General features: G+C 41.8%; 2 protein-coding genes and 1 pseudogene across 2 annotated transcripts; 2 read left to right on the top strand and 1 right to left on the bottom strand.

Annotated features, from left to right (window-relative positions):
* The first annotated feature begins 8981 nt into the window (after positions 1-8981).
* Positions 8982-11891, top strand: LOC129066957 (AP-1 complex subunit beta-1-like). Its single transcript, XM_054568662.1, is given in 4 exon segments — positions 8982-9840; positions 9843-10822; positions 10824-11004; positions 11049-11891. Coding segments are annotated over 4 exon segments (2697 nt in total). The 5' UTR covers positions 8982-9104; the 3' UTR covers positions 11849-11891.
* A 9276-nt stretch (positions 11892-21167) lies between these two features.
* LOC129067268 (zinc finger protein RFP) lies at positions 21168-36555 on the bottom strand. Its single transcript, XM_054568990.1, has 8 exons — positions 35798-36555; positions 34443-34538; positions 31736-31966; positions 27784-27806; positions 25915-26030; positions 25771-25803; positions 23570-23596; positions 21168-21984 (listed from the first exon to the last, which is right to left on the bottom strand). The coding sequence occupies exons 1-8, from the start codon at positions 36215-36217 to the stop codon at positions 21389-21391; spliced, it is 1542 nt and encodes a 513-aa protein (XP_054424965.1). The 5' UTR covers positions 36218-36555; the 3' UTR covers positions 21168-21388.
* A 9529-nt stretch (positions 36556-46084) lies between these two features.
* Positions 46085-47633, top strand: LOC129067896 (acyl-CoA (8-3)-desaturase-like; annotated as a pseudogene).
* The last annotated feature ends 24456 nt before the right edge of the window (positions 47634-72089 follow it).

The following is a 72089-nucleotide window of genomic DNA, read 5'->3' as shown; positions in this document are numbered from 1 at the left end:
GCAGCACAAGGGGAGGAAGCGAGTGCAGGTCTCCAGACATGCTGTGCAAGGGCCTGGATTGTCTGTCAAAAAACTTGGGGGTTATCTGTCACTTTGGCAGAAGCACAAGAAACCTGTGAGACTTGTGTTGTCTGTTCACAGGAGCATCCCTGGAGGCCTGCGAGAACTGCTGGGCATTTGGTATGAGGATGGGTACTATTGACCTGCTGTAAAATGGATGTCAGTGGGCCCTTGCCCAGTTCAGAGGGATATAAGTATGCTATGACAGGTGTGGACACAGCCACAGGACTCTTAGCTGCTTATCCCACATGGCACCCAGATCAGAAAGCAGTAATAGCTGCCCTTGAGCAGTTATGTGCTGTTTATGGGCACCCATTAATCATTGAAAGTGATCAAGGGACACATTTTACAGGGGCCTTGGTACAACAATGGGCCTGAGACCTGCAGATTGACTGGAAATTCCATGTGACCTATCATCCCCAAGCTGCTGGGATGATTGTACGGTGTAATGGTCTTGTAAAGCAGGGGCTGTGAGCTGTGACTGTCACCCCCACGCTGAGGAGCTGGATGAAGCACTTAGGGACTGTCCTCTGGGCTCTGAATGAGAGGAGACAGAGCAGGAGTCCTTCTCCAGTGGAAGCCTTGCTCCACTGGACTGCAGCTCCTATCCAGCTGCAGGTGCAGGCTAAGGATGCCTTGCTGTAACCAGGCATAGGAAAGGAGAGAAATATTCTTTTGCCCACTCTGGAGGATCTGAAGCAAGCACAAACAGCTACTTGGACATGGCCTTGGAAAATCGAAGCCCCCAACATGTGTTGGCTGGCTCTTGTTGCCCTTTGCAGATAAGAGGTGGAGAAAGAATTTGCAAGTAGTGCCCTGGGAGATGGGGATCTGGCCCCCAATCTTAAAGATGACATATTCAGGGTAGTGATTGGCCATTGTTGGTGTCTATAACCATTTGTATTTCCAGCCCCTAGGGTGTAGTGGACTGTGTACATGCCTATGCCTCAGTGGGTACTCAATCAGCGTGCTGGGTTTGTACTGAAATCTCCTGGAGCATGTGTGATGGCCTCCCAATGGTGTAGCCCTCTAGCTTCTGTCTATAGAGGAAACAGTGGACATTCCTTGTGGAACATGGCCTGGACTGGCATCTGCACTGGGATGAAGAAGCAGTGTGACCAGCCCCGACTGTTGGCTAGCTGCTCCATGTGGGGTGGCTTGGTATTGGCTCACAGCTGTTATCGTGGGGTTGGCAGGGTCAGCCTCCTCTCTGTGTTAAAAGCCTCAAGAACAAACCCAAATGGAATGAACTCTTGTGGGTCTGTGTCAGAGACATGCTCTTGGACATTGCTGGGAGGCACAGAATGGTGAGTGGGCAGCTGTTCCCACTGGAGCCTCTGGGTGAGTGGCTCACTTGGGTAGCATGTCTGGGAATTGGACTGACCTAAGGATCTAGGGGTGGCCTTATTGCCTGTGTTTTGGATGTATGCTGCTGTGGTCTATATTGCTGCTGCGGCAGCACTTGTGTTTTGCTTGCTTGTTGCTGTAGCCTATACTACTGTTGTGGTTTACGGGTACAGGGCTCTGCCCTCCTTGCCAAGGGAACTTCATGGAAGATATCCTCGCGTAGATTGGTGAGGAACCCAGAAGGGGTGGGTTGTAGGGTAAGTTGAGGCAGTTTGGCTTCCTTACCCAGGTGATTGGGTAACTAGGGGGAACAGCTTCTCACAACCTTGAAGGAGTCTGGTAAAGTAGTGTTCTCACAGCTTTGAGCCTGGGTCTCACAGCCTTGAGCCTGGGTGCGATCAACTGCCCCTTAGCCTTGAGTAGGCATGCATGTGCAGCTCATGCTAGGTAACCTCATTTTTTGGCCCAAAGCCAGCTTAGCTTTGTTTGTGCTAGTACTTAAGGAGGTAGGGACTTCTCAGAGAGGGAAAAGGGGAAAGAGAGAGAGACGGTGCCAACATAGATGTGGGCTTGTGGCCTTTGCAACTCCCTGATAAAAGCATGTCAAGCATCCCCATGGCTCCCCACATATTATTATGTCTACCTGAGTATTGAGTGGACCTCCCCAGCCTAGGAAGGCTGCAAGGCAGAGGGTTATAATCACATCCTTTTCCAATTTGAGTTTGGTCAGGAAAAACTGTGAGTTTGAGATGAACAAAAAACATGCCAGGGTATCTTGTCTATGGCAACTGTCCTTGTCCAGTCAGGCTACTGTAACAAAATAGCATAAACTGGGTGGCTTAAATAACATAAATTTATCTCTTATAGCTCTGGACATTGGAAAAACCTGACTGGGTTCTTGAGAGGAAGAAGGCTGTCTTTGTTGTATCCTCACAGAGCAAAAAGAACAGAGGAAGCAAGCTCTCCTAGGATTGCTATGATAACACTAATCTTATGAGGGTTTTACCCTTATAATCTCATCTAATTCTAATTACCTTCCCAAAACCCCATTTGTTAATGCCATCACAATAGGAGGTAAGGTTTCAACATATAAATTGGGGCAGGAGGATAGGCACAAACATTCAGTTCATAAGACCAACTTTGTTTTTGAACTATTTAAAATGTAGAAAACATATAATAGTGCAAATCATGTTCATCCTCATAAATACAAATGAATTGTGTCCAGCGGAATGCAACTGGTCATTGATCTGGGAATTGAAAACTTTAAAAAATCGATCTGAATATATTTCAGCATTCCAGATTGCTGATAAACACAAGATACTTTAAATTTTCTTTTGAACAATAGTAACATCTTATTGGTTGTTACATTATTTTATTAATTAAATAGTCTTTGACACATTCATTTCTATTTGTACAAAAGTCTTAATTTTATCTTTTTTAAGAATCAATTTTGTAACAACTGAAGGTATCCTCTAGTGGCAGAGGCAAAATATCAGCTTTGTCATTGGTAAAAGTAGATTGAAGATTATAGTTTGGATCTGAAGCGAAAATTGGCTTCCTCTACTCTGTTTACCCATGTCTAGACCTGGAATCCTGTAGACACACATACTCACACAGCAGCTGTGTGAAGGCCCAGGTACCACTATAAACCACAAACACAAAGGGCTAGGGGGAACCCAAGAAACAATGCTCGACATTAATCCCACCCAAAAGAGAAATGTGTTGTCTAGGAGGCTAAAAACTCTTCTTGACACTTACTCAAACAGCAAAGAAGAGAGTGAATGAAGGGCTGAATTATCTTCCCAATAGTTCCAAGAGGTGCTTAATGAGAAAAACAGGAAGGAAAAAATTCCTCTTAAAAATAGTTTTATAAAAATTCTGTAATTATTTTTTAACTAAAATTGACCTTTTAAAATCTAGTATGACAGTTGCTATCTACTCTCCCTCATACTATCTTTCTGTCTTTTTCTAACTCACTCAGTTTTCCAGAAGACACTACAAATTCTTCTAGAGTCTTCAGAGATATACTTGTCTGCTCACCTGAAAATGGTTTTATGAATGCAGTGGCTATACATGCATATGATATATTGCCCTGTACATTTATATATTTAATAACATAATAGAAATCTTGGAAGAATTAGTATCATTTCCCCTTCTTAAGCTTTTATATTTCACTTCATATTTCCCCTGTACACAGTTAAATTAAGTACTACAGGTGTTAAAAGCAAATGGCACCAGATGTTAGACATTGGTCTTTGAATTTAGCTAAGAAAAGAATTCACAGCCAAAAACCTCAAATACAAGTGAAAGTTTATTTAGAAGATAAATAAAGCTGTGAATGAACATGAGCTGTGAATGAACTGAGCTAGCTGGGTTGTGTGGACTCAGGAAACAAGTTACAGAGGCAAAAGAAGAGTCCTTGAATCTTAGGAGAAAGAAAGGCAAAGAAAATGGACCTGGTAGAGTGGGGGAAAGATGTGGATGTGCTCCAGAAAGAGGGAGTGAGAGCACACACACTGGGTCCTTCCTCTTAAGGGCTTTTATCTGGAAGTCTCAGTGGAGGATCCCTCTTTCTTTTTTTAAAGTTTATTTTATTTTTAGACTGAGGGGAAGGGAGGGAGAGGGGGAGAGAAACATTAACGTGCGGTTGCTTCTTGCATGCCCCCTACTGAGGACATGGCCTGACTGGGGATCAAATCGGTGACTCTTTGGTTCGCAAGCGAGTGCTCAATCCACTGAGCCATACCAGCCAGGGTTCAGAAGAGGATCTCAGTTCATGAATATCCAACAGCTTTCCAGGTGTGTCTCCTCAGGGTTGTGGTCTCCAGTGATCTTTGGTGCCAGGTGAAAGGGGTCATTAATCATCACAGCCAGTGATGCCAGCCAGGACTTTGCAACTGCCTAGCCTTGATGCTTTTCTGGGCCTGGAGCTAAAAACAACTGAGTCCTAGATGTCATCTCTAGTTTGACAAAAAATCTATTCCTGTGGTCAACTGATCTGAGGATTTGTTCTTAATATTATGTGATGAGGGTCAAAACCTCATTGCCTTGACAAAAGGACAGGGGAAAAAAAGCCAGAGAACAATACTTATATGACACAAAAAGAGACTTCAAAACAAAGGCTATAAAAGGAAACACAGATGGACACTTCATTATACTCAAAGAAAGAATCCATCAAGAAGACATAAACATTATAAACATATATGCACCCAACATAGGAGCACCCAAGTATATTAGGAAAATCTTGGAGGACTTCAAGAAAGATAAAGACAGCAAAACACTTACAGAAGGGGATTTTAACCCCACTATCAACAATGGTAGATCTTCCAAACAAAGAATCAACAAGGATATTGTGGCATTGAACAATGCCCTAGATCAAATGGATTCAACTGATATATATTGAACCTTTCATTCCAAAGGATCAAAATACACATTGTTTTCAAATGTACATGGAACATTTTCAAAGACAGACCACATGATAGGACACCAAACAAGCCTCAATAAATTCAAGAAAATTGAAATCATATTAAGCATTTTCTTGGACCACAAGGGCTTGAAACTAGAAACAAACCTCAAGGGAAAAGCTCAAACTCATGGAGACTGAATAGCATGCTATTAAACAATGAATGGGTTAATAATGAGATCAAGGAAGAAATAAAAAAGTTTCTGGAAACAAATGAAAATGACCACACAACACTCCAAAACCTATGGGATACAGCGAAGGCAGTCCTGAGCGGCAAGTTCATAGCAATACAGGCCTACCTAAAAAAGATAGAACTATTCCAAATAAACAACCTAATCCTACATCTATAAGAACTGGAGGAACATCAACAAAGCCTAGAGGGAGAAGGAAGGAAATAATCAAGATGAGAGTGGAATTAAATGACTTAAAACCTAAAACAACAATCCAAAGGATCAATAAATCCAGGAGCTGATTTTTTTAAAAGATAAACAAAATTGATAAGATTTTATTGAGACTCATCAAGAAAAAAAGAAAGAGGATCCAAATAAATAAAATGCAAAATGATAAAGGAGACATTACTACTGATACCAGAGAAATACAAAAGATCATAAGAAATTACTACAAACAACTATATGCCAAGACATTTGAAAACCTGGGCAAAATGTACAAATTTCTAGAAACACATAATCCTCCAAAACTGAAGCAGAAAGCCTGAACAGACTGATAAAAGACAGTGAAATTGAAGCAGTATTCAAAAAACTACCAGCCTCCAAAAGCTCTGGTTTCACAGGACAATTTTACAAAATATTTAAGGAAGAGCTAACCCCTATTCTTCTCAAATTATTCCATAAAATCAAAGAGGGGGGAAAACTCCAAACTTTTTTTTTTATGAGGCCAGTGTCATCCTAATCCCCAAAGCAGTTAAAGACATAACAAAGAAGGAAAACTACAGGCCAATATCGCCAATGCACATAGATGCTATAGTCCTCAACAAAATATTGGCAAACCTCATCCAGCATTATATAAGAAAGATAATACACCATGAAAGAGGGATTCATCCCAGGGATGCAAGAATGGTACAATATTCGCAAATCAATAAACGCAATACGTCACATTTAAAAAAAGAAAGACAAAAATCACATGATCATTTCAATAGATGCAAAAAAACCACACCCATGTATGATAAAAACACATAGCAAAGTGGGAATAGGGGGAGCATACCTCAACATAGTAAAGGTCATATAAGAGAAACCGACAGCCAACATCATACTCAATGGGCTGAAACTAAAAGCTTTCCCCCTAAGATCAGGAACAAGACAAGCGCGTCCACTTTCACCACTTCTATTCAACGTAATATTGGAAGTCCTAGCCATAGCAATCAGGAAATAAAAAGAAATAAAAGGCATCCAAATTGGAAAGGAGGGAGTAAAACTGCCATTGTTTGCTGACGACATGATAGTGTACATAGAAATCCCTATAGACTCCACCAAAAACCTATTTGACCTAATAAGTGAAGTTGGCAAAACAGTGGGTTACAAATTCAATATTCAGATATCGAAGGCATTTTTGTAGACCAACAACAAATTATCAGAAAAAGAAATTAGGAAAAAATCCTATTTACTATAGCAACAGGAAAGATAAAGTACCTAGGAATAAACCTAATCAAGGAGGTAAGGGACCTGCACTCAGAAAACTACAGAACACTAAAATAGAAATTAAGAAAGACAAATAAATGGAATCATACACCGTGTGCATAGACTGGAAGAATTAACACATCAAAATGTCCATACTAATCAAAGCAAGTTATAGATTCTATGCATTCCCTATTAAAATACCAGGGAAATATTTCACAGAAATAGACCAAACATTTCAAAAATTTATATGGAACCATAAAAAACCCTGATTAGCCATAGTAATTTTAACAAAGAAGAACAAAGTGGGAGGAATCACATTACCTTATATCAAACTATATTACAAAGCCACTAAATCAAAATAGTCTGGTACTGGCATAAGAACAGACACATAGATCAATGGAACAGAATAGAGAGCCCAGAAATAAACTCATGTCTCTTTGTCAATTAATATTCCACAAAGGGGGCAGAAGCATAAAATGGAGTAAAAATAGCTTCTTCAACAAATGTTATGGAAGACCTGGACAGCTACATGCAAAAAAATGAAATTCAACCACCAAGTTACACCATACACAAAAGTAAACTGAAGATGGAGAAAAGACTTAAATATAAGCCATGACACCATAAAAATCCTAGAGGAGAAAATAAGCAGGAAACTCTCAGATATTCCATGCAGCAATATTTTCACCGATATGTCCCCTAGAGCAAGGAACATAAAGGAAAGAATAAATAAATGGGACTACATCATATTAAAAAGCTTCTGCACAACTAAAGAAAACATCAGCAAAATGGAAAGGGAACCAACCATAATGGAAAACATTTGCAAATGATACCTCAGACAAGGGTTGATCTCCAAAACATATAAAGAACTCACACAACTCCACTCCAGGAAGACAAACAACCCAATTAAAATATAGGCAAAGTACCTGAAGATATACTTCTCCAAGGAGGACATACACAGAGCCCAGAGACATATGAAAGGATACTCAGTATCACTAGTCATCAGAGAAATGCAAATTAAAACCACATTGAGATACCACTTCACACTGGTCAGAACGGCCATCATAAGCAAATCAACAAACAACAAGTGCTGGTGAGGCTGTGGAGAAAAGGGAACTCTAGTACACTGCTGGTGGGTATGCAGACTGGTGCAGCCACTGTGAAAAACAGTTTCAAATTTCCTCTGAAAACTAAAGATGGAACTACCTTTTGATCCAGAAATCCCATTGCTGGGATTATACACTAAGAATTCTGAAACATCAATTCAAGAGAACATATGCACCCCAGTGTTCACAGCAGCATTATTTACAATATAGCCAAGTGTTGGAAACAGCCTAAGTGCCCATCAGTAAATGAGTGGATCAAAAAACTGTGGTACATTTACACAATGGAATAGTAAGCAGCAGAAAGAAAGAAGGAGCTCCTACCATTCTTGACAGCAGGGATGGAACTGGAGGGCATTACGCTAAGTGAAATAAGCAGGAGGTCAAAGACAAATACCATATGATCTAACCAGGAAGTGGAACCTAATCAACAAAACAAACAAGCAGGAAAATAGAACCAGACGTGGAAATAAAGAACTGACAGTGACCAGAGGGGTGGGGGAGGGGTATAATGAGGGAAAGATGGGGAAGGGTCAAGTCAAAGAACATTTATAAAAGACCCATGGACAAAGATAATGAGGGGGAGGATTGAATGTGGGAGGTAGTCTTTGGGTAGTGCAGGGGAGAGTAATGGGTGGGAATGGGGACAAGTGTAATTGAAAAACAATTAAATAAATAAACAAACAAACAAACAAATAAATAAACATCATTGTCTTGAAGGGAATTTGTCACTTATCTAAGAGCTTATTTGGGGGTCACATAAGGGTTTTCTATGGCCCTCCTTGCTCCTCCTCTAAGGGGGTCTACCAGAGGACTAGTGATATACCAGAAGAGGAAAGGTCAGGGTAGGGACTGACCTGCATGACCATCTATCTGAAAGGTCAGGGCATCTAAATTACAAGGCCAGCTGATAGTTAGGGGAGGAAAAGATCACCCTGGTCTTTTCCTGGGGAGAACGTCCTACCCTCCAATACTTGTACTCTCAGTTTTGCTCATTGCTAGGCACCCTTGGCGTTCTACCCTGGTGACCTTCTCTACTTGACCTATCCTTCCTATTCTGCTCATGTTTATATAACTGCCTACTATATCACAGGGAGCTGAGTCTATTTGGTAATACTTAAAACCATTGGTTCTAGTATCTGAATTTAGAATGTGGCCTTTGAAATGGAACAATTGGATCCTGTGCTTGCTGAATGTTTCCTGAGAATCTTATAGTCAAATAAGCCAGCTTTTTTTCCCCTCACCTGTCTAGTCTCTCATATTTTGACTTTTAGGAAAAAGATCAATAATCAAATGAGACAACACCACTCGGGCTGTGCTCTCTGGCTGCTACTGCCACCGGCCCCCCTTGCCTCCGGTACACGTTAAAGAGCCAACACCATAACTGACTCCAAGTACTTCACAACTAATAAAAAAGGAGAAATCTTTGGATTAAATGCTGAACTCAACAATGAAAAGAAAGAAAAGAGAAAGGAGGCTGTGAAGAAAGTGATCGCCGCTATGAATGTGGGGAAGGACGTGAACTCTCTCTTTCCAGATGTAGTGAACTGTATGCAGACTGACAACCTGGAACTAAAGAAGCTTGTGTATCTCTACCTGATGAACTATGCCAAGAGTCAGCCAGACATGGCTATCATGGCTGTTAACAGCTTTGTGAAGGACTGTGAAGATCCCAATCCTCTGATTCAGGCCTTGCCAGTCAGAACCATGGGGTGCATCCGAGTGGACAAGATCACAGAATATCTCTGTGAGCCCCTCCACAAGTGCTTGAAGGATGAAGATCCCTATGTTCGGAAAACAGCAGCAGTCTGCATGGCGAAACTCCACGATATCAACGCCCAGATGGTGGAAGATCAGGGATTTCTGGATTCTCTGCGGGATCTCATAGCAGATTCAAATCCAATGGTGGTGGCTAACACTGTAGCAGCATTATCTGAAATCAGCGAATCTCACCCAAATAGCAACTTACTCGACCTGAACTCCCAGAACATTAATAAGCTGCTGACAGCCCTGAATGAGTGCACTGAATGGGGCCAGATTTTCATCCTGGACTGCCTGCCCAATTATAACCCTAAAGACGACCAAGAGGCTCAGAGCATCTGTAAGCGGGTGACTCCCCAGCTGTCTCATGCCAACTCAGCAGTGGTGCTTTCAGCAGTGAAAGTCCTGATGAAATTTCTGGAGTTGTTACCCAAGGACTCTGACTACTACAATATGTTGCTGAAGAAGTTGGCCCCTGCGCTTTGCTCTCAGGGGAGCCAGAGGTGCAGTACATCACCCTGAGGAACATCAACCTAATTTTTCAGAAAAGGCCTGAAATCTTAAAGCAGGAAATCAAAGTCTTCTTTGTGAAGTATAATGATCCCATCTATGTTAAATTAGAGAAGTTGGACATCATGATTCATTTAGCATCCCAAGCCAATATTGCTCAGGTTCTGGCCAAAATGAAGGAATATGCCACAGAGGTGGATGTTGACTTTGTTCACAAAGCTGTGCGGGCCATTGGACGGTGTGCCATCAAGGTGGAGCAATCTGCAGAACGTTGTGTAAGCACGTTGCTTGATCTCATCCAGACCAAAGTAAATTATGTGGTCCAAGAGGCAATCATCGTCATCAGGGACATCTTCTGCAAGTACCTCAACAAGTATGAAAGTATCATTGCCACTCTCTGTGAGAACTTAGACTCGCTGGATGAGCCTAAGCATGCTTGGGCAGCTATGATTTGGATTGTGGGAGAATATGCTGAACAAATTGATAATGCAGATGAGTTACTAGAGAGCTTTCTGGAGGGTTTTCATGATGAAAGCACCCAGGTGCAGCTCACTCTGCTCACAGCCATCATGAAGCTGTTCCTCAAGAAGCCATCGGAAATGCAGGAGCTGGTGCAGCAGGTCTTGAGCTTCGCAACACAGGATTCTGATAATCCTGACCTTCAAGATAGGGGCTATATTTATTGGCGGCTTCTCTCAACGGACCCTGTCACAGGCAAAGAAGTAGTCTTGTCTGAGAAGCCACTGATCCCTGAGGAGACAGATCTCATTGAGCCAACTCTGCTGGATGAGCTAATCTGCCACATTGGTTCTTTGGCCTCTGTGTACCACAAGCCTCCCAATCCTGTTGTGGAAGGAAGTCACGGAATCCATCGCAGACACTTGCCAATTCATCATGGGAGCACTGATGCTGGTGATAGCCCTGTTGGCACCACCACTGCCACCAACTCTGGAGCAGCCTCAGGTTATTCCCTCTCAATGTGACCTTCTGGGAGACCTTTTAAACCTAGACCTCGGTCCCTCAGTCAATGTGCCACGGGTATCCTCCATGCAGGTGGGAGCAGTGGATCTCTTGGGAGGAGGACTAGATAGTCTGCTTGGCAGTGACCTTGGCAGGGGCATTGGAGGAAGTCCGGCAGTGGGACAGTCCTTCAACCCTTCCCCTTCAACCCAGCGGTGCCTACAACCCTTGCTCCTTCCCCTACACCTGCCGTGGTCAGCAGAGGCCTGAATGATCTGTTTGAACTTTCCACCGGCATAGGCATGGCCCACGGTGGATATGTGGCTCCTAAGGCTGTCTGGCAGCCTGCAGTGAAGGCTAAAGGCTTGGAGATTTCCGGAACATTTACTCATCATCAGGGGCACATCTATATGGAAATGAACTTCACCAACAAAGCTCCACAGCACATGACAGACTTCGCGATCCAGTTTAACAAGAATATCTTCGGTGTCACCCCCAGCTCTCCCCTGGCCATCCACACCCTGCTGATGCCGAACCAGAGCATCGAGGTCTCCCTGCCTCTCAACACCTTGGGCCCAGTCATGAAGATGGAACCTCTGAATAACCTGCAGGTGGCTGTGAAAAACAATATCGATGTCTTCTACTTCAGCTGCCTCATCCCACTCAATGTGCTTTTTGTAGAAGACGGCAAAATGGAGTGCCACGTCTTCCTCCCGACATGGAAGGATATTCCCAATGAAAATGAACTTCAGTTTCAGATTAAGGAATGTCATTTAAATGCTGACACTGTTTCCAGCAAGCTGCAAAACAACAACATTTATATTATTGCCAAGAGAAACGTGGAAGGCCAAGACATGCTATACCAATCTCTGAAGCTCACCAATGGCATTTGGATCTTGGCTGAGCTGCGCATCCAGCCAGGAAACCCCAATTACACGCTGTCGCTGAAGTGCAGAGCTCCTGAAGTCTCTCAGTACATCTATCAGGTCTATGACAGCATTTTGAAAAACTAATAGGCTGGCCCGTTGCCCTCCGGCCACCCCATGATCGGTGCAAGCCAAGAACTCTTACCTGGAAGAAATGGTATTGTCACGTAGAATCTGAACCCAAATACACCAAGGCCATCCACCAAGGTAGTGACTAGTGTAACCTGTGCTAAATTAGGGCACGACCTGTTGGATAGTTTTAGCTTCCCGTGAATGTTTGTTAACCACTGCTTCACCCACTCCCCGCCTCTGGCCACCTGCTGCCGCTGTCTGTCCCTGTTCATGGGCTTCTCCGCACTGTGCCGTGGCTGGCAGTTCTGACTGTAGTTTGATATTTTGTAATGGAGAGCTCATTTCAAAAGCAGAAAAAGACAAAAAATATTAAAGGATAAGTGTCACTGAAACATAAAAAAAAATAATCAAATGAGTATAGTAATGACTGATCATAATGATAGAAAAATACATGGTCATGCAGACATGAATGTTCAATAGCTGGTATTAAACACTTAGTCTCAAGATCCAGGATTTATGTTCTTGTTCTATGATATAAGGAAGTCTTGGGATGTCATGTTCTTGAGTAGAACCAAAATCATTTAACTGGAATATAAACAACATAAGGGCAGAAACATTATTATTTTTAATTTTCATTTAATTTTTTTTATCCTATCCTATTTTATATTTTCATTGCCACAGCCCAAAGGCTCTGTCCCCTGACTCATAACAAGCACTCATTCACTATTTATTGGGTGAATGATAATTAGAAATATCTTAAATCGCCAAACAGAACAAACAAAAAAACCCAAAAGTGAAAAAATGAAGTAGGATATATCTTTCCTGTGGAATAATTTGTGATATTTCCTTTGAAAGGGAAAAGAGTAAGTGCTCCCATGGAAAAAGCCTAGGATACATTAAGTGAAAAATTTGTAAGAGAATGATGTCTTTGGTACGACTGCATTTCTATAAAAAAACAAAATATTTTTGAATACATACATGCAAATGCAGAGAAAATAGAACAGTAAGACACAATAAAATATTGATGATTACATTTGGAGGAAGGTATAGCTTTCATATTTTATTCAGAAGTTAAAATGTACTCAATTTTGACTGGGGAGAAAAAACAATTATTTTAGATGCCAAGGAAGTGTGAATGTGCATAGTTCAAACAAAAAATGTTTGAGAACTACTTTTATGTCTTTTGAAAATGGAGAACAGAGCAGACAACCTGTACAGGATTTCTTTGGAGACAGCACTGCCAGAAGACAGAAGGGAGTGAGACTGGTGCTAAAGTGCTGGAGGAAATATTCAGGGGAGGGCCTAGGACAAAGTGGACCAGGCTAGGTGGAGAAATAACGACAGCACAGGTTCAGAGTCCCCTTTCTCCCCTGCACAACTGGGCAGAAAAGATACCCCGGGTGCCAATTTTTGACATTTCCAGATTATCTCGTGATGCCTCAGAGAATTCATCCTCTAGCAATCTCTGCTCTTTGTTAAGCGTATTTGCCCCAAGTCTCGGGGCTTCCAAAAAATACGGTGATGTGTCTGCTTTTAATCACTTCTGTGTGTCCACTTTTAATCGTTCCTGTGTTAATAGTTCCTGTGAGAATATTTTAAAAGTAAAATTCTTAACAGTATGCGTTGGTAAATTGTATATACATATTCCAACATGTAAAGAGGTATTTGTCAGAAGTGGGATTTGAACCCAAGCCTCCCTTCGGAGACTGGAGCCCCCAACAGGGTAACAAACTTTGAGTCTGGCACCTTGGACCACTCGGCCACCCTGACACCCTAGCGTGCAGAGTGCACTTTTCATTAAAATAAACCCTAGCATCTCTGTGACGCACACTAAACATCTTAATGTCAGGGTCACTAGATAATGCGCCGGATATGGTAAAAAAAAAAAAAAAAAAAAAGCCACTTTGAGGGAGTAGAAAAAAAAATGTTAATGCATAAAACTGAACACAGATCTCTCATGGACCTTACTACTGTCACCTGCACGTAAAAAAAAAACAAGGGCATACAAAGCTGTCCAGTGTTCGGACAGCCCTTGTTTCAGCCACTTAAAAAGAACAATTTGCGGAGATCGTTCTGTCGGCTTTCCAGTGAAATCTGAAATCTGGAGCGTGATTAGCCTTGCCCTAGGGTTTGTTTCTTTTGAAGATAGCGAGGAACAAAGAAAAGGGAGAAGGGGACGAGAGGGGAAGAGAGGGGAGAGGAGGGAGGGGGAACTAAGTAAATGGCATGACCCCCATTTTTCTCCTCTTTTTAGGTTCCTTTTGTACCCAAAATTGTTTTGCCGCTCGTTGAGATGAATTTCTCTTGGGCTCTGGAAGTGACAGCGGGGAGCAGTCTAGGAAAGTCTGCGTGGGACGCGATGTTTCCCGCCGCTAGTGGCAGGACACAGCCAGTCGCGCCACATCTTCTTACAAGACTCCTCCAGCGGTTCCTCAGCTTTTCGCAAAGTAATCTGAGCTCTGGGTCTGCCCCGTTTGAGGGCACGTTTTTCAAGTTAGCCGTAAACTAAACAATGAGAGCTGACCTGTTGGAGCAGAGTCCTTAGGGAGGGGCGCGGACGTGCGGGGGCGGGGGGTGGGGCGGGGCGGAGGGCGCGAATGATGGGGAGAGAAGCTCCTGCTACCTAGGGCGGTGTCTGCGCACCTGGAGGGCTCCGTCGGGCTCCCTCAACACGTTTGACACTTGCCTGAACTGCTGTACTTTGGGCCATGAAGTTCGGAATGTAGAAACATAGATTTAGGAATTTTAAGTGAATTTTGTCCCTATGGGTTGTTTTAGGTATTTATTAACACACAAAGGTTTTCCTTTTTCTTTCCATAAGGCAAAAGGTCTCTCTTCTTCATGGAAAATAATTTACTATATTTTCTTTAAGTTACTCCCAACGTGGCAAGAGTAACCTCCTCAAAATTTGTAATTATTTGGGGTTTTTTTTTTCCCTAATTGCAAAGTACTGTAGATTTCCTGTGTTGAAGTGGTATTGAACACTGGATTTTTTCTAGTTTTTCCTTTTCAGAGCAACACACTAAAGAACATCCTTGTTTGGATATTTTCAAATACCAGTAATTTTTCCCTCAAATTTATAGAAGTAGAATCACTACATCAATGTTTATCCAGTTTTAAAAGCTTTTGACAAATACTGTTCAATTGCTTACCAAAAAATTTTAAACAATTTAATACCCTAAACCTGACCAACACAGCGTATTGTAATTAAGAAAGAGCAAGACAGTTTAACGGGTGAGAAATGGTAAGGCATTGTTATATGGCTTTATTAGTGAGGTTCAACATTCCTGCTTAAAGGATTTTTTTACCAAAATATTTTGAGGTGCTTTCTTGACTTGTTAATCTCATTATATTAAAGATAAACCCTGTGATAGTTCCTATTTATCAAGAACCCAGGGAAAAATTCCGTTTGCTAAGAATCCCATTAAGTCCCTTAACCATTTAGTCAATTCCCATCTCACAAAAGCTATGAGCTATAAAATGAACAAGGTTCCCATGTCACCCTTTGAAAACCAAACTATGGCCCACATTTACTGTCCTTGTAATGTTATCATTCAATACGTTTACTTTTTATTCCTAGTCTTTTGTCCCATTCTTATTTCTCTTTCTTTCTTTATGCAGGTTAAACTCCTGTTACCTTATTTTGCTTTATATTTTAAATGGCTTAAAGTTCTTTCTGGATTAAGGTGAGATATAATTAAACATGTAAAAATTTTTACTATTTACTTTGACCTCACCAGAGGTCATCCTTTTTATGAAAACACCTTCTATAAGAGGAATTTTGAACCCCGTCCCCCCAAACTATTTTAAATAACAGGGGGAGAGGTGAAAATTGAGACAAGGCTATATTCAAAATAGGATTAACCATGTATTTAAGTTTTTGAAGTTGAGAGATGGTACTGTGTATTTTCTTCATTTTGTGTGCTTCAAGTTTTCCATAATGAAGAATTCAATGTGAGGTGGTGCGGGGAAATAACCCATAACCCCATCAAAAGGATGTTACTATTTTGATATATTTCTTTAGTTTTTTTAAATGTATAGGTTGAAAAATATTAAATCTCCTTACACTAAAATTATCTGTTCTTTTTCTATTACATTATTTTGTGTATCACAGGTCTGAAAATAGGTTTGGCAATTACATCCCATACTATTATCCAGATAAATTCTGTAGGTGCTCTGAATGAGGAATCTGGATGAGATATAAGTGTGCCTCAAAAGGTACCCTTAAATGCCCTGGTTACATTTCAAATTTCAAATGCAAAATTAGCCAACACACCAGATTTATAAACTTATAACTAAGCTAAAAGTAAAAGGCTTTTCGAAGTGAGAGGCAAGAAGTTTTGTTTTGTTTTGATTTCAAAAAGAATAGCTATTCAGGAAGCACTGATTCAGGCAAGAGCCCAAATAATGTTCCCATTAGAAGACAAAGGCAACAAGTATTTATGAGAAAGGAAATGGTAACAATAACATCAATAGAAAGAAGGTATTTCTATCATGCAGAAAAGGTAGCTAATATAGTTATGATAATTCTAAACAAAATATTTTTAATTTTCAGTCCAGTAGTCATACTGCTTTCTTGTTACCATTGCAAACAGTTTTTTTAGGGGGACACAATGTCACCCTAGGACCAGTCCAAAGGTAATACTGCTGTCTTAACATTTCAAAGGTTTGAGGCATAAGACCCTCAAGGCAGTATCTCTGGTATGGCAGCTCCCACTCTATTTATTGTTTTTTCACTTTTCAAACAGAAACAGGGAATGTAACTGGGCATTATTGTCAAATTTAAGTACAGCGGTCCTCAAATAACATTTTATTATAACATTGATGAAATCCCACACTCTTGTTTGTACCTCAAGCTTACAGTAATATCGGTTTCATTATACTGTTTCGCTGTAAGTTGACCACATTAAATGACGACGTACTGTATTGTTTGCAGTTGGAAATCTAAGCTACTTCATTAATGCGCTAGACAAAGCCAACTCCCCTACAATAATCTACACTGGTTTGGGCGGGCCTTCTCATTATTCTTCAGGGACTTCACAGAGGAGGAATTTCTGGGTTAGAGGGGCAGGGGTTTAGTTATTTAATTACATAAACAAGTATAACTTACTGCACGACCACTGACCTCTCGGTCTCAAGAAAAAGGGAACCAATTATATTTAGACCTGGATTTCAGCTTCCTTCAGACACTGTGGTCCATGCTATCTCCAGCAGTGCACAATATTTCACTTATCCACAAATCCTCTGTTGTTTTCCAATTTTGGTAATACTTTTTTTCCCCCTTCTAATTCATTTTAACTTTTTCACCAACAGAAGCCATGTTCTCTCCTATTCTCAGGAGTCAAGTTCAGCTGAAGACACCCAACACTGCTTAACTGTATATTTGAGTAAAAGATCACTGTCTTCCATTTGTAAATAGGCAACCCACCCACCATTGGTGCACTAACAATCTTTTGAGTTTTGTTTTTTATTTTGCTAGGAGATGTATGCTTTCTATCTACACCCTTTGGTTGGGATGCAGAAAACTGAATGGCTCTCATTTACCATTTGATAGCTATTTAATTTTAATTTTGTAGTGCCTTTAATTGTTAGGCAGTTATCACGTGTATCCTCTCCTCTCATTTGTAATCATGGAGAGGAAGGGCCTGTTCAGTTTCCTTTCACTCTCTGAACCTGCTCCTTCTAGGCCTTGTCTCCTCCTGGGAAGATGCTCTTCCCTGCCTACCAGGCCAGTATTGGAAAACACAAGAGCAGCTAAAAAAACCACAATTTTCCTGGGGCAATAAAAGAACTAAAGAAAGAGGAGGTTTTGAAGTCCTAATGCATAATTAACCTGAGGAAAGAACCAAAGAGGATTCCCCCTGTCCCCCTAAAAAAGCTACTGGGTCCTATGTCTACCTTAAAAGGACAAATCCTGATTAAATGAATTCAAATGTTGCTGATCTTTTTGCAAATGAGTAAACTTAGATCAATTACAAGTTCATTTAGAGTCATCCAAAGTGACAGGGTTTTAAAAAATTAAAAATTTAAATACTTATGATTACCAGATAACCAGAAGATAACAAGCACACAATAACCTATGTCCTCCTCTTCCTCCCACACACCCTGTTGGGAAACACTCAGCCTGGTTTCAGGAGCTGTAACCCTGCCGACAGGCTGGAGGGCCCCAAGGCTGGAAATAATCAGGAGGCCTTGGGAAAGCAGGCTCCTGAGGAGGCTTGGCCTGTCCACCCCTGGCAGGGGCATAGCCCCTGCCTCTCTGCTTTGCCATGGATGGTCAATAGCCAATGACAGATAAGTTAGCTTGCGCTGAGGTAAATGACCTAAGACAGGTATTGGCTGATCTTGGCAGCAGACAAGAAATTGGGGGACATGGAGAAGAGGCAAAAAAGGACCCTGCACCTCTCGACTTGGCTTGGACATGGCCAGAGTCCTCACTGCAGCTGAGAAGCAGTCTCCTTATTTCTTGGTGGTTCCCTCCCCCCACCTGGCTCAAGCTTGAAACAATGCAGGAAAAACAGCCCTAAATCAGATCTAGCAGGTCCCAGGGTAATCAGGCCTAAAAGTAAATTCTTTAGAGTGTGCTCTGTTCCTCCCTCAGATCTCTGGTCAGCTCATGATACGAAGGACCTTTACTTACACCCCTTACCTCATTAAGACATTTACTTTATTTACACCTTTATCCTCTATCTTTAAGGCACCTTTAAGTCTACTTTCCCGGTATCTATACTCTCTATTGTTGATTCTAGTCTCCTCTCGGACCCATGTAAATCAGTGTACTCCTGTCACTTCTCTTGTTAAAAGCATCATATATTCACTGTGAGGCTTTCCATACTGATGAAATGAGATAACATATGCATTCCTGTTACATAACCCACCGATAAGATTTTCAATAAAAGCCTTGGAACAAAGGACAACAGGGCCTTCCCCACTAGAGGGAAGTGCCCCCTTCTGCTCTCCCAGGAAACATATAAGTGTTTGCAACGTTTTGTGTTTGTCCCCCTCATCCGTGACAACCCCGGGACGGGCTCTGTGAGTTTCAGAGCCCTGCTCCCACCTCAGCTGGCCCCAGCCGGTTTCCCTCAGGTTCAGGGAGCACTGCGCTCCCTGTGGCACTCCCCCACGGTGGCGTGCCCCCTATAGCCGCCTTGCAGTGTGACAATACCCCACTGGTAACCACAATCCTTTTGTCCATGGCATAAAAAGGGTATTGTAAGATACATTGTCTTGAGAGTTTTTTCACTAATTATTTTTAGTAAGAATCACTCTTGCAGTACATCCTCATTCAAATTGAAATAACCTTTGCTGAAGCCAACGAGGTGGCTTATTCCTACTCCAGCTGCCGCTGTTATAAAAGATGCTACTACTGCAGCACTGGGAATAAAGTAGACCCAGATACCCTCCAAGCTAGCCTAGAGACAGCTCACTCTACCAGTCCCACAATGAGCAGAAGTCCCTACCAAGGGCACATTTTCTTGGACTGTTATAAGCAAGGTGCCCTCTGTGGGCCCCAGTGGACTACAATAAATCAAAGTGGAATGTAATCTGGATTGGAACTCTTCACTGAATTTTCCAGTTGCTGATCCTTAAGCCTAGAGCAGGGTTACTAGGCTAGGTATCCTGAGTACTGACCCTCCAAGACTCCCAGTTTCTTCCCTACTTTCCCATGCAGAAAAGCATAACACATATATAGTGGGGCAGGACATGATTTGGTCAATCGTGTGTTCCATTTTAATTTAAATCCTAGCTCTGCTGCTTCCTGACTGTGCACCTTAGGTAAGTCACTTTCTCTCTCTGCTTATTTCCTTATCTGTAAAATAAGGGCAACAATACCTGTTTTCAAAGGTTGTTATGAATATTAAATAAGTTATTATGCATAAAGCACTTCATACCATACATATATGAAATGTATATAAAATATGTATATATAGATATATATTTTGGTATCATCTATTTATATTTAACAGCATTCAGCACAACTAACCTAGTCTGATGGAAGCCCCTCTCTATAGTACTTGATTATATTATTTCCCTTAAAATCTGGCAGATAAATGAAAAGATTAGGACATATAACAAACTCATGATCTTCAGCCATGGAACTGCAATACCTGGTATAGGACTAAGTGCAGATCAACAGAATCTTGTGTTCTGAGACCATGTCCAAAACAGAAAAGATCCCAGTCCCCAGGAAGGGAGATGCTCTCTTTGAGCCTGTGGCAACCTCCATGCCATGCCCCAAGGGCTTAGCTTGGTAGTTCTGGGTTGGTAAGCAAGTTCTGGAACCTTTGATACATGTCTGGTACTGCTGCATTACCCCACTGCCCATTATCAAAAGGACTTGAGAAGGCCCATTCCTAGTAAAGGGCCAGGGCTAACCAATACAGAGATCTAGGCACCATGAGAAAGTAGTGACATGATCCAATGGAAGTGAAATATTGGCCAGGACAGGAAATCAACACCAATATTTCCCCCTTTTATCCAACATCTATGAACCCAATCCTGTCAAGACCCAGAAAACAATGTAAGCAACATCCATACTCACTTTATTTCAAACAGAGGGGCTTGTACACAGGTAGAACTAAAAGCAATCTTGGGGGCTTGCTCAAAGTGATGCGCTTTAGCCTTCTGACTCAAATGCCTTGTGATGCAATGGCCATGGGAACAGAATTGCCCCTTGATGTGATACACACTAGAAAGGTCAATTCCCCCATCCTCAAAAGAGATGAAGAAGCAGCAAGAGGTCAATGAATCCTTAGAATACTGCCCCAGAATCCTCCCAGGGACCAACAGTCCACAGATGTGACTGGAAGGGGATATAGAAACAACGGATGGTACTGGGCAGAAAATTATCCTTGATGTGCATCTAGCACCAGGACACACTTTTTATGAAGTGAGCAAAGTTCTCAGGAAAGATAGAAGCAAAGAATACACTGATTAGAACATTATCTCATAACAGAGGTGGGGCCATTTTCCACATTACTGTAAAAAACTCTAACTAATCAAAACACATATAGCCCTGCTTAATGGAGTAGGTTAATAAAAGTATAGCAGATTGGAAATCAGGGAGAACCACTACTCCCAGAAGAAATAACTGGGAAAAAGGGAGCCATTCTGACAGGGCCTCCTAGTTCCACTTTAGGTTCTCAGAAAGGAGGTCTAGAGAAGAAATGACAGTAAATACCCATGTCTACTATGTGGGACTGAATCAGAGGAAGCCAGGCTGAGCCAAGGTGTAAGTATCAAGAATAGCTATCCAAATTCAAAGATTATCCATATTCTTTATCCCCTCCAGTAATGCACAAAACCAAAAAGTATGACACACTAGAGGTGGACATCTAGTTTTTATTTCTGAACAATTTTGATGCTTCTCATTACATCTCATAATTTTCATGGGGAGAGGATGACAGAGACAATGGACATCTGTCTCCCACTGCAGGGACATGGAAAGTGGTAAGGATATCCAGCTGTGAAGGACAGGAAATGGCAAGGCAACAAGATCCCTTATGCCTAGGGTAGGGTTATGGCCAATAGCCCTTCTGGCCCATGTTCCCCTCCTCAAGGGGAGGTCTCCATGGAATGACCTTGATTTCCAACATGGCCCGAAAACCCATCGATCCCACTCATGGGGCAGATGATCAGCGGAGCTGCACTCTTCCCTCCTGAGTAGCTCAGACTGAAGTAGGGCCGGACAGGACCACAGAAGGTAGCATGAGAGAAAGTAAAGGTGTGACACCTCTCTGTCACATTGTAGAAGGACACCTCACCAGCATCATAGTCCAAGAAAATCCCCACGCGCTGAAGAGGGGTCCGCAGGGGGAGGGCAGTCATTGGAGAGGTAAGAGCCCAGTATTCCTTCCCATACCACAAGGACACTGCCCAGAATCCATTCTGGGGGGCAGAGGTTACCCCACCTTTTCTGCATACTGAGTCTTCACAGACCCCTATGGTCCACTTGGCTTTATCTCCCACCTCTACCTCCCAATAATGTCTCCCAGCGATGAAGCATGGAAAGCCCAAGACACAGGGAAACAGATTGAACCGTTCAGGATTGTCAGGCAGGTCCTGTTGGAGGTAACTGTACCGCACTTGCCGTAGATTGTCAGAGAGGATCAGGCTCGGGTAGGCTGTGTCTGGGTCCAGAGTCACATCCACTGCAGAGACACAGAGGGGAAGGGGAGGGTCAGCTGAAAGCCTGGAGAGCCCACTTTAAAACACCCCACTTCTCTCCTACCAGCCTGATAAGGCAATAAGAGTGCCTGCTATAGGCTGAATTCATTTTATGATGAAATACATCCTGAATTTAACATTAAAAAAAATGATGGTTTGAGTTAGCTGGTCACTTTTTTAAGCCAGAATATATTGAAAATATTGAGATTTTTACCTCTGTTCCCATTCTTTCACATCTTACACCGTAAGATCCATTATAAACTGAATTTCCCACATATATTCAGAGTTCGGGAATTGTGAATAAGGAACTGAGAACCTGGAACAATTTGCCCATCTTTCAATTCACTTTTATATCCTCCATTCCATGGGATCTTTACTCAGCACATCCAAACCCTACTCATCTTCTCCTTATGTCCAATACATGACCCACATCTTCCTCAAAAAAGTTGTTTTTAACAGCCCAAGCTATTTACAATTTCCCTCTTTTAAATCTAAAACTGTGTTGCCCATGTCTTGTACTCTGGTATTTAGTATTACAGCATCTTTCAATCACGTGGACTCTTCCTCCTTTATAATCACTGATAGTTATTCTCGCATTTGCTCTTCATAGCTTGTTAAGGAGAAAGATTCCTAAACATTATCCCTCCAAACCAAAGCTCAGGTGGGCTGCATGAATCCCACAAAAGGTTCATGACAGGCAACTTGGTAGAGGTGAGCAAGATGCTAGATGGTCAGTTCTTGGTTCAACCATCTGTCCACAACAGTCACTTATTTTTTTCTCATGCCATGGGTATACTTCATACCTCCAGCCAGACACAAACTCCAAGGACAGGACTGTGTCTCGTGGTCTTTTGTTACATCTACAGTACCCTGCACAATCTTAGCATAAGACATATACAAGGTGTTCAATTAATACTTGGAAGAATTAAATATGGATCACAGCAGCCATTAAACTCCAATGAAAGAAGGCCTGTTGTATGTGGAGTCTCTCTCTTCATAAAGAGGTTTCCACACAACAGAAGATGGCCTTGTGACTATGGAAAGTACACCCAGATTTGAGTAACTCTGAGAATACAGATTTATCCAGTCTCCCTGAACATTAGGTGAAGGTATGGTCTAGAGGAGGAGGAAATTTTAAATCTTGTCCCAAGGCACAGAGATGAGAAGACACAAGACTCCTAGGATTCCTAGCACTCAGAATGAGTTGAAATCAATCACACTTTGCTCCAATCATTCTTTTCAGCAGAATGGTTGGTTTTTGCAAACTACACAGTGCACTGAGGCTGGGGAGGCAGAGCAATGTTGCAGGGCCCTACTCTTTGGGAACTATAGCTTTGCTCTGTAGGTATTCACAGCACCTGATCTTGACTTCCTTTTATTTCAAATGTCCCTGGCTCTGAGTCATTGTAAACACAGAGAAACAAGCAATGATTTTTTTAATGGTTGTTTATCATTCTTACACAGGTAACCTCAAGGATCTAAAGTCAGGCTATTTCTAAAATCATTCAATAGTGGTTATGGCCTTAAGGATTTGTCCTCCTTTCCCTGCATGGTTTTTCTATCACTTACCTGAGTATAATTGAGCCTCTCTTAATTCTGAAAAAACAAAAGAAAAAAGAAGTTATGGAACTCACATCAGTATGTCTAGGAAATACCTCCCTTGAGGGAGCTTTGATCACACAGGAGCGGTCTCCACTAGAAACCTGTCGTCAGTCACACAGTGATTTCTTCATACAATACATAATTCAATCATCCAGCTTTAAGGGAAGGGGGAGGAACTGGGAACTTTGGATGAAAGGATAACCATATGCCTAACACCAGTAGCCTATTGGGTCAAACTGAGGCAAGACCAAGGATTCCACCTTCCACTGTGCAAGCTGGGTCTGCAAGGGGGAACACTGCTCTACGTCCATATCACACACAACTCCTGGCTTTCATAAGCCACCTCTGCTCTAGGGGCTAGGTGGCTTGAGTGACACCTACTTAACACACTGGGACAAATAAAACCATTCACTTAAGACACTTTAGAGTTGACAAAGGATTTACACAGATGTGTTAACAGTAAACCTTTTAAGTGGCAGGAGAAGAGAAATGAGAACCAGATTGAGGAAGGTCATGTCTGAACTAATGGGTTCTGGTATTATCCACTGTATTAAGTGGAACTTCTCCCTATTTGTTTTGCTAATGGACATGTGTATGTCCCTTAAATCTATGTTGGTAGATACCAAAGGAGTATGTACCATATTTTGCCAAGTATAATGGCACACCCATGTTTTTGGTCCAAACTTTCAGGGAAAAATTTTTTGTTTTAATTTTTTAATACAATTATTTATTTATTTATATTTAGAGACTTGTTTTTTGTATTATAAAGGAATTTAAGCATTTATTTTTGAACATACAGATATCATTATTGCTTTCTAGAATTATTCTTTTAACACATAAGCATAAATAAAAGAATTTTTAAAAGTTATACAGATATAGAACTATATAACGTACATCCTTACTTTTCTCTCAAAAATTTGGGCAAAAAAGTGAGCATTATATAAGGCAAAATACGGTATATGAAAAGATACAATGCAAATAAAGATTCAGCACATATATATATAACATAGTAAATTATCAGAGATTACAGGGAAATGTAACTTGTAATAAATAAAGGGCTTATCTACATATAAGGATTTCAGATCCCACCATACTGCCTAGGAATTTTAGCAATTAATACATAGCTAGCTCCTTACTGAATCTGGCATACAAACAGAAAATTTTATATTTGAAAGAATCTCCCTTAAAAACCTAGAACACTTTATTTAATAAATGTAAATATAGGGTTTACTGTGTGAATTAGGCTCCATTCTAAAGGCTTTAGAAATGGCACCTAATTTAATATAATCCTTACAACCTGGTAAGGTAAGAACTATTATTTTCCTTATTTTACAGATGATGAAATTACAAACATACCTTATTTTACTGAGCTTCACAAATATTGTGGCTTTTATACAAACTGAAGGCAACACCTTCTACCAGCAAAAAGATTACCATTTGCTGAAGGCTCAGATGCTGGTTAGCATTTTTTAACAATCAAGTATTTTTAAATTAAGGTATGCATATTTATTTTTTAGACATAACACTATTACATACTTAATTGACACTATAATGTAAACATAACTTTTATATACACTGGGAAACCAAAATATTCTTGTGACTCACTTTATTGCAAAATTTATTTTATTGTGGTGGTGTGGAACCAAACCTACAATATCTCTGAGCCATGCCTGTATGGTGCAGAATCCACAAGGCAGTGCTGGGCCCAGGACCCAGGCACCTTCACTCCTGAATCCCACCCCTCACCACTTCCCTCAAGGTATTGTCTCCTATACTAGCCAGTAGCTATATCCAGAAGCAGCAGAAACTCTATAAATTATAGCTATAAATACTGGGTGAGATGAAACATAACTAGGATAGTTTCTGTTTACTCTCTTCCCCAATTAAAGAATAAAAACAATAATACTAATTCTGAATTAATTTTGGATTGCCTCTTTTTCTCCTCCATCAATGTAGATTGAGAACTGAGTGCATATCATTAAAAGACTTCAGAGTGAAACAAGAGGCTATTAACTGAAAAAAACTAACAAAGCAAAAAGGAAGGTGTAAAATATCAAGGATGACTGGCCTGTGGGCACCCCCCACCCCATATCCCCACCCTTTTAATACAGATGTTTGTTTTCCCAGGAAATTCCAACAACAAAAGCCCATTAAGTAGATAAATTTACCTTGGATTTTCTCCATATCTGACTGCATTTTTTCTAAGGAGAGAAAAAAAGATTAGTTTGTATCTTACCACTTAGAAAATCCGTCTGTCAGGCAACACAGATAATAAATCCATTTTCCCTCACAGGTACCTCTTTTTACATTACCTGTGAACTGCTTCAGACTTTCAGTCATAAATAGACATTTTTGGGCAAAAATATGGATTTTCTCTTGCAGATCTGGAGGTGTGATCCAAGGTTCTGGGATCCTAATTCTTTCAGCCCTAAGTTTAAAAAGAAAAAAAGAGTGAATCCCTTTCCCAACTTCATGACCTTCCAGGGGCCAGGACAGGGCCTAGGCTGCACTGGCTAACAGAGGTCAATAGTCTTCAAAACTTTTTCCATACTCCTTTCCTAGACTATCATCCTGTAGATCAGAAAAAGATGTATCTTAGTCATTTTTTTTTTAATCCCCCAAAGCATAAAGCTCATGGCTTTTCAAAAGGCTTACTGAATTAAACTGAATTTAAGGCCAGAAAGCACTAGATTCCATGACAAAGTCCCAGATATTCACGATGGGCAATGACCCAGAATCCTCAGGTTCCCAGATATGAGAATGGCATCTTCAGACAGAAGGGTACTCTCTAAACAGCACCCAATTACCCACATCTTCAAGGGATCTATGGCAAAGACTGATTGCTAATTGTCTACCCACAACTATCCCTTCTTCCATCTTCCAAACTTTACTGGGTTCATGGCTGCCCAGTCTAGATGTGACCCCATGACAGAGTTCTGACCAATGAGAGGTTAAAATGTATCTTGTGTTAATTTAAGAAGCTGGCCTAAAAAAGAAATATGACATGACTTATCTCCTTCCTGCTGGTTGGCATTCTAGCAACTATCTTGTATATAAGAATGAGGGCCATACCTTAGGGATGGCAGAAGAGTGAATAAAAAGAAACCTGAGAGTCTGATGATCACTGGAGTTACCATACTCATTTGCCATCTAGCACATTTCTTACATGGTGGCAAAATTTATTATGTTTAAGCCTAAAGACAATGAAATTTTGGGTTTCCTACCTCATATAGCCAAACCTAAACCTTAATGGCACAAATGCTAGGATCCTATGTTAGGTCCAAACTGGCATCAAAAAGTCAAAGTAACAAGAAAGGTAGTATTTGCTGGGGTCGGCTGGCTGGAACAGTTCCAAGTACCAACTGCTCTCCCTCCCAGAGGCCCTTAAGAAACAAGTCTATCAACATGATTCTATCCACATAGACCCCGAGCCAGACTACCACATTTATGAGGTCCTCGCCCATCTCTTCAAATGCTCCCACATAACCAAGCTGCATTTCCTCTGGAGAGTTTTCACCATTCAGGATTTTGATCAGTTTCAAAGTTCAGCTCTCTCAAAGTCATTTTCCACCCCTGTAGGCACTCCCTCAGATGTCATGTCCCCCGGCCTTTATGGCTGCCCTCACCAATGGTCTGCCAAGAGAGCTTTGCCATGGTTTCTTGCCCACTCTGAGCTCTCTCTGTTTGGTCATGTTCCAAAACACAGGGAGTCCTTTTTCTTACTGTCTGATGATATAGTACAGAAATATTGAGAATACAAGCCAGAATCCAGGTGTCTCAACACTAATTATGTAACTAAGCTGGTCATAACTTTTTTAGGCCACACAGGAAGAAAGGAAGAATAAAGAGAAAGGATTCTGAAATGTTTAGGAAGCAAAAAGTTCCTGTAAGCCTCCCCACTCCCCATAGAAGTGTCCTCACAAACTACCAGCACCCTCCCACATGAGTCCCCTATTCCATCACCTCACCCCCACGATTTGTCAGTAATTCCTGAGTTTTAATGAGAAGAGCTGTGATCTATCCAATTCCTTTGTGCGCACTAGTGATTCTGTTCAGGAAGAGGCAAGGTATGTGACCATTTGGTAAAATAGCCATCTCTGGCTTTGAGCTCCTTTCAGGATTTATAAAAGGAGACAGTCTTCCTCTGCTTGATTTAACACTGGGGAGAGAAAAAATGGTACCTGCTCAATGTGTCCCCGATGTCCTATAAGAGAAGGGAAAAGGATAACCGTGAGAAGTCATTCATAACTTCAGTTTTCTTTCATAGATGTTTGCTGAAAACCCAACTACAGGCTGCTCCTGGGAGAAATCAGGAAAACAAGGAACACCATTCACAGTCAAGGAGCTAAAAACCAGGCAGAAGAAGCTGGGATGCACACTAGTTGCTATAGGACATTTCCTAGGTTCTCCTACTGTAACACTGCTCAAGGACTTCAAGATGTCAAATTTGCTAACTCAAGCATCCTACCCTTGGACCACAAATGTACAGCTTTCTCCTCTCGATATCTGTTGTGAAATAATTTCAAATACACAAAAAAAGCTGCTAGTACAAAAGGTCCTATATACTCCTTCCCCAGACTTACCAGATTATTATAAACTCATTTATCCCTAGGTCCATTTGAGAAGTCATTTTTTACATTATATCCCTTGACCCCTTTATACTTATAAAGGATTTCCTAATATATGTATTAGCATTTCCTAAGTACACTTGCTTATATAACTACTGTAGAGTTATCACACTCAGGAAATTGAACATTGATATTTATCTAATCCATAGCCCATATTCTATTTTAACCAAATGTTCTTTATAGCTACTTCTCCCCCTAAAGTAATCCAGGATAATCCATTACACTTAGCTTTGATGACATGTCTTTACTCTCGAACAGTTCCTTGTCACTGATTTTATTTTCCATGATACTGACACTGTTTAATACTGGCTAGTTATTTTATACAACATCCTTCTATTTGGGTTTGTCAGACACTCCTCTGGTGATTAAATTTAGGTTGTATGACCTTTGACCAATGTATGTGTGCCCTTTTAAATGTACACAATATTTGCGTTCTTCTTACTAGTGATATTCTGATCACTGTATAGCTTTTATTTTTCCTTATATAATTAATAAGTAAACTAAAAGTGATACTTTGAAATTATGTTAATATTTCAATTCTTATTAAACTTTCCCTTTTTTGATTTAACATCCATCAATAATTATGGTCTGAATTAACTTTCATTATGATGGCTGTCAACTGATCATTTTCTAACTTCAAAATTCCTTCTATATTACTCAGTCAATATTCTACTGGAAAGAAGAACTTTCCCTTATTTATTATTAGCATGGTCTCAGATTCTCATGTTATTCAATAGGTTATAATGCATCACTGTTCTTATTTCAGTGTTCAAAAAATCTGAGAGTTGGCTGGAGAAAATCTGTCACTCTTTCTCCCATCCCCTCCCATCCCATTCTTGCCATCCCAATATTTTCTGGTTCACCCTTCCAGTATATCCTTTGTAAATATAAGCAAAATGCATGTAGTTTCCAATTATCTCATCTTTCTTACACAAAAAGTAAAATTCTCTCTATTTTGCAGTTTGATCTTTTTCACTTAAGACTATATTCTGTAAACCACTCTGTTCATAGGTGTCTTCTTTATGCTTCTTTACAGTTGCATAGTATTCCATTGTGTGTGTGCATGTACATGCACGAATGCATGGGTATGCATGCAAATAACTGACTTAACCACTTATATCAAATATCCAGAATAGGCAAACCCAGAAACACGTACCAGATTGGTTGTGGTCAGTAGGTAGAAAGAGATTAGAAATGGGTACAGATTTCCTTTTGTGGGGAACAAAATGTTTTAAAACTAGATAGTTGTGATGACTATACAACACTGTGAGTTTACTAAATGCTAAGTTGTACACTTAAAAGTGGTTGAAATAGTGAGTTTATTAAGTATATTTTCTCATACACACACACACACACACACACACACGCACATATACACAAACCCTACAAACCCTGAGGTCCATCTTTCAAAGCTCTTTTCCTAGATGAGCCCAACCACCCGTGTTTCCTATGCCTGTATCAGAGCAGTCATGGTCTAAGAGAGCAGAGAGACAGGGCAGACTGCTCCCGATATAACCCCAAGTTCACTGACCAAGTATTATGTCTCACGAACCACCTGGCTTTACTTTGAAATGATGATTTCAGAAATATCCCCCCCCCGCCGGATGGTGTGGCTCAATGGGTTGAACACTGGCAACCAAAAGGTTGCCGGTTGATTCCTGGCCAGGGCACATGCCTGGGTTGCAGACCAGGTCCCCGGCTGGGATTGTGCGAGAGGCAGCTGATTAATGTTTCTCTCCCTCTCTTTAAAAACTAAAATCTTAAAAAAAAAAAAAAAAAGAACTTTCCTAGATTGTTCAAAGCTCATACCTTCCTAACTCCTCTTCAGAGGTGATCTTGCTTTTTAACTTCAAAACAGAAATAAGGCCACCAGGTTTTTGTGAGACCTTACAACCTACCTGCACCTACCTCTCTCGACTCTCTGTTCTTCCCATAAAACAGAGAATCTTCCTAAACTAACTCCTGCACACATTCTTTAGTTCCCATTCTCTTCTGCCTTCTCAGGAACAGCACAATGATGATTAGTCCATCACTGTTACAGTTTCAGGATTTTCCTCACCTTGTTCCTTATAACATAGGCTTTCCTCTCCACACATTTTAAAAAAAATGTATAATCAATTTTTTTAAGCATCCTTTCCCATGAAACCAACAACCCTACCTCTTGTCCAAATATTTTCTTATATCTCCCTCTTGTAACAGTCATCTATTCTTGTAGTCTCCATTCACCGCACCCAGTCCCCACCACTCTCCCTAATGGGCTCCTGACCAAACTGTCCTCTGTGGCAGTTCCACAAAGGTTATCACAATGGCCATGTTTTCTTTCTCTTTAAAAAAAAAAAAAAAAAAAAAAAGATTTATTTTTAGAGAGAGGGGGAGGGAGAGAGAACGAGAGGGAGAGAAACATTAATGTGTGGTTGCCTCCTATGTGCACCCCCCACCGCTCCCCGTCCCAGGACTTGGCCTGCAACTCAGGCACGTGCCCTGACTGGGAATTGAACCAATGACTCTTTAGTTCGCAGGCTAGCACTCAAGTCCACTGAGCCACACCAGCCAGGGCACAAAGGCCATGTTTTCAAAATCCATTGACAGCAGCCTCCTATTATTTCACCTCAACTCTGCTGTCCATTCCCTTCTTCCTGCAACATTCTTCCTTCCCAATTCCACTCTGACTCTCTGGTCACCTGCTCCCTTTGCAAGCCCTTCTTTCTCTTTCTGGCAATGAAATACTGGTGCTCATAAAAGCTTAAAGTAGGCAGTCCTTTTGTTGTTATAAAGCAGAATTTGGTAAACTTCTTTTTTTATTTTTTAAAAGGACAGACAGTCCTGGCTTGCTTGAGTGCAGTCCTGCAAAGCAAAAGGTGGCTGAATCAATTCCTGGTCAGCGCACATGCCAGGGTTGTGGGCCCAGTCCCTAGTTGAGGCAGCCAATCAATGTTTCTATCCGTTTCTCCATCCCCTTCCCTTCTCTCTAAAAATAAATAAATAAAATCTAAAAAAAAAAAAAAAAAGAATATAGTCCTGGCTGGTGTGGCTCCAATGGACTGAGTGCCAGCCTGAGAACCAAAGGGTCGCCCATTCTATTCCCAGTCAGGGCCCATGCCTGGGTTGTAGGCCAGGTGCCCAGCAGGGAGTGCACCATACACTGATGTTTCTCTCCCTCTCTTTCTCCCTCTCTTCCCTGGTGTCTGAAAATACATAAATAAAATCTTTAGAAAAATTAATAAAAAAAAAGAATATAAATTTCAGGAGAGCTTATTCACCATTTAATCGCATTGCCTAACCCAGAGCAGATCATTCACATGTGTTGAATGAACACATGACAAATAGGCATCACTCCTTTCTTATGATATAGCTGGGTGAGGTTTACTACAGCTTTACCACCTGCACTGTGAAGGTCACACCACAAAACTGCTTGGGCTAACCACTCCTACTCATAAACATGTTGTTTAAGAGAGACAGGAGACTTGTCAGCAGGTGCTGTCTGGGCAGGGAGCTCTTATCTTACCTGCAGGAGTTCCCTGGTGGGCTGCTGTTGCTTCTCTTCCAGCTGGGCAATCAGGCTGCTGAGCTGGGAGATGTTGCAAGAGAACTGGGTGATGGCACCATTAATACTGTTGTAGATAGCCAAGTCTAGTTCCTCAAGGCGGGCCAGAAGGCGATATTCATGCTCCTTCAGTGAGTGATACAGCTGCTCAAACTCCCAAATGATCTTCTCCCTCTCCATCTGGGTCAGGCTCTGTGCACACAGTGAGGGACAATGAGGACAGGGAAAATTTACTTTTACAGCCCTTCCCATTTCTTCCCCATTACCCACTCCAAGATCTCATCATTGCATCCAGTATACTAAAAAAAAGTTATCTTATTCATTCTTTTTTCCAATCTTTACTGACAGGCTATATAATGGCCAAGAACTGAACTGCCCCAGTGATAATTAAGACAGAGTCGCTGCCCTGAAGAAACTCAGTCAAGTGAGAACTGGGTTCATGTGACACACGTACATAATCAGGGATGGAAAGTAGGGAGAGGGTGACAGCTGTGGTAAGAAAAGTTGGTATAGTCTTCACAAAAGCAGTATTCAGAGACTTACAGGATGAACAAGAGCTCACAATGTGGTCAAAGACCAGGAGAGCATCCCAGGCAGAAGAAATGGCACAGGCAAGAGAGTGGGGAGAGAAGGCAATTGGTTCTGTCTAGATGCAGCAACATAAGTACTGAGGGTAGAAAAAATTAAGAGACTAGAGCATACTTTGCCTGGCAGGCTAAGAGGAAAGGACTTTATTGCAACAGGGAACCATGAAAAGCTCTCAGGGAAGTGACATGTGCCCAGTAAAGGACTTTGCAACATTCAAACACAATTTCTACAACAATCCTCACATAATAACCTTGATGGGTTCCCTTAGGTCGTCCACTATAATCTACACCCTCCATCTGACCTTCAAGGTTCATTGGTGCAGATCTATTTGTCAAAGTCTCCCTACCTTTCATTCTCTACCCCACTTCCCACTGACAGGGCCCTATTAATGCTTTGTTCTAAACAAGGGATGAACAAACTCCCTTTGTTTACTCCTTCTGAATAAAGTTTTATTGGAACATAGCCACACCCATCATTTGCATATTGTCTTTAGCTACTTTGGAACTACCAGAGATGAGTAGCTATAGTAGATGTATAGTATAGATGAAACCTGAATAGTTATAACAGTTTGGAACAGCACAGTTGAGTAGTTTTAACAGATGATATGGCTCACAAAGCCAAAAATACTTACTATCTGGTTCTTTACAGAAAGCTTGTTCCCCCATTTAAACTCAACTCCTGAGAACCTTCCCTCACTAACCATTCCTTTAACCATCCTTCTTAAGCACTCTTGTGCTAAGCATAAACACCTTTGTTTATAAATCCATTTTAAGCTCATACCTCTCCTCAGCTGGGTAAGTCTTCCCAGCTGGATAAGTTTTTCCAGGACATAAACAACACAATATAATCTTAGAAATGGTAAATTACTGCTGAAAGAGACCTTAAATATCAATTAATACAGTGCTTCTCAAGGGAATACTAGATATACATCTCCATCCTGGGGTGGAGTAGGGGGCAATTCTGTCTATGGAACTGTTTCTAGATTACAGGTCATTTATAATCCCTGTCCCACCCTCCCCAATCACTGCATTACTCGAGTGACAACCACATACCATTGGAGGAAAGGAGAGTATAGTACTACTAGCCTCACTGAAGAACAAGTGTAGTCCAACCTACTCATTTCACATATAAGAAAACTAAGGCCTCAAGAGGTTGTATTACACTGTCCATCTATCCAACTGGCTAGTGTCAGAGCAAAGAAGTATGTCCAGGTACTTTATCAGAGAAGGGCTGTCTCCTTTCTTTGACAATCCTCCCACAGAGGACAAGGTTATGTGTGTAATAATTTGACTCGATGTAAGCTCAGTAGATTCTCCATCCATCAGACCTACTTTCAAGCAAGGGGAGCTGAGGTTTAAGAGGTCTGTGTGGGCAGAGTAAGCAGTGGCATCATGGGAATAAGTTGCCTGTCTAAAAGCTCTCAGCTACACCCTGGCCATGACTGACAAAATTTCTTACAAGATGGCGTTAGACACTACCAGTCTAACAGTTTGCTTCTCACATGCAAATACCTGTAGTGGATGGAATTTTTAATACTTTATTTATTGTTCAAAAAATGCTTAAAAACCTAGGCGATAGTTTTTTTAAGTATATAGTATAAAAATTTCTGAATTTTTTGTTTTGGTTTTCAAAACAAAACCCCCTAATATCCCTATCACAAATTAGCACATAAGCCACTTGCTAAGGCCTTGGGAGACTAAGGGAAGGAAACAAAGTGAAAAGTTCAGAATTGAAGTGTTGTCAGGAAAGTGAACACTCCAACAAGAAGCAAATGGGGGGATTATGCAAAGCCACTGTCAGCATCTGTTGGCAGAATAGAACCAAAGGAGACTGACTGTGCCCAAGAACTTCACCCATGTCCACTTTGTCAGAGGTAGACCCTGATGTACGCAAAGCTAGAGGTTTATTAAACTTCTGTTGTCAGACCTCCAGGGTTTCCAACAACCATCAGGCATTGTTTCACCTTTACCTAGAAGTCTGGGTGACATGGGTGAACAAGGTTAAGGAAGTAACATCAGACTTACAGAAGAGAAAGTAACTAGCAGAAGTGGTATTATCTGTGAATTCCAAAGGCCCTTACCAAGAGTTCAGCTCGTGCCTGCTCCCCCTGTGCTCGACGCCTCTTTTTTAAGTCTTTCACTCTCTTTAGGTGGTCCAGCTGGTTCTGGATTTGCTCCTAAGAAAAGCAAAAATAGTTGGGCCATTCAAGATTAGGCAGACCTTAGCACCAGCATGGCTATTCTGTTCATCACACACAAAACCCACATTTCTGATGCCAAGTCCTGGGTTAGAGCCTGTCCTTTGACCACACTGTCATCACCAGGGCACAGGGGTCACCACAACCTCTCCTTTGGCAGTTTCTGTGTAACTTCAACAGAGAGTCAAGTGTACTTGAGAGTTCTGTGTACTTGCCCCTAGAAGGACACTGCATGGCCTAGTGCAGCAATTTTCCTTTTTCATATCATGGCACACATAAACTAATTTCTAAACTCTGCAGCACACTAAAAAATATATTTTTTTCCTGATCTCACAAAAAATACTAAAAAGGTATAATTTTGATTCATTCACACGAGATGGCTATCATTGTGTTGGCTGTTGTTACTTTTTTATTTGGCAATCGAAGATAAATGAGCTCAGTGGCCCTGACTAAATATTTAGGTATTGCATGTTTTAAAATTCTCACAGCACACGGGTTTAAAATCGCGGGCCTAGTGGAATCATAACTGGACTAAGAGGCTTCAAGTTAAGTTGCAGGTGTTCCACAGTTAGCATGCTGAAAACATTAGTTTGTTTCCATGTTGTTAACTCTGCTATCTGTTCAACCGTTCACAAAGGGTTCCACAGATCATTTTATTTCATTTAACCTTTAAAACTTACCTTCTACAAGTCTTAGTGGTTAAATAACTTAAGCAGTAGTTTTGATCCGTGAGCTTCTAGGACAGAACAGAGCCTTGGGAAGTCCTAGGAAAATGTTTATAGACTTGGTGGCGGGTACCCGCTTGATGTATACACTGCCAATTAACGTGTGTTTTTGCCTGAGATCAGCTAGGAACCGACAGGAGTAAGAGCATCTCTGAAGCTTACCAATCTGTACGTGGTTTTAGGAGCACCTTTTATACAGCCAAGGGGGGTGGTTCTCGTGGGCCGTCTTCTTGTACAATGTGCCCGTGAGCCAGTAAACATAGGGACACATAAGGAAAGGAGAGTGGGTACGGAGAAACTTGTGGCTTCCTCACCATCTACAGGTTTTCCTCCCAAATGTGAGTGCCCGGGCTCTAGAGCGGACAGAGGAAATGACGGCTGTGAACCACAAGTCTGGCTCAGCCATTTTCTAGGCGGAAAAAAAAGGAAGCCTCTTTGGCTCTCTCCTCTCTTTGTCCCGCTCTCCGCCCCGCTTCCCCTCCACACGTCCTTCTTAGCGCACCCGGCCCTCACCTTGAATCCCTCCACCGCCTCCTCCAGCGGCAGCACGCTGTGACCGCGGTGTTCACGCGAGCGGTCGCACACCACGCAGATGGGCATCTGGTCCTCCTCGCAGTACAGCTTCAGGGGCTCGCGGTGTTTCTCGCACACGCCCATCTCGCCTCCAGGCCCCGACGGCCGCTCAGTGCGCAACTGCTTCACCAGTTGGGTCACGTTGGCCAGGTGCCGGTTGGGCCGCATGTGCCGCTGCGGGAAGGTCTCCCGGCACTGCGGGCACGACACGTTGGTTTCCGCCGCGCCCCAGCAGCGGATGAGGCACGAGCAACAGATGTTGTGGCCACAATCGAGCATCATGGGCTCAGCAAAGTACTGCAGGCACACGGGGCAGGTGGTCTCCTGCTGTAAGCAATCGGCCACGCTCCCGGAGGCCATGGTGAGGGCCTGCAGGGGTACACGAGCATGGGCCCCAGCGCCCAGGTCTTGGCGGAGCCAAACCCTACCGCGCTTCCAGCCGTTCGCTGCCCCTGAGCGGTGTGAGAAAGAGAGCTGGGCCGGAGGAGGGCGGTGCCTCCCAGGCCCAGATCCCTGGCGTGCCCGTGCGCTGGAACCGCGAAGGAGGCGGGCCGCTCCCCGAGCCGCCGTGCTGCGCAGTGTGAGCTTGGGGATACTGCGACACCACAAACCCAGCAAATACGCCGAGGGTGGGGAAGGGAAGCAGGGGTTCCTGCAAGCACCAAAGAGCGCCGTACAGCGCGGCCGCGACCCAGCAGATCCCCGGGCCCACAGACCCCACCCCTACGAGAGCGGAAGGGGCGTGTCCGGGGCGGGTCTTGGCCTGGCCTCCCACAGCCAGGGGTTTGTGTGGCCTCTGCTCCTGAACAATTTTCTCCGGGAAAGCACAGAGGAGGCCCGGCCACCTGCTCAGGAACGGGACGCTCGGGAGCACAAGCCTCGGGGACCGGTAATAGAGGCAGACAGTGTCCACGGGGCGCAACGATAACAGAGTAGCCCTGGCCTTAACGTTCTGGGCCCACCGCCGAGCTTGCGCGGCCCTAGGCCTGGACCCCTAGTCTTTGGTTGGGTTTCCTGCGCGGTGCCCTGGACTCAGGTGGGGAAAGAGAAAGCGGGCTCTGCGTTGGTGTGGGAAGAGCAGGCATCTGGCCTCCTCCCCAGGAGGGACAGGGGTAGCAGACGTGGCCCCACCGGTCTGTGGGACGCTTTATTGAACAACCCCGTTACAGGCACCCGTAGTTTTGTTTCAAAGAAGAAAGGCTTAATTATCAGAAGGCAGGAGAGAAGAAGAAAGAGAGAGAGGGAGGGAAAGAAACCCGCAGCGTAGAATTATATTGAAAAGGACCTAAACGTGTTTGCTTGTTCTCGAAGTACAGGGAGATTGATAATTCTGCAGTGACTTCTCATTATCTAGTAGATTTACAAATCTTTTGGATTGCACCCTCATCTCTACCGTATTTAGTTTCCTTTACTATTTTCTCAGTGTTGTCTTTTATCCTCTAAATTTAATTGAATCTGGACAGCCTTGCTTTGCTTCTCTTTCAGCTTGCCACTGTTCATTTTAATTTCCATTACTACACTTTGACCTAAATTATTTCAACAATATCAGTTTACAAATGTTTTTTAAATTAATTAGTAACTGGATCAGTGCGTATCAATAGTAAACAGTTCCACTAGTTTACCTATTTCTAGTCTTCCCCTATTTACATTAACAACCTCGGGGGAGAGAATCATCTTTAAAAACCCCCTAACAAATTTCCTTCATTCTGTCATTTCTCACTTAGAAATCTTCAAAGCATCCTTTTTTGCTTCCAGAACATTGTCCAAACTTTGAACATGGAGTTCAGTCCAAGCACTTCTGGCCTCCAACATCGGCTGCCATTCACACGGTTTTATAATGCTGCCAGCCTAGCCTCTGGTTCAGGTTGTGCTCACCACAATCCTCTACAGAGCCTACTCATGATCCTGTCCCTTTCTGGGAGCTAAACCTAAACAAGCAGGCCACTAACTCTCTCTCCAATCAGCCTCCCATGTTTACATAGCACTTCAAATTCTGATACTTGGTTATTTTCTATCTTAAGACTTTCTTTGACTTCGTATGGAAACTCTTACCCGTCTATCAAGGTTTTTTTTTAGAATACTAGCATACTTTATAAACAGGAAACTGAGGTCAGATTCTTAAGTAACTCTTAGGAGGACAGAAGCTCCTCTCCAAACCTACTATGTTCTCTATTATGCCTTGCACATAGCTCTAATCATATTGACTACTTAAATACTTGTTGACCTATTAGACTAATAATTAGTTTAAAGATTCCACAGTCATATTATGCATACTTCTTTATACCAATTATTTATTCAGTTGTAAAATGACACGTGTAAACACAAATGCCCATTGGAGACAAAAAGGTAACTTAAATGAGCAGACTGGACCAGTAGGGAAAGATAGGAACAGTGCTGCAAATGTCCATTGACAATGTGGTCCCAGCATATTGCCAAATTTTTACATTATTCAAGAGAAGCCAAAAATCTGGAGTTTTATGTGTAATATATTGACTTTTAGCTGTTGAAAACTAAATATTGTAAAATGATCTCTGCCAAGATGAAATTTGCCTTCTGACTTCCAATTTGGGACTTGGTATAGCTGTTTATATTAAAATGTCCTTATAACATTTTATTGTTATAAAATAAAACTCCATTTTGTTGATTGTTTTATAGCTAATCCCTACTTCTTCCTTAACATTTTATTCCAGGTAGCAATATGTTCGGCTAAAAGGTACTTCCCAGGCCCCTTTGCCCCCAGTATTATAGTAGATTTATGAAGGCAGTGCTACAACGTGAAAGCTTGTCCAGCTGGTTACGGGTGTTCACAGGAACACCCTCAATTCACCCAACACTTTTTCACACCTCAACACAGTCCTGAGCTTGTGGGTAGCCAATGATAACTATATGGAACTTTTTGGATGGTAATTCTGAGAAAGCTTCTAAAAGCGTACTCAGCCAGGAAGTAGGCCCTTTGCACCTTCCCCTTCCTAATCCTTCTAGCTTGGAATGCGCACATGGTAGTAGGACCTTAAGCAGCTGCCCTGGACAATGAGGCAAACTTGAAAGTGGAAGCCAACACTGAGATGGTGCAGTGAGGTAGTGAAGCCCGGTCCTTATTCACTGCTCAGTGACTGCATCTGAATTTCAAGTATATGAGACAGAGCCACTATCTTGTTTAAGACAATTATTTGGATTATCTTCATATGCAACAGAAACTAAACCTATCTGATAAAATATAATTTTTATTCATAAAATTTTTTATTTTAAAATAAATTCCTACCTAAGCCTTCTATACAACCTATGTGCCCTGAAAGTACCAGTGATTTCTAATAGCATTGGCTAAATCCAGATGACACTTTTCCGTCTTCAAGTTAATGTTTCTAGAGGACACTTCCGTCTTCATGTTAATGTTTCTGAGGCATTTGACACCATTGGCCCTTCCTCCTTGGATTGTTTTCACTTCTAGATGCTAAAATGAGTAGGCCCTGATGAAGCCTACAGTATTCTGCTTCTGCTTTCTTCTGTCATCTGCTTCCACTAAGTGATACTAAAGTTAGTCTGGAAAAATAAAAAGTAGTCAGGAAAAACACAAAGGTACAAGTAAGAATAAGCTGAAAGATAAACAGGACAGAATAATAACTGAGAAAGAGGCCCAAATATGAATAAGAATTGACCCAAGATGAAGAAGAAGTTGCAGGCTAATGTTGCACATTCAGTAAATGATCCTCAAACAACAGGTTAGTTATGTGGAGAAAAGATAAAAAGATCTTTTTACATCAAAATACATTCTACATCAATGAAATACTTAAATTTTAGAAAATCTATAAAAACTTTTTAAAACATTTTAAAATTTTTTTATTTTTAAATCATGCTTATTCTATTACAGTTGTCTCAATTTTTCCCCTTTTGCCCTCCTCCACCCATCTCACCCTGCCCCCTTACCCACAGTAATTCCCACTCTGTTGTCCAGGTCCATGGGTCCTTCATACGTGTTCTTTGTTTAGTCCCTTCCCATTCTTTTCACCATTGTCCTCCTTCCCCATCCCCTCTGGTCACTTTTACTCTGCTCCATGTTTCCATGCCTGTGGTTTATTTTGTTCATTAGTTTATTTTGTTGAATAGATTCCACTTATAGGTGACATCATATGGTATTTGTCTTTCATCAACTGGCTTATTTCACTTAGCATAGTATTCTCCAGTTCCATCCATGTCGCTAAAGGTAGAAGTTCCTTCTTTTTCTTTCTCTTTTCTTTTCTTTTCTTTTCTTTTCTTTTCTTTCTTTCTTTCTTTCCTTCTCAAATGCAGATTGATTTTATTTATTTTTTTAAATATCAAAGTTAATTATAAAATATTAAAAAATTTAAAACCATTATAAAGTCTCAGCATTTAAATGAACATGACGCTAGCACAGAAATAATCAAGTAGATCAATGAAATATAATGAGCATTCTAGAGACAAATGTATATATCTGTCTAACAATGTAATGTATGATTAAGTTGATATTTCAAATCATGAGTAAAATATGGCTTATTCAACAAATACAGTGCATGGACCACTATTAATTGAAATGAAACAAATATAGAACCCTATTTAACACATTATGCAAGAAATAATCAGGTGAGTTAAAAATCAATATGTAGAATCTAAGGAGTTTTAGGAGAAAATACAAACTAATATTTTTCTTACCCAGAAGTAAAATACTCAAACCCAGAAGCTATATTTTATGACTATATTAAACATTTAAGACTGTGCAGTAATATACAAATAAAAAAGTTAAAGGACAAGTAATAGAATAGGAAATTATGTGCAACACATCTAAAAAAGGATTAATGGTTTGTTTTGTTTTTTAGGGAAAAAAATTCTACAATCTTAATGAAAAAATGGTTAAAGAATACCAAAAAGTCATTTAAAGCTTTTTAAAAATCCTAGAAATAGGCAAGAAATATACAAAAACAGGTTTAGTTTTTGTAAACAAATAATAAAGGAGCAATTAAAATAACATCATTGTCACAATCAGATTCAGAAGCATTAAAAAAATATTTATCATATCAAGTATTGGCAACTGTGAAAGGAACTGGGTATTCATAGATGCTTTTTCTACATCATAAAGCAGTCTAGCATATTTTACAGTGCTGGTTTGCTGGAGGTATATTCTTTTTTGATGTCTCTTATCTGGGAAACTCCTTATTTTGCCTTCCATTTTAATTGAGAGCCTTGCTGGGTAGAGCAGTCTTGATTGCAGACCTTTGCTTTTCATTACTTGGACTATTTCTTGCCATTCCCTTTCTGGCTTGCAGTGTTTCTGTTGAGAACTCAGCTGCTAGCTGTATCGGGGCCCCTTTCTATGTTACTACCTCTTTCCCCCTTGCTGCCTTTAGGATTCTCTATTTGTGTTTGATATTTGCCATTTTAATGATGATGTGTCTTGGAGTGGGCCTCATTGGATTCCTATTCAGTGGGACTCTCTGTGCTTCCTGGACTTGTGTGATTTTCTCTCTCCTCCAATCAGGGAAGTTCTCCATCATTCCTTTTTCAAGCAGGTTCTCTATCCCTTGCTCCTCTTCTTTTCCTTCTGATATCCCTTTTACACGGATATTATTACGTTTCATATTGTCCCACATTTCCCTAAAGGCCTCTTCATTCTTTCTGAGTCTTTTTTCATTTTCTTGCTCATTCTGGGAGCTTTTTTCTACCTTGTCCTCCAACTCACTGATTCAATCCTCTGCTTCATCTATCCTGCTTTTGATTCCTTCCACTGTGTTCTTCAATTCATAAATTTTATTCTTCATTTCCTCTTGTCTCTTATTGATAATTTCTGTATCCTTTTTCATGCTGAAATAGTTTGCAGAAAGTTCCTCGTAGTTTCCCTGTAGTTTTTGTAATTCTCTCTGAGCTCACTGAGTTCATTGAGCTTCCTTAGAACTGTTGTTTGGAACTCAGTGTCTGATAGTATACTTGCCTCTATTTCATTTAGTTCTCTTTCTGGAGATTCCTCCTTTCCCTTTGAGTGGGGGGTATTTCTTTCTGTTCTCATTATTTATGAGACTTCTTTTTTGCTTCTGCTTCTTACGTTGATCTGCCTTGATTTCCTGACTGTAGTGTGAACTTCTATGGTAGGAGATCACTGTTTTTACTTTCTGGATCTGCCTCTGATGATGTCAGATGTTGACCCTGTCTGACCTTAGGCAGTCTGTTTCTACTCTCTGTAGCCAGTAATCTACTGTCTGTGGCTGTCTCCTTCAGCTGTTACTCTAGTCACTCTGCACTCAGCAGGCCACCTTAGACAACTCAGGATGGGTGGAATCCCTCCTGGAGTCAGGGTTATTGGGTATTCTCATGCTGCTGCCATATTGGGGAAGAGTCAGCACTGGGATCCTGCTGTCTACTCTCTCCCCAAACCTTCTGTCGCAGTCTCAAGTGTCTCCAGACCTCTCTGTGCCCCCTTTAGACAGGGATCTACATCTGTGGCTGCCACTCTGCACTGAGCTGACAGCTTGACAGCACAGTGCAGGGTGGAATCCCACCTGTGGGTGGGACTAATGGGTCCTCTGACTCTGCTGCCGCTCAAGGGGAGTGGTCTCTTGAGCAAGATGGCTGCTGCCACGTGGAGGATGAGTCAGCACCAAGAGCCGCCGGCAACTCTCTCAGTTCTCTCCCCAAAGCCTCCTTCCCCAGTCTCTCCTCAGGTGTCTCTAACCCACTCTGCCCCAGCCTCTGCTGGTGACCAGGATAAGTGTCTACAAATAGAAATTTATGCGTTGGGCCTTTAAACGGCTCTCTGTGTCTCCTGCAGCCAGTCTCTGGCAGAAATCAACCCTGCCACTTTTCGCAGCTGGCGGTTTTCTGTGTACTTTTTGGGCTCTGGTGCAGTAGGCTGGAGATCCCCGTTTTCAGTTTCGATCCCGCTCTTCTCAGGTGGTCCAACTGGCCTTTTCCATATCCTCCTGGTGCTACCGCCCATGGGTGCCCTGCCTGCCTTCTCAAGTCTCTCTCGCACTCCTTACCAGTTAGATTGCGCTAAACCCAATTCTTCTGTCTCCGAGGTTACAGGGCTCCTCTCTCACTATTGTTCAGTTGTTTTTCCAGGTGATTTCTCCACAATTTAGTTGTAATTCCAGGTTGGTCCTGGGAACAGTTCAGTGTGACTTCCACTCACTCCTCCGCCATCTCGATTCTTCCTTCCATCATTACTTTTTCAAACAGGTTCTCTATCCCTTCCTCCTATTCTTCTCCTTCTGGTATCCCTGTTATATGGATATTACTACGTTTCAGGTTGTCTTGCATTTCCCTCAATGCCTGTTCATTCTTTTTGAGTCCTTTTATCTTTTCTTGCTCTTTCTGGGAGCTTTTTGCTACCTTATCCACCAGCTCCCTGATTCAATCCTCTGCTTCATCTGTCCTGCTTTTGATTCCTTCTACTGTGTTCTTCAAGTCAGAAATTGTATTCTTCATTTCCTCTTGTTTCTTATTGATAGTTTCTATTTCCTTTTTCATGCTGATATAGTTCTAGTTTCCCTGTAGTTTTTGGTAATTCTCTCTGTGCTCACCGAGCTCGTTGAGCTTTCTTAGAATCATCATTTTGTACGCAATATCTGATAGTTTATTTGCCTCTATTTCATTTAGTTCTCTTTCTGGAGAGTCTTCCTTTTTCTTCGACTGGGTGGTGTTTCTTTGTCTTCCCATTGTTCTGGGGGCTCCTCTGTGTTGCTTCCACTTCTTAAATTGATCTGCCTTGATTTCCTGACTTTGTGGTGCGAAGTTCTATGGCAGGAGTCTGCTGTTGTTTTTCTCTTTCTTTCTGGATCTATCTGATGATGTCAGATGTTGGCCCTGTCTGACCTTAGGCAGTCTTTTTGAGACTTCCAGGAATCTACTGTTTATTGCTGTCTCCTTAAGGTATTAATCTAGTCCCTCTGCACTCAGCAGGCTGGTTTAGAGACACCACAGGGTGGGACAGAGTCCCCTCTGGGGCGGGGTTATTGGAACTTCTCACATTGCTGCTGGTCAGGGGAGCAGAATTCCTGTGCAAGATGGCTGCTGTTATATGGGGGAGGAGTCAGCACTGGGATCCTGCCAGCTACTCTCTCTGTTCTCTTCCCCAAAGCTTCTGTCTCCAGTCTCTCCTCAAGCGTCTGTAGACCAATGTGCACCCCTTTTAGCCAAGGATCTATTATATGTGGCTGCCACTCTACACCCAACAGATCAGCTTAGAGACACCACAGCGTGGGGCCAGGTGCCTCCTGGGTGCAGGGCTATTGGGTCCTCTCATACTGTTGCTACTCAAGGAAGTAGTCTGCTTGAGCAAGATAGCTGATACCGTCTCGGGTATGAGTCAGCACTGGGATCCCCCCGCCTACTCTCAGTTCTCTCCCCAGAGCCTCCTTCCCCAGTCTCTCCTCAGGTGTCTCCAGTGCACTCTGCCCCCGCCTTTGCTGAAGCCCAGTGTAAGTGGCTGAAAATAAAAATTTATGCATTGGGCCTTTAAATGGCTCTTTGCGTCTCTGGCCGCCTGTCTTGGGCAGAGAGCAACCCTACTGCTTTTCATAGCTCGGCTGTTATCTGTGTACTTTTTGGGCTCTGGTGCTGTAGGCTGGAGATCCCTGTTTATGGTTTAGACCCTGCTCATCTCAGGGGGATCCAACTGGCCGTTTCAATATCCTTCTGGTGGTGCCACCCATGGGCACGCCACCCGCCTTCTCAAGTCTGTGCCATACTCCTTTCCAGTTAGGTTTTTCTAAAGCTGATTTTTCTGTCCAAGGCTATAAGGCTCCTCTTTTGCTATTGTTCAGTTGTTTGTTCCAGGTGATTTCTCCACAATTTAGTTGTAGTTCCAGGTTGGTCCTGGGAGGAGGTCAGTGTGACTTCTACTCAATCTGCCACCACCAGGGTTCTCTCCAGATGGATTTTTAAAAAAAATCTTGTCTGGAAATTCTTTGTAGATGTGACTCCAAATCCAGAAGCCACAAATGAATAAATATGATTATATAAAATTAAAAATCAAATGACTTCTATGCAGAAATGTGCCTCTAAATAGTCAAGTGATAGATGAAAAATGGAAAAAGTTATTTTTATCAGAGGATGTCAGAGGATATATTTCCCAGAAAGACAAAATTCTCTCACAAATCTAAGTAAAAAGCAAAGAAAAAGTGCAAAAATATGAACAGATAGTATAGGGGAAAAGAGCACTCTTCATACACATGTGAAAAGAGGCTCAATTCACTATTTATTTTTTTAATTTATTCAATTTAGAAAGAAAAAACCATCTGTTTTTCTGTTAATTTACGCATTCATTGGTTTCTTCTTATATGTGCCCTGACTGGAAATTGAACCCTCAACTTTCGCATATCGAGTTAACACTCTAACAGCTGAGTCAGGGCTTTAGCTCACTCTTAATAAAATAAAATAACGTGATGTTGCTTTTAATTTATGAGATCAATAAAAGTTAAAGAGCTCAGTAATAGTATTGGTGAGAATATGAGGAAATAGTTATTTCAGTACACTGTGGGAATGTAAATTGGGAGCATTATTGAGAGAAATTTACAATAGCTTTCTCTTTAAATGCACAAACTCTTTACACCACTTATTCCACTTCTCTTCCATCTGCACAACAACTTGATTATATAAGGCTTGTCATGATAACATTGTTTGGATTTGTAAATTACTGGAACCAACATAAATGTACTTGAGTAGGGGATTAGTTAATGAAAACACTATGCAGGCATACAGTGGAATACTTTGCAAATAACCGAAAAGAAAGAGCTAGATTTACATATACTAATATGGAAAGATATCTAAGATTCATTCATTCATTCAGTGTTTGTAGAGTGTACACTATATGCCAGGCTCTCTTCTAGGCTTCAGAACAAAACAAAGTTCCTGGGCTAACAAAGTTGCTTTCCAAAGGGGAAGATGGACAATAAGCAAACCAAGAAATAAATACATAATATGAAAGACATCATGGAGAAATATGAATCAGAATATGAAGCATGGAGAATAATTGGGTTATGTTTTTATACTGGGTGGTCAGGGAGGTCTCTCTGATGACATAACCAATGGCTGTTGCAGTTTTGAGTCTTAAATCTGTATGTCATTGGGCATTTATCTAAGAAGAATGAAAGGTTATATTTCAGACAAGAATCTTCATAAAGTGTTATTCATAAAAGCCAAACTGTTAAAACTGTGGCACATCCACATCATTCTCAGTGATAAAGAGGATTGATCATTGAGTTGATACATACAGCTTCGATGGACCTTAAGAGGATTGTGCTGAGTGAAAAAAGTCAATTTCAAAAGATTATTTTCTGGCTTATGCAAGCAGACCCACTCTCCAAGCACACAAGACTGGTGCATGCTATGCCCGACCCTGATCGTGCATCTGGCCGCTCCTGCCCACAGATTGGCACTACCACACCCCAGTGTTCGCCGCTATACCCCACCTCGGACAAGGTGGCATAGCAGTCCAGACACAGCAAAGAGCAGTGGCTGATAATCAAGAGGAAGGTGTACAACATCAGCAAGTTCCTCCAGAGGCTTCTGAGTTATCAGCCATTATGCAGGACAGGATGTCATGGATCCCTTTGTGGTATTCCGCATCAACAAGGACCTTGTGAGGAAATACATGGACTCTCCTGATTGGAGGACTGTCTCCATTTGAGCACAGTACTAGTAAAGAGCTGACAAATGATTTCGGGGGAGCTATAGGCCACAGTGGAATGGATGGGGCTCATGGAGACATCCTCTGTGCCCTTCCTCTGCAGTGCTGTTCTGTGCTGCTCAGTGCAGCTCAGGCCCAGGCTGGCTGGCTGTAGCATGACTTTGGGCACCTGTCTGTCTTCAGCAGCTCTGCATGGAACAACCTGCTACATCATTTCATGACTGGCCACCTGAGAGGGGCCCCTGCCAGCTGGTGAAACTACCTGCATTTCCAGCACCATACCAAGCCCAGATATCCCACAAAGGCCCAGATATCAACATGCAACCCTTCTTCTTTGCATTGGGGAAGATCCCCTCTGTGGAGCTTTGGAAGCAGAAGAAAAAGTGCATGTCATACAACCACCAGCACAAATACTTGTTTGGGTTTTTTTTACATTTTTTAAATTTATGCACTGTATTTTAAATTGATTAAAAAAATAATGTGTTTATCCTATTATAATATTTAAATTATTTAACCATCTCACCTTTCTTTTGAGATCTTTTTTCTTTTTTTTCTTTTTTTAATTAATTTATTTTTTCAAATACATTTGTCTCTGCCTAGCCTCCACCACTTTCCCTTGCCCCCCTCCCTCCCTCCCTCAACTCTTCCCCTTTGGTTTTGTCCATGAGTCCTTGCTATATGTTCCTTGACTTTCCCCTTCCCTTCCTTTTCCCCCGCCCCACCTCCCTCCTTCCCTCTTGTCTCTGTTGGTTTCTTTTCCTTTCAGTGATACAAAGATGCAAGGAAAATAAGACCAAATACTTGTTCTTGATTGCTGCCTTGCTGCCTCTCTACTTCCAGTGGTATATTTTCTATCATGTTATTCAGCAGAAGAAGTGGGTGGACTTGGCCTGGATGATCAACTTCTATGTCTGCATCTTCCTCACTTAAGTGTCATTGTGCAGAATGAAAGGCATTTTGGGCCTTTTCTTCATGGTCAGGTTTCTGGAAAGCAACTGGTGTGTGTGTGTGACACAGATGAACCACATCCCTGTGCATACTGATCATGACCAGAGCAGGCACTGGATCTCTACCCATTTCCAGGCAGCATGCAACATCCACAAGTCTGAACCTCTGGAGGCAAAGCAGAGGGGAGTTTGAGGGACACTGCCACTATAATTCTAATATTCAGAGAGGGTTGGTTTTGTTACCAGACAGGGACCAGCCCAGAGTGAGTCTGTCTCAGGCAGGCCTGTAGCATGTGGATTCTTGACTTCATGTAGGAAAGATTTCACAACACAAGTCCAGGTGATTTTGAAAGTATGCTTAAGTCTGGGGAGAGTGAGACAAAAGAAGGACTTAGGGTAGAAGTAACAGAAGAGAGCCTAGGTGGTGCTCTGCTTTGGCCCCTTAGAAATGTTATAGGAAAGAAAGAAGCCAAGGCAAAGCTGCTGTTAGCTCACTGGGAAGTGAAGGTTACAAAGACAGATGTGAGCCAAGGTGAGGTTGCTTTTAGCTCACTGGGAAGTCAGAGAAAAAGTGGGCCCTGGAGACAGGATCAGGGGTAAACCAGGGTTGAGCGCCACTGTCTGCTGCTTCCCTGGCTGCAGGTCTCCTTGGGACCCTAGAGTTTAGGAGGAAATAAAAAAAGTTCATGCTCAGGAATGGGGCACAGATATGCTTTAGCAGGGATGTTCAACTTGTGGCCCAGAGATGCCAAAAAGTTGGGACACCCCTGTGAGACTGCCCTGAGTCTTTGTTCTGACTGCTTTTTATCTTTTTTTTCTGCAGCTATGAATCTTAAGGAAGGATTTCAACAGAATAGTCATCAGCTTTCAAAGTGCATTTTTAATATGCTAATGCATCAAAATGAGCACATAGCAGGGTTTGAGAATATTCTCTGGTCTGCTATACTGTTTTATCTTGGGTATATCTGGTTTTTAATGGGGGTTTTTGTTATTTGTTCCCTTGACTTCATGTGTCCTTGGGTTAGCTGGCACAAATGACATTGATTGGGACTCTATTCTCTATAGTCCCAGACCAGGGAGATTTAAGCTATGTATTCTCTGGTTAGGGAGGAGAGGTATGAAGCAATTGCTCTCAAGTGCCCTTGGTTAGGGAAGATAAGGTCTTGCAATTCACCAGCTGGATGTAAGTTGTTCAAACTGTTTGGCCTTGTTTAATTTTCTTGTCTTGGTTTCCCCATTCCATTTGCCCAGGAATTTTCCTAGTTTCTTACAATCCTGTCACAGTTTGAAGAGATAAAGGCTCTGGCTCAAACCCTTCTCTTTTATCTTCTTGGCAGGTCTATGACCCAAAGAGGGTGGGGGAACATGAAAGTCTCCTGGAAGAAGGGATGATGCTGTTGGGGCAGTTGTGTGAGTTTTGTTTCTTTTTTCTGGTGTAGGTGCAGAGAGTTGATGAACAAAGAGGGAGTCAGGAAGGTGTTAAAATAATAGGGAGGACGAACTGAGCCTAGAAATCAAGAGATTTAGCAGTAAAATCCATCCAGGAAAATGGTGAGCTCACCTTACTGGGCCACTTCTCAGTGCCTTCTCTGCCTTCACTTGCAAACCTCAGAGTTTCCAGGGTTGAGGGAAATGGAGCAGTTGAACGTTTTGAGCAAGATTTAGAAGAGAGGCATCAGTGCTTAGAATTATGAAGTCAGCTGGAAGATGGCGACGAAGTAGGTGGTAGCCAAACCCTCTCACTTGTGCACCCAACTGTGACACCTAGCTGATCTTTTGAAGAATTAAATGAACAGCCAATGAAATCCCAGCTTATTTGAAGTTTGGGTGCCAAAGATGGCAGAGGACATTTGAAAATGGAGGGTAAGGAGGGTTTGTAGGCCCATGGGAAGGTCCCTGGGTCCTGTACTGAAAGGCTGCAGCTGTGGTGATCCCCAGGCCCTGTGCCATGGAAGACAGCACTGCAGGAGCTTTGTAGAAGAACTAGCTCAGCAACTGTAACTTGTCAGCTAACTCCATTCCCTCCCAGAACAGGGAAACCATCGACCTGTGCCAGCAGAGACCTGGTTGCTGGAAGACAGGGGGGAATAAAGAGGCAGTGGGAGACACACATCAGGCAGCTTTCTGTGGATGGGACATTAGTACCTGGCTGGGACAGTCCCAGAGAAATTGGGGAGCAGGATGACACCAGGAGATGGAAGAAGAGAAGGGCTGTAACTGACCATGACCCAGGTAGTCCTAGAACTGGTCCAGAGAGTTGGGCTGAGTGAAAAGCCTGGCAATTGTCAGGAAGGACCACTGATAACCAAAGGGAATTCACTGAAAAAAACAAAACAAAAAAACCTCCTGTGCAAGGATCTCTCACACGTAGAGGCCAGGCCAGCAAAGAGCAAGGAGGAGGAGTGCAACTTGCTCCCACTCTGTGCACCTCATGGACTAATCAAAGGGCTGCACACCAAAGTGGATTAAAGGCACTGGCCTGGTGCATATGCACAGTGTGGGCCACCCGGCCCTCTGAGGGCTCAGCTGGAGTCGGAACCAGTGTATGCTGCAGCCCTGCCCCAGCCCCCATCCTCTCACATCCCCAGGAAAGGGGAAAAAAAACAGAGCCCAACCCCTTTTGCCTGCCACATCCAGGAAGACCAGCAGAATCCATTTGGTGGGTTCAAAGACAGCAGAAAGGTTTCCTTTTCTCTTTTTTTTTTCTTGCAAGTATAAGACAATAAGATCTGGAGCTGTGAAAGGACCAAAGACAGATCCAGAGGGAGATAAAGGTTAATACCACCAACTGAGAAAAAAAATTCACTTTGTTATCCTTCAGAATGAGCATTTTATTTTTAAAAACATTTTAATATTTTTTTATTTTTCTTCCACTTTGTTTTGTTTGTTTGATTCCATTGTTTGGTTTTCTTGTTCACCCTTTCATATTGCATTTTAATTTTTCTTCTGTCACTGTACTCGTATTGCAATAACACACTGCTCTAGGTCTTTTAATTTGTATTTGTTTTATTCAGATTACCTATTGCTTGTCATGTTATTTATTGTTGTTCCAAATCCCATACAGTACCCTTCCTGAGTCTTGGCCTATTTTGCTATCTTCCTGAGCTTTATTACTGCTCTGCCTAACTTTATTCTCTCCTACACTACCCCAAGTTTCCATTCCCTTACTCTCACTACATCTCACCATCTAACCTTGCATAGGTGCTCTGCTTTCTGGAGTCAGCTCACATCTTTTTTACCCCCTGATACGAGACTTATCTCTTTTCACCTTTTATTAAAAAAAAGTGGCTACTTATTTAAAGTATCATGCTTATTGCTGTACTTCTCCAAGGATCTCCCTTCTGTCCTCTACTCATTGGTACTTTAAATTCCATACAATACTGTCATACTGTTTTACTCTATTTCTCCTTCCCCCTGCCCCTGATCACATCCAAAATAAGGTGAGAGTTATGAACACCAGTAAACCCGCAGGAGAGAACCCACCAACAAAGAAGCCACCAACAGGTAAAGCCAAAGTACAGCAAGAGATCCCACAAAATGGAAAAGAGGACAAACCCAGGGCATCCAGAAAAGGATATCAAAGAGACCACACCACTGAGTCCCACAAAACTCATACAGCAGAAGTTCATCCTGCAAAGATAGCTGGCAAAGCTGAGCATTGAGAATCACAGAAACAAACAACAAAAAGAGTCACCTAAAATGGGTTAACAAAGAACCAGTTATCAAAAGGAATAGAAGACTCCCAACTAAAAGAGCTAAGTGAAATGGAGGCAAGCAAAATATCAGATATAGAATTCAAAAGAATGGTTATAAGGATAATCAAGGAACTCACAGACAACTACAAGGAACTGAGGGAAAATTAAAACAGTATGAAAAAGGAAGTAGAAACTTCAAACAAGAACACAGAAGAAATGAAGGATATAATGTCTGAAAGAAAAAACACACTAGAAGAAATTACAAACAGGCTGGATGAAGCAGAGGACCGAATTAGTGAGCTGGCAGACAAGGTAGAATGCAATAGCCACGTAGAGCAGCTGCATGAAAAAAAGATTAAGAAATATGAAGATCGATTGAGAGACTTTCAAGACAATGTGAAACACAACATTTGAATAATAAGAATACAAGAAGGAGAAGAAAAAGAGCAAGGGATAGAAACCCTGTTTCAAAAAATAATGACAGAAACTTCCTGAACCCGGAGATGGAAATTACAATGCAAGTTCAGGAGGCATAAAGTTTCCCAATCATGATGAACCCAAAGAGGCCTACTCCAAGATACAACATAATTAAAATGCCAAGTTTTAAAGACAGACAGAATCATAAAAGCAGCAAGGGAAAAACAAGAAGTGACACACAAGGGAGCTCTGCTAAGGCTAGAGCTGATTTCTCAACAAAAACACATCAAGTCAGAAGGGAATAGCAAGAAATATTCCAAGTAATGAAGAGCAAAGGCCTACAACCAAGACTACCCAGCAAGTCTCTCAGTTAAAATGGAAGGCAAAATAAGGAGTTCCTAGACAAAAGAAGGCTAAAAGAATACACATTCACCAAACCAGCACTGCAAGATATGCTAAAGGGACCGCTGTAAGAAGGGGAAGAAAAAGAGTTAGAGACAGAGGAACACAGGTACAAAGGGGGAAAAATGAATAAGTACCTATTAATAATAACCATAAATATTAATGCATTAAATGCACCAATCAAAAAACATAGGGTACCTACCTGAATGGATATGAAAAGATGACCTGCACATATGCTGCCTACAAGAGACCCACCTCAGAATGAAAGACCAAAGGCTGAAAGTGAAGGGTTGAAAAAAAAAATTCCAAGCAAGTGGACAGGAAAAAAAAAACAACCCACAAAAAAACCCCCGAGGTAGCAATACTTATATCCGACAAAATAGACTTCAAACAAAAGCCATAAGAAGAGATACTGAAGGACACTACATGATACTCAAAGAAAGAATCCATCAAGAAGACATAAACATTGTAAATATATATGCACCCAACATAGGCGCAATGGAATATAAAGAAAATCTTGGAGGGCCCCAAGAAAGATATAGACAGCAACACACTGATAGTAGGGGATTTTAACACCCCATTCTCAACAACAGATATATCTTCAAAAAATGAATCAACAAGGGTATTGTGGCATTGAAAAATGTCCTAGATCAAATAGACTTAACTGATATATATCTAATCTTTCATCCCAAAGAAGCAAAATGCACATTCTTTTCAAATGCACATGGAACATTTTCAAAGATAGACCACATGATAGGATACAAAACAAGCCTCAACAAATTCAAGAAAATTGAAATCATAACAATCATTTTCTTGGAACACAAGAAATTGAAACTAGAACCCAACCTCAAGGAAAGAACTCAAAAGTACTCAAATTCATGGAGACTGAAAAACATGATATTAAACAATGAATGGGTCAGTAGTGAGATCAAGGAAGAAATCAAACAGTTTCTAGAAACATGAAAATGAACACACAACACTTCAAAACTTATGGGACACAGCAAAGGCGTTCTGAGAGGGAAGTGCACAGTCATAGAAGCCTACGTAAAAAAGATTGAAACATTCCAAATAAAAAACCTAACCCTACATCTACAAGAACTGGAGGAACAACAACAAACAAATCCCAGAGTAAGTAGAAGGAAGGAAATAACCAAGATCAGAGCAGAATTAACTGACATACAGACAAAAGAACAATTTGAAGGATCGATTAATCCAGGAGCTGGTTCTTTGAAAAGGAAAACAACATCAACAAGCCTTTAAGCAGACTCATCAAGGAAAAAAGAGAGAGGACACACATAAATAAAATCAGAAATTAAAGAGGAGAGGTTACAACTGATACCACAGAAATGTAACAGATTGTAAGAAACTGCTATAAACAATTATATGGCAAGAAATTCGAAAACCTGGATGAATGGACAAATTCCTAGAAAAATGTAATCTTCCAAAACTGAGTGAAGACACAGAAAGCCTGGACAGATAACAGTTGGTGAAATTGAAACAGTAATCAAAAAACTCCCAGCAAACAAAAACCCTGGACTGGACCGTTTCACAGGGGAATTCTACAAAACATTTAAGAGGAGCTAACCCCTACCCTTTAGACTATTCCAAAATATCCATAAAGAGGGGAGACTCCCAAACTCTTTTTATGAAGCTAGCATCCTCCTAGTACCAAAACCAGATAAAGGCACAACCAAGAAGGAAAACTGTAGGCCAATCTTGCTGATGAACATAGACACTAAAATCCTCAAGAAAGTATTGGCAAACCGCATCCTGCAATACATGAAAAAGATCATCCACCATGATCAAGTGGGATTCATCCCAGGGATGCAGGATGGGACAATATTTGCAAATAATAAATGTAATACATCACAGAAGCAAGAGGAAAGACAAAAAACACATGATCATATCAATAGATGTGAGGAAAGCATTTGATAAGGTACAGCACCCATTTATGATAAAAACACTCAGCAAAGTGAGACTAGAAGAAGCATACCTCAACATAATAAAGGCCATATATGAGAAACCTATAGCCAACATCATAGTCAATGGAGAAAAACTAAGCTTTCCCACTAAGATCAGGAACAAGACAAGGATGTCAGCTTTCACCACTTCTATTCAACATAGTATTGGAAATTCTAGCCACAGTGATTAGACAAGAAAAAGATATAAAAGGCATCCAGATATAAAAGGAGAAAGTGAACCTATCACTGTTTGCAGATGATATGATACAGTCCATAGACAATCCCACAGACTCCACAAAAAAACTCTTCAACCTAATATGTGAATTTGGCAAAACAACAGGAAACAAAGTCAATATTAAGAAATCAAAGGCATTTTTGTACAACAATGAAATATCACAATCAGAAATCAGGAAAGAAGTCCTATTTGCTATAGCAACAAGAAAAATAAAAGTACCTGGGAATCAAACTTACCAAGGAGGTAAAAGACCCGTACACAGGAAACTATAAAACACTGAAGAAAGAAATTGAGGAAGATGCAAATAAATGGAAGTATACTATGCTCTTGTATTGGAATAATTAACATCATCAAAATGTCCATAGTAACCAAAGCAATTTATAGAATCAATGAAATCCCTATTAAAATACTAATGACATATTTCACAGACATAGAACATACATTTCAAAAATTTATATGGAACTACACATGACACTGAATAGCTTCAGCAATTTTGAGATAGAAGAAAAAAGTCAGAGGGATCACAATACCCGATATAAAACTATACTACAAGGCCACTGTAATCAAAACAGTCTGGTACTGGCATAGGAACAGACACATAGATTGATGGAACAGAATAGAGAACCCAGACATAAACCTATGTCTCTGCGGTCATTATATTTGACAAAGGGGACAGAAGCATTCATGAAGTAAAAATAGCCTCTTCAACAGATGGTGTTGGGGGATCTGGCAGCTACATGCTTAAAAATGAAACAAGAGCACCAGCTTACACAATGCACCAGACACCACAATAAACTCAAAATGGAAAAAAGAGTTAAATATAAGTTGTGACACAATAAGAGTCCTAGAACAGAACACAGGCTGGAAAGTCTCAGATATTTCATGCAGTAATATTGTCACCTATATGTCCCCTTAGAGAAAGGGACATAAAGGAAAGAATAAACAAGTGGGACCTCATCAAAATAAGAAACTTCTGCACAGCTAAAGAAAACATCAGCAAATTGAAAAGGGAACCAACCATATGGGAAAATATATTTGCCAATGATACCTTGGATAAGGGTTTGATCTCCAAACTATATAAAGATCTCACATGACTCCACTCCAGAAGGACAAAACAACCCAGTTAAAAAATGGGCAAAGGACCTGAACATATACTTCTCCAAGGAGGACATACACAGGGCCCAGAGACATATGAAAGGATGTTCAGCATTACTAGCCATCAGAGAGATGCAAATTAAAACCACAATGAGATATCACTCACACCGGTCAGAATGACCCTCATAACCAAATCAACAAACAACAAGTGCTGGTGAGGTTGTGGAGAAAAGGGAACCCTTGTGGACCGTTGGGAATGCAGACTTGTGCAGCCACAGTGGAAAACAGTGTGGGATTTCCTCTGAAAACTAAAAATGGAACTGCCTTTTGACCCAGCAATTCCATTGGGGGGATTATACTCTAAGAATCCCAAAACATCAATTCGAAACAACCTATGCACCCCAATGTTCATAGCAGCACAATTTACAATAGCCAATTTTTGGAAGCAACCCTAGTACCCATCAGTAAAAGAGTGGATCAAAAAACTATGGTACATTTACACAATGGAATACAACACAGGAGAAAGAAGGAGCTCATTCCCTTTGTGACAGCGTAGATGGATCTGGAGAACATTATGCTAAGTGAAATAAGCCAGACAGCAAAAGACAAGTACCATATGATCTCACCTATAAGTGGAACTTCATCAACAGAACAAACAAGCAAGCAAAATATAACCAGAGATATTGAAATAAGGAACAGACTGACAATGACCAGAGAATGGGGTTAGGGAATAACAGGGGGAAAAAGGGGGTAGGTAATCAGGAAACATATATAGTGGACACATTGACAAAGCCAAAACGGAGTAGGATTGAGGGTGGAAGGTGGGGAATGGAGGGGCAGCAGGAGTGGTTGCAGGAAAATGGAGAAAGCTGGATTTGAACATCAATTTAAAAAATAAAAATATAAATTAAAAATTAAAAAAAAGAATTGTGAAATCAGGTAAAATGCAGTGCCTGGGAGCTCAGCTCACTTTAGGGGGTGGCCCCTTATAAGGAGCCTCAGGCTGGAGGAAGTGAGGTCTCTCACATCAACCTGCTCACATCAGTGCACTCCCCTGTGATGTGAGTAATAAAGAGCATGTCCCTATCTGCTAGTCCACTGGGTGTTTTTTTCAGAATATTATGAACCCTTAAGCAGCTCCCTGATTTGGGGCTCCTGTGCTACAGTTGGCATTATGAACAAGATATTTGGGGAAATACCCCTGTCGGGTAGACTGCATGTGATAACATGCTGGGTGGGGAAGACCAGGGGGTAACTCTGGAAATAGCAGGAGTAAATTCAGGGTGGTGCATCAGATTTGGGGGGATGTCCTTGATATTCCCATGGGCCCTGTGGAGGACCTGCATCGGGAAAAAGGAAAAAGTAGTCAAAGCAAGAGTATGGCAGTTGGAGGGTGAGCTTAAGTTAGAAAATAAGGAGATAAGATTCTAAGTCTAGCCCCTAATCCCTTCTTGAAATTTTGCCTTTGCTTTAGATTTGTTTCTATTTCTGTTTTGGAAAGGAGAGGTTTAGGTCATTTTAGACAAATTAGAATTGTTTTGCTGGAGGTCTAGTAAACAGGGTAAGATTTATGAAATGTATTCACGAATTGGTCAATATAAAGAATGCTAGTTATATTTGTTAGGGACAATATATGGCTTTAGTAATAAAAGATGTAAATTATGGCAATATGTTTGAAAGGAAATAAAATTTTAAGTAGATTGTTCTAATTTCTGGATGTGTTAAAAGGGACCAGGAAAGTTGCAAAAGGATTGTATAGAGGGAAGAAGTGAAAAGACAAGCAAATGAAAACATCATGTGCTTTCTCTATTCAAATTAATAAGTCAAATTATGTGTATAGACTTTATGTGTTGTCTTCATTTGTATGGTCTTTGCATGATTTGTGTTTGCCTGTGGTGTATTTTCTGCCTCTAGGTGGCATAATTAGGGTGTAATATTTTATTGACCCAAAGAAAGTAAACACTATAAATTAAGCAGCATCCTGCAGTCTGGACAAATTATTTGATGTGAAAACTGGATTTAAGTTTAATGTCTTTTGAAGTTACTACTATAAAAAATGTGTTGTTTTTGTTTACATTATACTTTTGGTTATGTTATACTCTTTTGGTTAAGTTTGACAGCCTTCTCAAAGTTTAATTTTTAAGAGACTTTTTAACTGAGAAATGGCTTTGAGTTATTCCAGTGGGTTCCTGGAATACCTCAAGGACTTGTTCTCCTTCTTTTATAAAAGAAGTTTTGGAATTAATTAGGCCTATTTATATGCTTAAAGTACATGGGAAGCTTTGTCAAATGAAGAAATAATAGGCATGTTCTAGTTGTATACACATGTTTTTATGTTCTAGAGATTATATAAATTCTGATATACTTTCATTGTTAATTTTAGTTGTTACCTTAAAATATTGCAGGAAAGCAAATTCCCTTGTCAACTGCATTACACTCAACTCTGTAACCATGTCATTTTAAGTCTTGCCATTTATAAAGTCATTATTTTGCTCTAATTCATTTGCAAAAATATATTATTTCTTGGGAGAGGTTCATGGAAAGAGCTCTGACTTGTTTTGGATTGCATATTTCTGAGAATGAATTTTTGGATCATACCTTTGAACTGAGAGAAGATTGATGGAGCTCTGTGAAATGACTGGATTTATAGAAGTGCTGCAGATGATCAGGATAAAGAGAAATTAATTATGGACATAATAAACTGATGATAAATGTGCCTTTTATACTTTTTTGTTGAAAAACATTGCTCATTTTTAATCATTTGTTTTTCAGACATAAGAAAACTTTCTTTTTCTTAGAGCAATCTGGTAAAGAATAATTTCATAAGCAATATTGAGTCATTCATATTTTTCTCCCTACCTGATCCCTCTGGAATTTGGAAGCTCTTAGTGAGTATTATTCTTTCCATAGCAATATGGGTTTTTTTTTTTTGCATAAATCTAATAGGATTCTGGTTTCTTCACAATATAATGCATAAAACCAGTTTCCAATTGTGATTTTATTAACCAAGGCTTTGATTGGAATGTCATGCCTGAAGAAGACATGCCTGGACTCTGGTTGTTACCAGAAAGACTTGAGGAACTAAAATTGACTTTTGAAGCCAATAAAAGCCCCTTGGAGAAATGGCCTGGTACCTCACTTGGTCACAGGGTTCATGGCAGTCTTTGCAGGTAAGAAGCAAAAGTTACTTTCCTGAAAGATGGCATGGGAAGAACCTCAAGACATTTTGGAGACCTAAAGAACTTGAGAAACTCACCCAAATATGCAGGTACTGCAGACAGAGCCTTATGGCAACTGTGTGGCTTGGCTTCCCATCCCTGCGGGACTGTTTGAAGCTCAATCTAGGAACTCCTTGTAATGTTCCAGGAAAGTGCAATAGATTTAAGAAAGCCTATGTGATCAGTTACTATTACTGTTGTTTATACAAATAATCAGGACAAATTGAAACTGGACTTAACTGTAAATGAATTGGTCTTGATTTGGCTCTTTGATAAAAATAAAGGTGATTTTAGGGGGAAAATCATGTTTCAATATAATCTATTATACACAACTATGAAAAGTAGACTCTAATTCAGTGAATTGTCTGTACAATTTTATTTCTCACCTGTAAACTATACTAGGTCCTGAATTTCTCCAGCTTTCTTTCAAACTAATATTTCATTTTTCCTTCATCCTTTGATTTGGAGCTACTGATGCAATATCAACCATACAGAATTTACCTGAGCACCTGATGATATCACCAGAGGCATTTAAACTATAGATAAAGAGGACATCAGAGTGTCACTGCTTAATTTCATTCCAGAAAAAGCCTTGCATTTGGAAGTATTCTCATTTGACACTCTTGCAGGCTCAGAAACTGGTTTATGATATGCTGTGTCCATTAACCTTTGTGTTCTTTCTGTTTTCATAGAATGTATACTATAACATTGTTTACCTGGTTTCTCTGTCAAATTCTTAGGGGCTCTCTGGCTAGATTCTGCAGAAACTTTCCTCCAATGGATGGTAATGCTGGCCACTGAAAACAACTGCCCAGACTATTGGGTCTGCACAGAGTTCCTGACAGGGGTCTCTGCTGACCTGCCATGGTGGATTCACCCTGCAAACCAGACACTGGAACTGGCTACAAGGCTGGAAGCCTTATACACAGAGACTGAACTGGTTGATCTTGCAAATCAGTTTTGCCAACAACCTGGGGAGCCCTTAGTAGCGTGGCTGTGGAATTTAGGGGTGGATAGTATCATGTGCACTAATAATGAGATGGAAAAGTTAGCTTCCATCACAAATCACCCTTCTCTGCACCAACGGCTGCAGAATAGCTGGCAGCATGGAAGGGGGCAGGGTTCGGGTTCTCTGTTGGAGTGGGTCATGGCAGCTTTGTACAGTCTGGGCAAATGTGGGAGATGTGCCAGACACTGTGAGCAAATAGCAGTTCTTCGCAGACTTAGTGCAAATCCTGTGGGAGTTGGGCATGCGCCAGGTTATGTTCAGTATCAATACCCAGGGCACTGATGATGAATGCTTTACAGCTAGGATGTAGGATTTGGTGCTGCAGCACACTGCTCCCACCTCTTTTGGATCTCTCATGGAAATCCTGGTGCTGTATGTTAGCTGGAGCATTAATGATATCCCCATGATGGTGGCAAGTCTGGGAGAGGCAGAGTCCTGCCATCAACAAAAAGCAGTTTGGGTAGTATCTCAATTCCCCTGTTTCTTGGTCAAACACCGCTCCCATGTGGGTGACTGGGACATAAATGTGGTTGGACCTTTTAGGGGCTGGAGAAGATGAAACACAGATTAACAGGAAGCCAAATGCTTGCCTATTAGAACTTTGGAAATAGGTGCAAGCTGTTTGACGCTTCCTGTGGCCCCAGAAGAAGGTGGTGTGAAAGAACCCCAGGGACATGACCTGAGAGGCCCATCCAGTCTGGCTGGAAGACCCCTGGCTGTGTAAACCTCCTCAGAGGAGGAAGGAGAGATCCTTTGAACATTTGAATCGAGGGCAGGCTGAGGAACCTGTCTACAGGGTACAGGTAGGGACTGGAGGCTGCATGTCAAATTGGCTAGTTATTGGTTCCATAAAAATGTCTTGTGGGTCCTGGCTCTGGTGGACACAGGAGCTGAATGTACCCTTTTGCATGGAAGCTCTGAGAAGTTTCCAGGGCCTGGGATCTCTATTGATGGTTATGGGGAACATAGTGTCAGAGTGAAGGCTGTACAGGTCTCTTTGGGTATCGGGCATTTGTCCCCCCCTCCAACAATGAGTATACTGTCTGCGTATCCCCTATTCTTAAGCATATCCTGGGTATTGATGTGCTCCAGGGATAGTGGCTACACACCACTGCAGAATTTTCCTTATGCTTGCGAGTGGTAAGAGCCATTCTGTGGGGACATCCCTCACATACTCCATGCAATTGCCACCCCCATGATGGGTAATGGCAGTGAAACAATACTGGTTGCCTGGGGGACATGAGGAAATTATAGCCACTATAGGAGAGTTGGAGAAAGTGGGCATAATTATGGCTAACCACAGCCTTTTTAACTCTCCTGTGTGGCCAGTAAAAAATTCAGATGGTACATGGAGAATGACAGTTAATTACCAGGAACTCAATAAGGTCATCCCTCCACTAAATGCAGTGGTCCCTTTTGTGGTAGATTTGATGGACTGATTAACAAGTGAGCTGGGAACTTATCACTTTGTAGCTGATCCAGCAAATGCCTTTTTCTCCATTGACCTTGCTCCAGAGAGTAAAGATCAGTTTGCCTTCAGATGGGAAGACTGACAGTAGACTTTTACAGTACTCCTTCAAGATTACTTGCACAGCCTGACCATCTGTCATGGGCTTGTGGCAGAGGACCTGGCTAAGTGGCCACAGCCTCCAGAAGTGTGCCGGTTCCATTACATTGATGATACTTTGCTAACCAGTGATTCTCTTGCAGAATTAGAGAAGGCAGTGACTCAAATGCTGTCCCACATGAATTCATGTGGTTAGGCAGTCAACAAAATCAAGCTACAAGGGCTTGGATTGTGTGTCAAATTCCTGGGTGAGGGAGGCCCCATCCCGCAGAGTCCTCCCAGCCATTGCGGATGAAGAAATAAATTGTACTAGACATGATTTGCCTGTCAGGAAAAGGGGGGTGGCGATACTCTCTAGTGGAGAATGCCCTGAGCCCTTCTCTGAAATGGCTCTTACTGAGAATGATAGGTGTAGGGGTATACAGCGTACATGCATGGGAAGCTTATCAGTCTATGTCAGAGGACTATAGATAACAATAAAAGGAACACATAGATCAGCTTTGGGCTAGGGTCTATCAGACATGCTGATGCCAGATGGTCATTAAGCCAAGGTTCAAGTGCCCAAGAATCTTCTCCCCTGCTTTGAAGTCAGGCACCTGGTTTTTCCTTATCAGGGCAGTACTAAACAGAGCAAGCTTCAGTAAATATAATGCACTCTTTAGGTCAGATCTCCCCCTGGAACCCTTGGTGCTAATATCGGGTCATGTGACTCCCAGCATTCCTGGCTTTCAGTCAAGGCTTACAGGCAGGGCCTTTCTTGCATGGAGCTACAATTCCCAATACCACACAAAGTAGTCTCCAACACTTGGGGGTTATCCTGTCAGGTAAGACAAAAGTCATCTATGATGAACTGATAAAATTCAGGTGTACCCTACCCCTACTACTGTGAAACAATTCCGGACATTTTTGGGCCTGTTGGGGTACTGGAGAGCACTGATGCCCCATCTAGCCCAGGTTGTTCATCCCTTGTATACTTTGGCAAAAAAGGGAGCAAACTGGGACTGGACCCTGACCTCAGAACAAGCGTTCCCAGGAACAAAGTGCATCATTAAGTGTGCCCAGGCCTTGCATGCTCTGGATTCTACTAGGCCCTGTGAACTAGATGTGCATGTGACACAAGAAGGGTTTGGATGGGATATGTGGCAGCTATCAGAATGGCTATGTCAACCCTTGTGTTTCTGGTCCCAACTATGGAAAGGAGTAGAGGTATGATACTCCTTGATTAGAAAGCAGCTGGCTGCAGTATATGCTGCCTTGTTAGCCATAGAGGCTATAAGAGGAACTGGCCCCATGACAGTAAAGACCATTGCAGGGTGCGTCCAGAACTGGATGGCCAAGCCTTGTAGTGGGATGGCTCAAATGCCCATGTTGGCTAAGTAGGGGGCTTATCTGCAATAGAGGAATACTCTGTCCACTAGCCCTTTATGGGCTGAGCTACAGGAAGTGCTGGGTGCTATTACTTGTATAATGAGAAACCTACTGATCCTGTCCCTGTAGAAGAAATGGAAGCTAGGTCCTTCCAGGAAGGGCTGGTACCTATTCCTTCAGATGTATGGTACACTGATGGGTCCAGCATGGGCCAGCTTGCCACAAGGACTGCCTTAGCAATTCAACCACCACAGACAGACACAATCTGGTCTGACACTGGTGTGGGTCAGAGTAGCCAGTGGGCAGAACTCCTAGCTGTGTGACTCATGGCTGATGAGGCACCACCCCTGACTATTTGCAGATAGTTGAGTGGTGTACTGGGGGCTAAACTTATGGATTTCTACATGGCATACAAATAAATGAACAATTATACATAGACCATTGTGGGAACAGGCTTTGTGGCAAGACCACAAAGTTAGGCCACCAGAAATAAATCACCATATATCATGTTACTGGTCATGCACCTCTTGCTTCCTCTGGGAATGAAAAGGCTGACACTCTAGCCAAGATGCAGTGGCTAGAAATGGTACCAGCCAGTCCCTCAGGGAGGGAAGTAGCTCAGTGGCTACACCGTTGCCTCTTGCATGCTAGACAAAAGACCATGTGGCCCACTATCAAAACTTAGGGGTTAACTTTCACCTTAGCAGAGGTACAAGAAGCTTGTGAGAACTGTGTTGTCTGCTCCTGAGAGCATCCCCACAGGCCTGTGGGAACTACTGGACAGGTGGTGCAAGGATGGATACCACTGACCTGGTGGCAGGTGGATGTCATTGGACCCCTACCTATTTCAGAGAGATATAAGTATGCTATTACATGTGTGGACATGGCTATGGGACTCTTCGCTGCTTATCCCGTATGACACCCAGATCAGAAAGCAGTAATAGCTGCCCTTGAGCAGTTATGTACTGCTTATGGGTGACCCTTAATCATTGAAAGTGATCAGAGGACATATTTTACAGGAGGCTTGGTACAACAATGGGCCTGAGACCTGCAGATTGACTGGAAATTCCATGTGGCCTATCATCCCCAAGCTACTGGAATGATTAAATGATACAGTGGTCTCTTAAAGCAGGGCTTGCGAGCTGCAGCTTCCATCCCTCCATTGAAGGGCTGGATGAAATGCTTGTGCACTATCCTCTAGATTCTGAGTGAGAGGAGTCAGAGGGAGGGGCCAGCCCCAGTGGAAGCCTTGCTCCACCAGACTGCAGCTCCAATTCAACTGCAGTTACAGACTAAGGATATTTTGCTGAAACCAGGCATGGGAAAGCAGGGAAACAGTCTGTTGTCTGTGCCTGAGGGCCTGGAACAAGGGCAAACAGCCACTTAAACCTGGCCTTGGGAAATAAAATACCTCCACTTGCGTTGAGTGGCTCTTGTTACCCCTTGGGGACAAGGGGTAGAGAGATACTTGAAAATAGTGCCTTAGGTGATTGGGACATGGCTCCCAATCTTAAAGGTGACATACCCAGGGCCAGCATGAAATATTTCTTCCCATCACTTTTGTGATTTCCTTATGGCCCATCGCGAGTTCTCCCCTGTTATTGCAAGTAGATGTTAAGCCCCTGTTCAGGCACACAGATACGGTATTCCTGCCCAGGAAGACACCCTTTGCCAGCCACTGTCCTGTCGGCTGACCAGAAGCTCCCTTGTATATTACCTGAGCAGCGTGACTTGACCTTACTGGTGCCTATAACTGATCTGTTTTTTCCCTGTTAGGGTACAGAATAACACTTTAGTGGATTAGGTTCATACCTATGCCTCAGTGCCTAATCAATCAATGTGCTGGATCTACACAGAAATCCCCTTGAGAACGTATGCAGGCCTCCCATGACACATCTCTCCTGCTTCTGTCTCAAAGTGGACTTGGCTTCAAAACAAGTGGAACAGAGGACCTCCCTTATGGAATGCTACCTTGACTGGGGCAGAGCAGCAGCACGATTGACCCCAGCCATTAAGAAGCTATTCTATATGGGATGGCTTGGGGTGGCTCACAGCTGAAGCCATGGAGCTGGCTGGGCCAGCTCCCCTTTGCATTGAGGACTCCGAAGGACAAATCCAGATGAGCTAGACTCTGACAGGTCTATTTCAGACTCAGAGTCTAAAGAATTTCTGGGAGGTGAGGGAAAATGCACAGGCTGCAGTTCCCACTGGAGCCCTCTGGGTATGTGGTTCACCTGGGTGGCCTTATGTACCTGGAAATTGGACTGGTCGTTATACTTGGGGATGGCCCTATTTGCCTGCTCAAGTTCAGAAAATTCTTAAAAGCCAGCCAACAAATTGAGAAGCATTTAAGGCATGACACTGAGTAAACATACTCCCTGTTGGTATTATCCATTAGCTACTTTTTCTCCTCAAGCTGCTTCCATAGTCACTGACAGATAACTGCTTTGGCTTTGCACACTGCTCATATATTGAATGCAATACATGTTTCTTAAGCCTATTAAATGAAGTGTATCAATTGAGAAGAGTAACCTTGCAAAATCATATGGTTTTAGATATGCTTACTGCATTCCCAAGGTGGGGTATGTGCCCTAGTAGGAGCAGAATGCTGTGTATATCTTTCTGATATCCACCATAATGTGAGTCAAACTTTACGGGCATTAGCCTCTGAGACCTGTGCTACTGAACACCTGATAGGTGATCCTTTACAGGAATGGTGGGCATCCCTAACCACTGAATGGTAGTGGTTCTTGCTACCTTGGGCGGCAGTGCCTGTGTTTTTGTTGCTTGTTGCTGAAGTCTATACTGCAGTTGTGATTTATGGGCACAGGGCTCTGCCCTCCTCAACAAAGGAACTTCATCGAAGATATCTTCATGTAGATTGTGCAGTGAGGAACCCAGAAGGGGTGGATTATAGGGTAAATGAAGGTAGTATGGCTTCCTCATCCAGGTTTTCTAACCTTGTGTGGGCCTGATGAAGTAGTGTTCTCATAGTCTTGAGACTGGCTATGATAAACGGTTCCCATAACGTGAAGTGGGCTCGCATGCACAGAATCACTCAAAGTTATATAATATTTTGGCTTTTTGCTGGCTTTGTCTTTAATACTTAAGGGGGTAGAGGTTTCTCACTGGACACACACACACACACACACACACACACACACACACACACACACACAGAGCTTTCAGAGTGTGTGGCTTGCCCACCCATGAGTAAAGGCATGTCAAGCATCCCCATGGCTCTGTGCATTTTCTTCAATCTGCCCAAATCTAGAGTGGACATACCAGGCCCTGGCTGGCTGCTACCCAGCTTCTCTACGTATTATTCCAAGTTTACCCCAATAGCAGTCAGTTAGCACAAATGACCAAGCTGGGAGATACTGAATTACCATTCATGATGAATCAGAAGATAAAATAGGAAACCCTGAGACACTGCAACTGTCGTCAGTCCACATCCTGATTTCTGGGAATTGCCTTGTGACACCTGATAATAATTAGCATTGTGGTTTCCTCCCCAAGTGGTCAATCAAGGATGATTGTGGGAAATTACATATGTAGAAACTTAAGTAAAAACCCTATAAAGCCTGTATAACCCCTCAATAGAACGAGTCATACCCTGCCCAGAGATGGCCCACTCCCATGTCTTGGGAAGTGTACTGTCCTTAATAAATTTCCTGTTTGCTTTACTTTACAATATCTGTGTGGTCAGTTCAATTCTTTATTCACAGCCACCAAGAGCCTGGACCCTGCTTACATCTGCAAAAATGAGGAAAACACAAGTTTGATCATAAAGGATAAAAGGGCTATAAGAAATTTTCTTAACATAAACTACTTACTTTTGAGCAGGAGCAGGTGGGTTCAACATAATCTCTTCATAGTTCTAAACCAGAAACAGGAAGATAAATAGAGAAGTTTGTGATCACCTGCTGCTTTTTTAGGCATCTTTCTTTGTCAGCTCTGTTTGAGTATACCCTCTGCTGGAACCAGGTAGGAATTTCAGGTAATATCTTATCAGTCTGATACCGAGATGCAATTTTTAAATATCCTGGTTTTCAAAAGATAAAAACAGTTTAGCCCATCTCTAGAGAGCAAACAGGAATGTGCCCCAGAAGTCTGACCTTAAGTCCAGGGCTTGTCATCAGCATTCATACCTTCCTCCTTCCCACACCATGGCCTCTCAGTCCAGGTGAGGGGTTATTGCCTGTTCAGCAGCATCTACCATAATCATATTGAACATTTGGGACACTGAGATGAATGAACCTCAAACTAGAAGGACAAAGCAGAGCCCTTGGAGAGTTTGCATTTAGTTTTTGGGAGATAAAGGAAATCAGGGAGATGAAGGTCTTAAAGCATGATGGGATATTCCTAGAGGCACCATCTATGGAAAGGGTGTCAAAACAAATAAAAATTTAAAATAAAAAACAAATACATGGGGTAAACAGGTTGCAGAAGAGTTCAGTTTTTTTTCCCCATTTGGGTAGAATTTGGTTTAAATTAGAAGCAAAATTAAAGGAATCTATATTTCTTGTCTCCCTCAATTCAGAATAGGTGCTGATCCTTCCCAATCCCTCTGTTCCCTGCGACCTAAGATTTGAGTATGGTGCCACTAGTCTGTTAAGCTATCTAGATTTGGATCTAGGTTGAGCAAACCCAGTGAAGCTGAGCCAAATCCAGATCCTCCAAGTGCTTTAACATGTGGGCTTCTCTCCTTAGCCTAGATCAGTGTGGTCTCACATGGCCAAAAGGGACATGTGGCATGCCACCGTGGGGGAGTTCCGCAGAGAGTGCAACACTCCCTGCAACCTGAGGGAAACCATCTGGCACCAGCTGAGGTGGGAGAAGGGCTCTGAAACCCTCAGAGCCCATCCTGGGGTCGTCACAGATGAGGGGGACAAACACAAATGTACAAACACTTCTCTGTTTGCTGGGAGAGCAGATGGGGGCACATCTCTCCCACCAGAAAAGGCTGTGGCACATCCCCCTAATGGGAAAGGCCCCGTTGTCCCTTCTTCCAAGGCCTTTATTGAAAATCTTATCAGTGGGGTGTAACAGGAAAGCATACGTATACTCATCACGTTCGCAAGGTAAGTTTCACAGAGAATAGATACCTTTAGGAAAACAAGTGACAAGATATCAGTGATTTACATGGGTCTGAGAGGGAACAAGAATCAACAATAGAGACTATAAATAAAGGGGAAGTAGACTTAAAGGTGTCTTAAAGATATAGGGTAAAAGGTGTAAATAAAGCAAATGTCTTGACAAGGAAAAGGACGTAAATAATGTGAATGTCCTTCGCAGCATGAGCTGACCAGAGATCTGAGGGAGGAACAGAGCACACTCTATAGAATTTATTTTCGGGCCCGATTACCAGGGATCTGCCAGATCTGAGTTAGGGCTGTTTTTTCCACCCGAATTGTTTCCAGCCTGAGCCAGGCGGGGGATGGAACCACTAAGAGATAAGGAGACTGCTTCTCGGCTGCAATGAGGACTCCGGCCATATCCAAGCCAAGCTGAGGGGAGTGGGGCCCTTTTCACCCCTTTTCCATGTCCTCCAATTTCTCATCTGCTGCCAAAATCGGGCCAACACCTGTCTTAGGTTGAAAACCGCAGCGAGAGGTCCATTACCCATCATGGGCTAATTGACCAACCATGGCAAAGCGGAGAGGCAGGAGCTATGCCCCTGCCATGGGGGAACAGGCCAAGTCTCCTCAGGAGCCTGTTTCTCCAAGGCCTCCTGATTATCTCCAGCCTTGGGGCCCTCCAGCGTGTTGGCAGTGTTCTGATACTAGGCCGGGCGTTTCCCAACAGGGACACACTAGTGGTAAACGGCTCAGACTGTTAAAATGGTGGTATGAGTAATCTCAAATTCAGTGATAGATGAGAAAACAGGCTTAGGTAGGAAAAGTCACTTCCAGAACTAACATTGAATTCACTTTTTAAAAATGCCAATTTGCACTAGCTGGTGTGGCTCAGTGGATTGAGCACTGGCCTGGAAATCAAAGGGTCACTGGTTCAATTCCCAGTGTAGGGCACATGCCTGGATTGCGGGCCCGGTTCCCAACAGGGGGCATGTGAAATGCAGCACACATTGATATTTCTCTTCTTCTCTTCCTCTCACTAAAAATAAATAAATAAATACTTTAAAAAAAATAATGCCAACATCTAAGTTTTTTTTTGGTACTGTCATCTTCATACAACTTTGCCAGGGGCATTTTCTTTAAGCCTGATATCAGTATCCTTTTTGTATGTGCTAATTTTGTTACTATACCCAATTAAGTAAATCTGAAAAATAAAGTTAATTTTGACCAAACAAAAATTTTACATTCTGTATCATTTCATTCATAACATTCTTTTTTTTTTTCAATTAGTAACAATTGTACCTTGGATAAACCTCATTGACTGTGATGCTGTCATTGTGCAAAACTAATTAATAACATTCATGAAATGATTCTTTCATACATCTTCGGGCCCTCTGTATATCATCCTTGGACAAGTGTCTGTTCATGTCCTTTGCCCATTTTTTAATTGGGTAGATTATCTTCCTGGTGTTGAGTCCTATGAGTTCTTTATATATTTTGGAGATCAAACACTTGTCCGAGTATCATTGGCAAATATGTTTTCCCACACACTTGGTTCCCTTTTCTTTGCTGATGTTTCCTTTAGCCATGCAGAAACTTTTTAATTTGATATAGTCCCATTTTGTTGGGAACTGTCCTGCCTGGTTTCAGGGTCTTTGCTGATAGGCAAGAGGGCCCCAAAGCCTGAGCTGAGCAAGGAGGCCTTGGGAAAATAGGCCACTGAGGATACAAAACCTGTCCCCCTGGCAGGGATGCAGCCCCTGCCTCCCTCATGTCACCCTTCTTGGCGCCGGAGGATGGCTGGTTAGTCAATGATGGGTAAGACACCTCAATGACAGAGGCAACCTAAGACAGGCACAGTTGCATTGGGCCATCAGGGAAAGACTCGGGGGACATGGAGAAGGGGCAGAAGACCCTCATCCCTTGGCTTGGTCATGGCCAGAGTCATTCTGTGTGAAGAAAGTCTCCTTAAGTCTTGGCTGCTCTGTTCCACTGCCTGGCTCACGCTTGAAACAACACCAAAGGCAGGTACAGCTCTAAACTGGATCCAGTGGTTCCCAGGGACAATTAGACCTGGAAAAGGAATGCATTAAATCCTATGAAACTTACTTTGCTAAGAATGCCCCTGAGTTAATGAGTACTAATGTTTGGGGTTGGGCATAGAATGTGATCAGTTTCACAGGTTTCAGGGTCGAATGGGCACCACCCTATCTACTGGACCCTGACCTGAGTTAAATCTCTGTGTTCCTTCAATTGTTATCTATGATCTCTATCTGTTTTCTGTAAACATAGCCTTTCACATTGATTGATGAGCTTTGCATCCATGCTGTATACCCCTGTGCATATCGTTCCCAATAAAAGCCACTTCAAGAGAAGGGCTCAGGGTATTCTCCACTAGAGGGAATAGCCACCCCCTTTTCTTGGCAGACCGAGAAGTGTCTGGAATGACTTATTTTATTTTCACCATCTGTGGTGACCCAGGGGGACCCATCATTGAGTGAGGAATTTTATTTCATGGTTTTCTTGCTCCCTCTTTTTTCTTTTTCCTGCTCCCTCCACCTGGGTCTTACTCCTTACTCTTAATAGTTTTCTTCTACCATCCTCTCAAAATAATTATTCTTTAATGTAGATTTTGCATATTCACTTTTTGTTTTTTTACAATATTCTTGTTCCCATTTGACCTTCATTAAACTTCTTTCAGCTGTTGTTGTTATTGACCCTGTTGTAGTTTTTCTGTAATTTTGCTCCTGTTGTTCCCGTATCTTTTCAATTTTACTTCAAACCTCATAGCACACTGTTCCCTCTTCTTATCCCATTGTTCTCACTGCCCTTTCATACTTTACTTACTTCATAACTTCATAACTTTTGCTCTCCCCATTTCTTCACCTTAGTGCTATCCCTGCTCTTATAAATTCTCCCTCTTACCACACAGCATCGTTTTCCTTTTTCAGTAATCTCATAGTCCCTTTGTCATATCTTATAATATCCTCAATCTCCCTTCACCTTCATGAATCTTAGTTCAATTGCAGTTGAGATTGCTAATGTGGTAGGGGATTCTTTTTGCTGGCATAGGTTAGGTTGTCTGGAAATAGTGCTTTGTTAACTAACACCTGTAAAACAGCATACAAGACAAAGAGGGAGTTGTGAATATCAGTAATCCTGCCATAGGGGAGAACTCACCAACAAAGGAGCCACTAACACAAAAAGCACAAGTACAATAACAGAGCACACACAAACAGAAGAAAAGGTGACCCTAGAGCATCCAGACAAGGAGATCAAAAAGACTGCACCACTGAGTCCCACAAAACTCCTACTACAGAAGTTCACCTACGAGACCTCTGGCAAAGCTTAGCATCAGGAATCACAGAAACAAACAAAGTGAGTCACCTAAAATGGGGAGACAAAGAAAGAACACCCAATCGAAAGGAATGGAAGGCTTCCCACTACAGGAGCTATATGAAATGGAAGCAAGCAAACTAACTATCAGATATAAAATTCAAAAGAATGGTTATAAGGATGTTCAAGGGACTCACAGACAACTATAAGGAACTGAGTAAAAGCTAAAACAGTATGAAAAAGGAAATAGAAACTTTAAACAAGAATCCAGAAGAAATGAAGAATACAATTTTTGAAATAAAAATACACTAGAAGGAATTACTAACAGGCTGGATGAAGCAGAGGACCAAATCAGTGAGCTGGAAGACAAGGTAGAAAGGAATACCCAGGTAGAGGAGCTGCATGAAAAAAAGGCTTAAAAAATATGAAGATAGCTTAAGTGAACTGCTGGACAACGTGAAATGCAACAACATTCTATCATAGAAATACAAAAAGGGGGAGAAAAAGAGCAAGTGATAGACAACTATATGAAAAAAAAAAAAAAGACAGAAAACATCCATAACCAGGAGAGAGGAAAGACCACACAACTTCAGGAAGCACAGAGGGCCCTAATCAAGATGAACGCAAAGAGGCCTACTCCAAGACACATCATAATTAAAATGCCAAATTGTAAAGACAAAGAATCTTAAAGGCAGCAAGGGGAAACAGGAAGTAACATACAAGGGAGATCCATTAAAGCTAACAGCTAATTTCTCAACAGAAACACTACAAGCCAGAATGGAATGGCAAGAAATATTCCAAGTAATGAAAGTAAAGGCCTACAACCAAGGCTACTCTACCCAGCAAGGCTCTCAGTTAAAATGGAAGGTGAAATAAGGAGTTTCCCAGACAAAAGAAGGCTAAAAGAATACATCTCCACCAAGCTAGCACTGCAAGACATGCTAAAGGGACTGCTTTAAGAGGAGGAAGAAAAAGAGTGAGATAGAGAGGAACAGAGGTAAAAGAGGGAAAGAGGAATAAGTACCTATTAGTAATAACCATAAATGCAAATGGATTAAATGCTCCAATCAAAAGACATGAGGTAGCTAAATGGATAAGAAAACATGACCCGTGCTTATGCTGCCTACAAGACGCCTCCTTCAGAACAAAAGACCTACACAGGCTGAAAGTGAAGGGTTGGAAAAAATTCCAAGCAAATGAATAGGAAAAAAGCAGGGATAGCAATACTTACATCAGACAAAATAGACTTCAAAATGTCATAAAAAGAG

This window comes from Pteronotus mesoamericanus, unplaced genomic scaffold (assembly GCF_021234165.1).
Source record: "Pteronotus mesoamericanus isolate MK-2021 breed Mesoamerican mustached bat unplaced genomic scaffold, CSHL_Meso_final contig_20, whole genome shotgun sequence".
Lineage (NCBI taxonomy): Eukaryota > Metazoa > Chordata > Mammalia > Chiroptera > Mormoopidae > Pteronotus > Pteronotus mesoamericanus.
The sequence above is the reverse complement of the archived record's forward strand: the minus strand, read 5'-3'. Positions and strand labels throughout refer to the sequence as shown.

Excerpts from the sequence above, each read along its gene's own strand:
- LOC129067268 (XM_054568990.1), bottom strand. The coding sequence starts at position 36,217 with ATGGCCTCCGGGAGCGTGGCCGATTGCTTACAGCAGGAGACCACCTGC. Across the intron at positions 34,539-35,797 it reads AGGCGGTGGAGGGATTCAAG|GAGCAAATCCAGAACCAGCT; the intron begins GTGAGGGCCGGG and ends TGCTTTTCTTAG. Across the intron at positions 23,597-25,770 it reads AGATATGGAGAAAATCCAAG|AATTAAGAGAGGCTCAATTA; the intron begins GTAAATTTATCT and ends TTGTTTTTTCAG.